The sequence below is a fragment of the Melozone crissalis genome, unplaced genomic scaffold, assembly GCF_028551555.1.
Source record: "Melozone crissalis strain CALT ecotype California unplaced genomic scaffold, PUWL_Pcris_2 ptg000036l_1, whole genome shotgun sequence".
NCBI lineage: Eukaryota > Metazoa > Chordata > Aves > Passeriformes > Passerellidae > Melozone > Melozone crissalis.
This window is the reverse complement of record NW_026535814.1, coordinates 5,659,071-5,731,159: the sequence shown is the minus strand read 5'-3', so window position 1 is coordinate 5,731,159 and position 72,089 is coordinate 5,659,071. Positions and strand designations below refer to the sequence as shown.

Here is a 72,089-nt window from a genome sequence, read left to right as displayed (position 1 = left end):
TGGGTTAGTTTGCTGTTCTAGGTGAACTGACTTTGAACTGAGGTCTAAGGTGTACCATACATAAAGACTTCTCATGCAAAATTGGATTTCAGGTAAGGAAAAAAATCTTCCAGATACAGAAGATCCAGACCCTTTCTGCACTACATCTCCTCTCCTCTCCTCTCCTCTCCTCTCCTCTCCTCTCCTCTCCTCTCCTCTCCTCTCCTCTCCTCTCCTCTCCTCTCCTCTCCTTCTCCCCTTTTTTCCCAAAGATTGATGAAAGTCAAAGCCTTAATTTTTTCTCTATTTGCGAGAACTTACATTTTTTTTACAGTAAAAAGTAAAAATTTCTAAATCATATGAATACTGAAGAAAATAGAAAGCAGAGAAAGATATTATCTTGTTGACATACAAGGTTCTTTATCCTTCTCATTTCACTCATGCTATTTTCTTCCAATAAAGGTTTTGACAGCTAAGATAACATGTGGATAAAACAGCAGGTGTGAGTCAGACCTTACTCCAAATTTCATCCTGGAGAGAATAACAAGTACAATCTAGTTTATTTTAAAACAAAAGATAGGAGGATTGGTAAGAAAAATTACATAATGAAGTTTGTTTTGTTAATATGTAAAGCTACAGTACAAACTTAAAATTTACAATACAAAAATACACTTTACCTCTCCCACCTCAAATAAAGTCAATCAATGCTAAGAATTTGTCCAGACAAAATGTGTGCTCTTTACAACTCACAGTTTCTAATTTGTGGCAATGAAAGAAAATAATGATATGATTTATGGTGTTCTCTTTCAGTTCTGCAGCAACGTCTGAGTTACAAACATGTTACTATTTGAGAAATAGTTTTCCATTTTATGTATACTTACATATTTATAGTGCAGTGGGGAAAAATTAAAGCATTTTAGTGTGTTTAAAAGCTTGTTTTCAAACTTCCATTTTTTGGTGGACTGACTTCTAAGTTGTTTGGATTGTAAGGTACAAGATAATAATGAGAATGGCTTAACTGTAGTGTGGCCACTGAAATTTTAATGTGAAAGAAAATGACATGGTAAACTCCAGAAACAAAGCACAGCCTGCCACTGACAGAATCCACCATTCTCTGGATTTAAATTACAATAACCTAATGCTATGAATAATTACTTTTTTGTAGAAGTTAAAATTATATTTGCTTTTAAATGACGGTAGATCTTTTCCCTGCAAGCAGCAGAGTAATCCCACCACAACTTCACAAACCTTGCTGAAATCTGACTGCTATTGTGAGTGACATGCAGTGGCAGCATAACACAGCAGAGTAACACATGACAAGGAGGCAACACATAATATAACTCACTCCATTACTTTTTTAGACGCACAAAAATCAATTCTGTTTTCAAGCAGACATAGGTGTGCACTGTATTTATCTCTGGACTTTGTTACGGTTCCAGATTTGCTGAGATCACCACTGGCAGCTTGGGCATATAGGAATAAGCTACAATTTTCTTTATAAACCTCTGCTTTACTTTAGTTGTTCAATGTTGTTTTTTGGGCTTGGTAAGTAAATGTGCACATACATGTTTAAGTCTGATACATTTTTTTGAGTCCTTCAGCTACTGAAAAAGCCTTTGATCCACCAGTGTAATTAGTACAAAACCTTGAAACAATCTTATTAGATACTCATCTACAGTTAAAAGTATCTGCTTTACATTAATGACATTAAGAAAGCTTTTTCCTGTCAAAGTCATATATTAGATTTGAAACTGAAAACATCTCTTAATCCTCATGTGCTCAAAGAAACATTCATTGCAATCATGTAACTAAATATCATAAGACAGACTAAGTAGTTGACTTAGAATGAAAAACACCCTCAACAATTCATAGAGTACAGTCTTCCTTGTTGTAGCTTGTAGAACTACTGCCAGTGAAAAGTAGCTTTGAAAAGGGTTGCTAGAATATGATTACTGAACACTAAAAATTGAACTGGAATGTTTCACCTGAAGTAAGACTTTGAAAGTAAAAGATACTAATTCTTATTTGATTGCTTATTTATATATTTGTCTTACTATTTGTTACCAGGTAAGCAGAAACTTTATGAATTCTCTAATTTCAAACTTATTTTTTCTTCTCAGGAGCAAAACTGGCAATGAGGTCAAATGTATTAATATATTGAGCTGAATAGCTTTTACACAGTATTGAGTGCTTTTGCTGAGAGACACCTGAGACCAGTTGCTATAGTAATATTTTTCAAGAGAGCCCCGTGTTGATGCTGTTCATATGGGGTAGAAATGCAGAGAGGAAATGAACTGTTTTGTTTTTCCGTGCACAGGAAGGCCAGCTTGCACAACTGTTAACAAATGAGCAAAAAATGTCACAGATTGGTAGCCATTTGGAGGTGGGTGGAGTGGGAGATGAGTGGAGAAGAAACAGGTCAGTTCCATACCACAAAGCTGGGGGAAGGTGTAAATAATGACTATATATACATGTATTCTAATTAACTCATTAGCTGTCAGGGTAGATACCAAGAAGAGCATTAGAGAAACGTGTTTCAGCTCTCCAGCATGAACAACACCTCTTGCTAGAACAACTCATCTCCTTGAACCAGCTCTGGCAGCACCTGACAACCTTGTTCAGAGCTTTTACAGCCAAGCTTCATGTCAGACATTTTTTTGCTTGAGACAAGGAGCTGGCAAGCAGCACAATTATTCTTGATTTTCTCCCTTCTCCTCATTTTCCTGCACAAACACTTCCCGTATTTGTTGTCCTTACTGGCCAACAAGTGGTGCCATGGCCAACTTTCTGATTGTGAAAAAAAGAGAATAAAGTGTGCAGTAGCATTGAGGGTATCTTACTGGACTGCTATAAAATTCTATTTGATGCAGTTGGTCCTTAAGTTTAATTCTGTCAGAACACAAACTTTTCATCTTTAACTTCTCCCACACAATGGCATTCATGCAAGCTGTGATGGTGCAGGCTCACACTTTTCTTGAAAATCTCCCACTGAGGTGAAACAGGACAGGTGGAGTTTCAAGAAAACATGGTGTCCAAAATAATGTTTGAGGCTTTTTAAGTTAGGCAAAGCTTGAGATATGACTACTAGTCTTACAAGCCAGGAGGTGATCATGCAGCGAGAAATAAAGGTGCTTTCCTGGTACAGAGCTCTTGTTTAATGATGGGACTGGCTGTCAAAGGAAAAATATTGGAAAGTGAGGGGGCAAGAAGAGAAACTGAGACTGCACATTGGCGAGGAAGCTCCTTGTAGGCTTGGGGGTCCTAGACTCCTGAGGAACCCATGGCCAAGAATTGTGGAGAACCTAAGATAAGCAAAATATTTGTGGAGACATACATGGCTTTGTCAAACATTTTAATTTGCCGCTAAGCTTGTTTATTGTCTGTTTTTCAGCCAAGTCACAGCTGATGCACCTTCATGTGTCTGAGGATCTAATTATAAACCAAGAGCATTTTCAAGCTTTGGGCTTTCAAAAGGAGCACTAGATACAGGGAGTTCCTATAGAATCAGAACTGGTACCATGGACTTCATATTTTGGAAATTCATTCCTTTTTGGCTGCAGTTCATGCTATGATGGATTAAGGCAGAGGTAGTGAAATGAGTGCTGATCTACCTTTTAATACTTTGTGTACTTGTTAACTTCAGAGGTTTGAGAACAATTTCGCAAACAGATTTTTGTCAGGTATATGCTGGAGGATTACTAACCTTGTCAGCCTTTCCAATGAGCCTTTCCTGCTCATGTCTGAGCCAAGACACACTGAAATCCATCCTGTCTCAGCTACAGGGACAACTTAGAGTATGTTGAAAAGGGAAGAAAGTTGACTGTGGTCGTGACAGGCACAGGGAGAGGGTGCAGTGCCAGAAGACTGAATGCTGACAGCTAGGGCAGTAGCAGCAGGGGCTCCTAGCACTGGACAGACAAGGATCTGATTTTAAATTTAGCCATATTGGTCTTGGATGTGTACTGGGAGTAAGCCCTTAGACTCTGAAGAAGGCAACAGTTGATTGTGCTGTTGTGGTTTCCAGCGGTGGGCAGGAGAAGATTGCTCTGGTACAGTTGGTCAGCTGCTTTGAGTACCCAGCTGCTGGTACTCCTGCACCACCCTTACTAGCAATGTGTGGCTGCCCAAGTGATGTCAGTCTGGACTCCTCTGTCACGGGCCCACTTCCAAGGCCCTCCCTCAGAAAAGACAAGACCAAGTACCTGTGACCTTGCTACATCAGTTCAGAGGCACCAGTGAGTACTGTCATGAGAGGCAACTCTGAAGTAAACTGCTGTATTCAGAAAATAAAAGCAGAGGAAAAAAAATAAGACAGTTATGTGGATTATGTTTTATAAATGTTATAAATCAATTGCTTATTTTTGCCCCTAGTTTGATTCACTTCTTCTGATTCCATCACAATTTAATTAATGCACATTAAATGATGCCACAAGCTGCGCAACTAGTCAAGTCCCTGAGAAGATGGAAATTGATTGTGCAAATCAGTGCTCAAGGCTAAAACTGAGATATATAAGTGACATTAGTTGCTTGCTCTGCTCTCATCAATGAGTGCAATGTCATTTTAGCAATACAGATAATTCTAAATGAGAATTATTTTAAGCCAGTTTTACTATCTGTTACTTCATTCAGCACTACAAAGCTCAGTCTGTTTTCACCAGATAGTGCCAGTGATAACTTAAGGAACACAAAAAACATGAAGAATTATGTGCCAGCACTTTCCAAACTTAGTTTCATAAGAGTTACCAAGTGATACTGAAATGCAGGTAAGCACAGTTTTTACGCACAGTTATGGACTGTGGCTTCTTTGGCAAAGAAACATTGAAGAAAGGATCAGAAACACAGTGCACATATTCAGGCTAGAAGAGCAGATCCAGAGCTATATTCTTGCTATCCTTAGTGGATATGCTTGTTAAATAATTCTAGCTTTGTCTTGCATCTCGCAGACACCAAGCTGAGTATAAAATATATTGTTATTTCTGCACAGTCAAGTAACTGCAATGACATGAAGAAAAGGTAACATTCTAGAGGCAGTTGTGGGGTTGATACATACAAAATAAACAAAACATGAGTGGATTTATCTAACCAAAATTTTCTGGCTGTTTAATATTTCTCTTGTTCCGTGAGATCGTGGAATCACAGAACAGTCTGGATTGGTAAGGACCTCAAAGAAACACTTGGTCCAATATTTGTGGGAAAAGGAAGCTAGATGAGTGTCCTGCCCAAAAGCAGCATGGAAGCCTCCAGCAACAGGGACTCCACCACATACCTGGAGAAGTTGTTCCAGTGATGGGTTGTCCTCACTGTGAACATTATGTCAATATGAAATTTCTCTCAGTGCAAATACCATTGCCTCATGCAGTCTCCTTGTGTCTACTTATGAAGAAAACTTCCATTCTCTTTATATTCATCCTTTAAGTATCACCACCTGGGATGTGGTCTCCATGAGCAATCTCTTCTCCAGGAGGAAGAGATAAAAGTCCTTCAGCTTTTCCTCAGGGAAGCTTCCTCAGCCCTTTGACCGCCTTCATTGCTTTCTTTGACTTTCTCCAGTCTTTCTGCATCTTTCTTGATCTGCGAGGCCCAGAACTGCATGCAATAATCCAGGTGCAGCCTGACAAGCTCTTGAGAAGGTTGGGATGATCCTGTCTCTGTCTCCAGCAATGTCCCAGTGGATGCAGCCCAGGACTTGATTTACCTTGGCTGCTGCAGTGGTGCACTGTGAGCCAACACCTAGGTAGAGGAAATAGGGCAAGGTTTGATGTCAGTACTGGCTGCAGAATGGCTCTTGTGGGACACAAAAGTACACAAGCACACTTCCACTTATATACTGTATGCATCTTAGCCATCCGTTACAGTACAGGAGAAGTTAAAGCATTCCAAACCCCACCAAACAGTTAATCCAATTCCAAACTGGAATTGGGAAAGAAAAGAGCTATCAGAAAAGAAGGACCAATTAAATATTTTTGTCCTTGTATAAAAGGTCTTTCTAGCAGAAGAATTTTTTATAATTACATTTACCCTCCGGTGAATTAAAATATATGGTATGTAGGTAGAAAATTATCTTCCTGTCTATTGTGAACTTTCAAACTTTTCAGTAGAGTCTATCCCAATTTCAGATGACAGTTTGGTTTCTGGTCATTAATGGAATTACTAAACAATTGCCCTGATTGTTTGGTCTAGGTTTCAGCACATTTTATGTAATTAGACCGATATTTTCAGGATGAAAAAATTGTCTGAGATCTTGACAGTGGATTCTGCTGGTTTCAGAACTCCTTTTTTAAGGATTCTTTCAATGACAAATTATTCAGAATATTTTATCTTTGACCATTGATAATTTCCCCACTGTTGATAAACTATTCATATATATCTTCAAATCACAGCCTGAAGAACACAAACTGTGAATTTTATTTGTGAGCATTCCAAGGATATAAGGGTATGAAATAAGCATTAAAAATCAGACCAAGAAAACATATGAATATTTCACAGCATTATTGATTCCCTAGGACAGTGTAGGCAGTCTGGACTGCTGGCACGTTTTTAAGAGGTATTAGTATTTCTATCTAACCTTATTTTTCAATCTGTAGATAAGGAAATAGGGCAAAGAGATCTGTAATAACAAATAATTAAATTATTTTGTTGACAGCTTTTCTGTGACACTTTGGCTCTTTTTCTTTCCTGGTTGTTAGGTTTAGCTAAAAAAAAAAAAAAACCAAAAAACAAACCCTTCAGTTTTCTATGCCTTCCTGAAGCAACATGATATTTTAACCAGTTCTCTGATCCTCCTCCTTCTTTATTTACACAAAACAAAACCAGAAACAGAGTTATAAAATTTGAAAGTCACATAGGCCTTGTGATTCTCATCTTCAGTTGTTTGTCAGGTTTCTTTTTAGTTTGACTGAAGTCTTTCAATATGAACTGGAGATCTTCTGATGGTACAAAACTTAATTTTGCATTGTACCTCTTGTTTCTACTTTGCAGTCTGTCTGTCTCATTTCATGCACCCACACACAAACACGGAGCATCAGCCATCTCCAGTGGGAGGGTGACAGCCACACAAGCACACTGGTAGCCAACCAATGCACTGCATGGCAGTGGCAAATGGGAATATTGGCCAGGGATGCCACATCAAACCCTCCTCTGCAGAGCACTCCACAAGGTTTTCAACACCCATGAGGAGCGTGTGTCTCAATTTCTGATCGTTCATGCCAAGAACATGACTTAGTGGAAGGAGAGGAAAGACCAACTTGTCAGCAGTCTGGGCCAGCGGCCCCCCGGAAGTGACACAAGGCAAATGATTGGAGCGTAAAAGCTTCGCTTTGTCCTTGATGAACGGTCTGAGAGGACCAAATCTCTGAGGAAGCCACGGCCGTAAGGTACAGCAGGAGACACACAGATTTGCAGCCTACACTAAGGTGCTGCAAAAGCCCCAGAATTCAAAAGCTGCCGCAAAAATCTGACTTTGGCAGAGCCACAGAAAGGACAGCTATATGCGACCAGTGCTAATGTTCCTCAGGATTGGATTTCATGCTCCTGCACGACTGATTAGGCAGCTGGCCTCCAGTGTACACTAACATGCTGTGAGTGTTCCCAGCAGAGGGTCCAATCCTCCATGGTAACGCTCTTCAGGGAGCTCTGGAAATGCTTTAATTATTAAAATGAATAATTCCTACCAACACATTTAATTGGAAAATATTACATGTTTAAATGGGCTCTAATGGAAGAGGTCTGGAAAATCTGACTATACAATAGAGTATGCTGTTTGAAGTGAATTTTAGCAATATTTTTTCAGTGAATAACACCATGCATTATTTATCCTCTCTCTTTTTAATCCTGTCTGATAGTTTATATGAAGAAGGAATCACTGGAACCTCAGAAATAAAATGCAAATCTGTGAATTGCCCCCTACAAGCTTAACCTGCCAACACCAGCCCATCCTCCTTCCTTGCTTCCTGTCCCCTAGCTTCCAAGGAAATAGTTCAATGAATTTATTGCTGCAGGACAAACTAAACCCCTTGTTTCTGCCTCAGTGCTGGTAGGACTGTGCAGGACTGACCAATTACAGGAGCAGTTGTTACCACAGTCTGGCAGAGATGGGACATAACGAAAGGCAAGAGAAGGCCAGTGTAGGTGCAGACTTGTGGGAATCACAAGGGAAGAGGGCAGAAAACAAGGGTTCAGGACATGGGTATCAGCCACACAGAGGAAGCAAGGATAGGTGTGGACAGGGATAACCAAAGGAGTCAGCAAGTATCTCCAAAGAGGCCACACTACCTGAAGCTCTCAAGGCAGCAGTTTGGCTCTTTAAGGTGCCTTCTAGCCCTGGTCATTCTATGATTCTATGATTATTAAACATACAGCTTCACAGCTGGAGTTACCCAAACTTGCATTCTGTCATGAGAGAGTGGGACTCAAAGAAGGATTTATGCCTCTGGATTAAGTTCTGCCAAGCCCAGGTCCTACAGTGAGCCTTTCCAAAGGGAAGGACCCACTGGGTATACAATGTTGTAAAGCAATTGTACTGTCACACTTTGCCTGATCTGATTTTTAAAAACTCAGTCTTCATATTTCCTGGCTTTTTTTTCTTCTTCCTTGGAATGTAAATGTTACATTCTGGATATAAGCATGGTGGAAAAGTCAGGAAGGCACTTTTATCTGAAAGTTGCCTTCTTTCCCCCAAAGTCTAGTAGGAGCATAAAGAGATGAGGAAATGGACATTCAAGAGAGGTATTGTTATTTATAGAAAAAGAGAATTGCTAGCAGAAGAGGGGAAGTCAGAGAACATTTTCTACTAAATAGAACTCCAATTTGAAAATGGCATCTGTTATTTTAACTACTCTGAGCAGGACCTATGGACACAAGTGCAAACTTGTTTCATTCTGCCTATTTTCTGAAACAAGCAAGCTCAATACTTTTTCAGCTCTTTCTTCTCATCTCAAACCAGAGCATTAGTTCGCACATTTTTTCTGTTTATTGTGACATTAAATCAAAATTGTGGGTTTTTTTTTTTTTTTATTTGTTGCGAATACAGCACTTGTCAGCTCTGTCTTTTCTGTCTTTTTTTTTTTTTTGTTCTCTCTGTGCGTATTCATTAGCTGCAGGAACATGCTGAAAGTAAGAGATTTTCTGTGTAGCTGCTGAAGAGTTCACACTCCTGGATTCCAAAAAGAGAGATTCTGTAGGTATCTACTCTGCCCAAACGATTCAACACAGCACAGCACAGCAAGTGTGGGAGGGGAGCTACACTCTACTGCACTGCGCAGCACTAACACATTGGGCCTATTTGGGACTACAGTATTCAAATTCAAATACAAATTCATCACACTGTTAGTAGTAGTTACCAAACAGCCGTGCTGCAGCTCACAGAAGAAATTCAAACATTCACAGAGCTCTGAGATTACCACAACCCCTCCAGTTCCCTCAGATTTTATTCTGCTGCAGCACTGTATCTTGTCTGCAGTTTGGCTATTTTTATCAATAGCTGCCCCTGAATCTGTATCTTTTGCCTAACTTCTTTGTTTAATATTTAACATGCTGTGGTTCCTTGAGTAAACATCCTGCACACCGGAATCTCTTCTGACTGCTTCTGCTGAGTCAGACATCAAAATCCAGCTTCTGGTAAGGAGTCTGTGACACATGGGCAAAGCTGTGTTTAATCCAACCCTCAGGCGTGATTTGAAGCTCTGGTTAACTCAATTATAACCAATTTCATAAACTCTCAATGCATTTGAAAAGGAAAAGGAAACAAGGGAAAAAACTAAGACCAGGATCTTTTCCAGATGAGAAAAATAAATGAGGATGCAATAATGGCTTCAACAGAAAAAGACCAAAGTTTCTGTAGACACCTGAGTTGTGTGAGCTCCTGGACTGTGGTAAAGCAGAAACTGAACCCACTGCTATATATGCCACAAGGAGAATTTCTGCAGAAACTTTGAGCTTGCTGGAAGATAAATGTGAGTAAAGGGAAGTAAATAAAAGCTGTTGTACCCTGGTTGTTCATACTGCATTTCCCTGCCCACATGGTTACTTGTCTGACCAATTCTGAAAAGCCAGTTTTACCTTCAGGCCTCAAGAGATACAAAAGACACAAGCTTTTGGATCTGCCTGTTGCTCTTGGGAAGTTTTAACACCCACATTTCATTTTCTCCTCCATACACCCAGGTTCTGAAATGTATCAGGTGTAGCATGTCACAAAATACTATATATTGAAGTCCTGTTATGAATGAATTTTGTCAAAACAATTTTGTTTAGCAAGCCTAAAACTCGTCAGGAATTTTCACATGACAGATACTGTTCTTGAAACACTTATAAATATTTAAAAAGGCACAAAAAATGTAAAATCACGTAATGTGGACAAAATTATTTTGATGCTGCATAAATGTATTATTGCACGTAGAGAAAGGTTTTAACGTTTATTGGGAGAAAAGAACTCCCAAACCTGGAGGACTTGGGGAGGAGGAGGGAAAAGTTTAGCTCAAAGTGACCTCGCAGCTGGGAATGCCAAAAATGTCAGTATGAAAAAATGCCATTTATTATGCCTAATGTTTTTCATCCTCTACCTGCAGGGAGCCTGTGACCCCAGGGAGCAGGGAGTGCGTCCCCAGGGAACAAGAGCCTGTGTGCCCAGGGAACAGGAGCCTGTGTCCCGGAGAGCAGGGAGCCTGTGTTCCCAGGGAACAAGAGTTTGTGTCCCCAGGGAACAAGAGCCCGTGTCCCTGTCCAGCATTGTTAGTGAGGTAATGACATAAATCTGCTCAGCGTTTTGGATGTGATTTGATGTTGCCCTTGGTTACCTGTATGTGTTGATTTACACAATGTTATAGGTTAAGCAGAGTAAATACCTTTCATTTGAGACGGTTTCGAATATGGTGTTCTTACTGAGCCAGAAAGCTAAAACAATACTTTCTGTCCAGAAACATCTATTTTCATATCAAATCTCTGTTTCCAACAGGCACACAGAGCTAAAACTGTGCAACTAGCATATAGCTCATATCTATAATGAAAATCAAAAAGCAAAATTCCTGTAACAGGAGAGCACATTTACATTACATGCCAGTGAAGCACAAATTAATTTAGATGTGATGAATATCCTTTTCTCTTCTTTTATCTTTGATGTTCTAGAAACAGGTAGTCTTGAAGGCAAGGCTTGGCCAGGCTCTGGGCCAAAAGATTCTATCTTTTGACATTTAAAACTTGAAAAGAAAAGTAAATATAAAGTAATTAAGCTGAAATCTATTTTATTTCCTAAGTTAAACATATTACAGTATTTCCAGATGCCTGCTCAATCTAGCTATGCAGAGAAAAGCAGGGCTGAGTGTTCAGATAAGGTACTGTAGTTGCACTTTGAAGATGAGGCAAGTCTTGAATCCTTGCTATTTTAAAAAGAAAGGAAAGTGCTAGCTAGGCAGGATTTTACAGAGAAGATGCTGACTAGAGAGCTGAGGGCTAAAATTGCCATTAGATTTGGAGGGAGTCAAAATTAAACAGGGACATCCTCATGTTTAATCGTGAGTGAATAAAAAGAAATTTTGAGGGGTGCATTTGTTGCTTTTGTTGTGCAGAAATACAGTTTTGTAAAATATATAAGACCAGTCTTCCTGGGTATTGCAAAGGTGGTGGTGTTGTTGACAGAAAAATGAGAAGGATTTTTGAAGGTTTTTTACACTTAGATTGTCTCAGCTTGACAGTTTGATTTCTCAAGTTCAAAGAAAATCATATCAATATTGACATATGCCTTTCCCCATCCCTTTATCTTTGGCTTGAGGCTGTCAAGCCATTTCATCATGCCAACGCAGAACCCCTGCCTTGTGCTCACTCTGCACCAGGAGGGAAAGAGCTCTCCAACTTTGAGCACTTCAAGATGACATGAAGAAGATGCAAACAAGTGTACTAAAAGGTCAGGGCTTTATTACATTTTTTAAAACCAGCATTGCTTTCTTGCTGTTTGTCTGTTTTACCTGCCCTGAAATCTGGGGAATGCTTTTTGTGTCATCAGTAAGCTACAGCAATTTTCTTAGCTATTTAAACAAAAGCCCTTGACATTTGTTCTGGCTTGCAAGCTCTCCTTACTCAAAAAATACGTAAGTATGGCAAAGAGAAATGCAATTTTCAGTCATTTTGTGACCTCAGTGGGAGAAACTGATAGATCCATTAAATGGTAAGTGCTTCTTCCTTACATGGCCTTAAACTGCCTTTCCGTCCACGTGAGCTTGCACTTTTATTAGTTTCAGTGAAAACTCCAGGCTGCTACCCTGTCCCTTCCTTTCTTTAAGGTTAGTGAAAATATTCCAGCTGGGATTTATTTTAAAGGTGTGTCCTTTTTCACAAAAAAATGCAGCAATCTTAGGCAAACAGAAGAACAGCAGGCAATAGGAATTCTTTAGCTAGCCAATGTTCCAAATTTTATTTTCCAACAGAGAATCTTAACAATCACCCATTGTGTTAGAAAGCCACATGATGATAATATAAATTCACTGATGCAAACCAAAGAGCTACAGACCTTTCTAAATCAACATAAACATGTCCCCAAATCCGCGTGCAGACCAGCCGACAGGCGTTCCCTCTATTTTCCTAGGAGCCTTGCCCACGGCTGGTTGTGCTCAGAGCCACGGGTGAGTGTGAAAGATCAGAGCAGAGCTGGGGCTCGCTGCAGCAAGGCACGAGCCACCTCCTCAGCCAGAGGCTTTGCCTTCTCCTTTAGCTAACGGCAGCTGAACCATTTCTCCAATAATGCATTCATGCTGCCATATAGGAGCAGAATGTCATCCATTAACATTTTGTGCCCCACAGAGGCTATGGTGACATTTCAGAAAACTCTAGGGCTCTCCTCAGAGCATTATTCTAGTCCATGAGCCTCTGCTGCTGCAGCACAACTAGTCTGGAGGCTCAGGGCAGGTTGTGCTGCTGCAGAGCCCAGGGTCAGGGACCTGTGAGTCCCATCTCCAGGCTGTGACCAACACACTCTTGTGCTTTATGGGGGGGAATCATCGCACATTTCTCTGCTTCCAGTTCTCCATCAATAAAGTGAAGGGCAAAAAAAATTATAAATGTACAAAGGGTGCAGTAAGAGTTAGTTATTTGTATACAAGATTGTGTGTAAAATATGCACTAAAGATTGCTATGTTTTGTCATGCAGGACAGAGCACACACGCTGAAGAAACTCAGCCGCTCAGTATACTTCAAATGCACTTCAACTACTGAAACAGTAAAGGGCACTTATTAAACAAACTCTTCCCCACAGAAATAAGACATGTGAACCAATTATTTATACTACGTACTTTGTGTCTTTTATCTCAACACCACATATGAATTCCACTTCCTTGTCACCAGGAATTCTCTGGACAGAGGTTGATTCTAATATGATCAGAGTAAGCAATCAAAATAATCAAAGTAATAAATTTGTTAACATCAACCTAATAGTCTTGTGAATGGCCCATAAAACAAAAAACTTTCAAAATGAGATTGAAGGTGTTGGGTGTCTTGAGCTGTTTGAATAATGAGTAAAGTTGTGTGCCTCCCTTTTTTACTGGGATTTTTATCTTATTTATAAAGGAAATAAAAAACCTTTTCAATAATCAAAAAAAAAAAAAAAAACCAACAGCGCAATGCAGTTTTGAATTTCACTTATATTTTTCCTAATGAAAGGACCTCTGTAGATTTTCAGTGCTTTCAGGTGGAGAAGATGAGATACACAAGGAGTAGCTACACTACAGACTCTACTTCTGATGTAGTTTTTGACTGCAGGAAATAATTTTTTTCCCAGCACTGGCATGGAAGTAGTGTTGCTTTATAAAGTAATTTAAATTCTTCTCATAAAATGTGTATTTTAAAAGAACAAAACCAAAGTAGCTAAAAACGAAAAAAACCTATCTGGGTTACTCCCTCCTTTGACCCTGGAAAATTAAAATCTGTTTTCACTTCAGAAGAGAGTCAGAGCTTTGTATTGGTTAAATACTACATTTTTCCAACTACACGATGAGTAGGAAATACAGTTCCCAGGCAATATGAGTCACTCATGATCTTTCACTTTTTTCCATTATTTTAAAATCAGAAATTTGTTTGGAAATCTTATCTCATTTTGTTTTGGCATGTATACAATTTATCCTTTAAACAGAGTCTGGACCAAGATTTAAGGAGCTAGCTAGATGGCATGTTGGTTTTTAATGGCGCTCACACACACTCTCACCTCCAGAAGGATTCCACAGCATTTTCACACCCCATGGTGTGCTGTTGGGTGGCAAAAGGAGAATCCTGCCCATGGTGAGGCAAGAAAAGCAGCTGTCCTAACTCACCACCAGTGTGCAGGAAATCTTCAAGGGCTGCTGGCATTATTAGGGATGCATCCCTCAAGGAATCCCAGACTGCTCATGTCTTACTGCCCACCTGCTCTCAGAACAATGTTTCTCAACATCAGAAGTGAGAGGATGCTGACAAAATGTTAATAGAGTTTTTCATTTCAGCTTCAAATTAATAGTTGGATATTGATGGAAACACTTACTTGAAAATGGATTGATTAAAAAATAAGGCTACTACTAAGTTTGTCATTCAGCAAGACCAGAATGACTTTAAAAAAAATATTTAATAACATTTCAGCATCATTCTGTGCACTAATGACAGGTACTTGCCTAGTTCTGTCGAAAGTCAGTCAGTTTTGTACATTTTTAATAACCTTCCCTGCCACTATTTTATGACTATGGAGGACTTGGAAAAGTCAGTCATCAAGCAGAAGGTATAGGAATCACCCTGCATATATGCAAAAAAGGTCACGAAAATCACTCTTTTATTTTACAGCATGCCAGGATGTGTGGCTTCTGTGAAATCCATGTTGAATCTCTTTCATTTTTTTCCTCTACTTGTACTTTACAAGTGTGATAAGAGATCCACTATGTCCTGACCATGCTATACATACAAATATTTACATAGTTTCTTTTGCATTTGTGGGTTCTGCTGATTAAATGACCAAAGAGAAGTGAAGAGTAATTACAGATTGGAAATGGTTTTGCCTTCTTCAGCATGTAGTCACAGGATAGAGGGTGCTTCTGGCACTGCAGATAATGTAGAATAAAAGCCCAAAAGAGCAAAATAGATCATGCCATTGAAAATACAGTTAATTTGCATCAACAATCAGCTGATAGAAGAGGACAGAGAGGATCCACAATCCTTATTGGATCCACAATAAGGGCCCCCTAACAGAGTGTTGCCATCAATCTGGAAATGTTTGAATGCATACAGAAATATATCAGACATTTTTCTTCAGATGTTTCTATTTTATACTTAATTTATTTTCAAAAGGCCACCTTTTTTTTTTTTTTTCCATAACTGTATATCCCTTCTTCTGCCATCCATAAAATTCCTTAGGATGGCTAATGAAGCATCCAAACAGAGATAAAAAACTGAAATTAGCATGCCACATGGAAAAGCCAGACTAGGAAGTCAGGAAGTCAGACCAAACGTCTGGAGCTCTGCCGAACACAAACCATCGTGAGAGGGTGTGAGCAGAGCGATGGCAGAGGTGCAGTGAGAAGATGTGCCAGCTGCAGCACAAGGCCTCTCATCCCCTCCCAAGGAGACATGCAGCACATGCTTTTCTATTCAAAGAGTACCTCTGGAGGAAGAGAAATTTCCATCTCCAGGTGACCAAAGATTTCTTGAAAGACAGCAAACATCACCTTGACTCCCAAGGAGGCCGTGTTCCTCACAGCCTGTGTTCTCCCTGCCCCAAAACTACTCACCATTCTCCACAAACTTTGTCTCATTCCTGTACCTAGACCACTATGGCTGCTTCATTTCCACTATCTTCTTTCTAGTGGTTGATGTCTTCAGGAAACCAAAACTTTCTTGTGTGTAAGATGCAGCTGTGATTATCAGCATACTGTGGTAAGATTGGAACAGGGCAGAGGATGTTGGTTGTGAAAGAGTACATGCAGGTTTCCAAGTGTTGTTTAAATTACTTAAAAAGACAAAAAAAATCCAAAACAAAGAAATTTTATCCCTGGAGGAACTGGACTGCCAATATGACTCTGATTTAATGCTTATGTATGAAACATTGATGAATGGATCTTTCACTGCATACTCAAGGCTTGGGTTCACATAAAAATTAGTGATACCTGAAAACCTCATGATTTTAATTAGAGTGAAAAGTTCTAAAATCCATGTGCAAGTTAGCAATTCCTGACATTTAAAACTACTGTAAAAAAATTAGGAAATTTTGATTTATGCTTCCATCTTTGAAACCATCCACGTTTCTGCTGCCTGATGTTCTTCCTGAGGTAAAGTTTTAAATCTACCTTCCAGTCAGAACAAATGGAGACTATCATGTGTCTGTTACACTTCTGTCTTCACCCAAAGCCTGAAATTATATTATTAGTTTCTAAACATGTCTCACACTGAGCCAGAAGACTCTGATGAGCTGTACAGTTTAAGCATTCTGCAATATAAACATGTTCAGGTTATCTAGAATGATAGTTCACTAATTTCTGCCAAGCTGCCAAATTTTCAGAGGGGTTTTCTAGCTGCACTGCAAAACTTTTAAGACATGTACTTGAGGAAAAAATATCTGAAGGGTCAGACACATGTGCGGGCTTCTGTGTGTAACTTTTCATTTATATAAAAACAGGTTGCTACATGGCAAGCAATTAAGTTTGGTTAACATACTAAAGAATGTTAACCTGCAAAATTTAAACAAAATTACTCTTTTTTATTATTAAATAGCAAAAGGTTTCACTAGATTAACCTACTAATTATTAAAGTACTCCAACAGATATGAAGGAACACATAGGAATGGATAAGATAGCTGGACTTGATAGGACAAAGAGCAGAGGCATTGCTACCAAGCAAAAACCTGTTAAATCTAGCTAGTGGGCACAGAAGCCCAGCATGTAATTTAACTAGCTAACAAGTTTGAATATGACAGATTTCCAGGGGATGCCCCCTATTTTGCTTCAAATATCTGTATTTCTTTTGCAGGCACAGCAGAAGCGTACCATACAAACATAGTATATTTACAATTCTTATAAAATTCAAGTAAAACCTCTCACAAAGTGGTCAAGAAAAACCTCTTCAGAACAATTCACATAAGTGGGAGAAAGTTGCTACACAAAATGTCCTCAGACAGATTTGCATGCTCAAAAACATGTTGGCAGGGTCTGTAACTGGTTTTTTTTTTTTTTTTTTTTTTTTGCATTTAATGATTCTAAGTTACTTTCAGAGGAAAATCAGACAAGAAAAAGGAGCAGGCAGGGTGCAGGGAGCAAAAGTGCTATGATGTCCTCAGAGGAACATCCTCCAAGTGTGGTTGGCCTGCCTCCCTCATGCATCAGGTGATTTACCTCAAAGCTCTTTCCCGTACTAACACAACATATTTTCATCAGGGTCTGTTTAAAGTCTCTGCTGGCTGGTGGTACTTTTGATGTCCAAGTGTTCGAAAGATAAATTACTATTTTGGTAGAATTGCTTTGTTAAAGCTTAGGGCTTGACATACTTCAATGATCTCAGACCTAGGTGGGAGTTAACAAAGCTTAGGAAGGAGGATGTGTCAACCATATCAGACACAAAGAATGCAGAATTTATGGGCTACAAGGACATTTGGCAGAGCTCAGATGAGCTTTGTACTTGTGCATTACTGGAACTCCTGGCTCTCCAAATCAAAGCCAGAGCAGCAGCTGCGGGGCAGGAAAATCGAGGAATGAATGTCATCCCACCAGCAGCTGGGAGAATCTGCTGTAACAACAGCACAGGGCTGGCCGTGGGAGAGGCAGCGAGGGCTGCAGCACAGCAGCGCGGCCACCAGGCAGGCAGAACACTGCCCTGGAGGCCCTGGGATGCCCTGTCCCCACAGCCTGGGCAAAGGGAACAGAGCTGCGAGCAGAAAGCAGCCATGGGACTGCAGGTGGAGCACTGGGACACCCATGTCAGAGGGAAAAGAAGGTGGTTATGGAGGGGCTGCCAGTAAAACCCACAGGGCTGTCCGACTGTCAGCTATGGAAATCGGGAGGAGCAAAGAGCAGTCAGCCTTGAAACCCCACTGCCTGAAGCCTCAAAATTTCCCTTTTCCTATTCAAGTATAGAGCAGTGGCTTCAATTCCTTCTGCAGCTGATTAGACTAGATTACCCGATTAGAAGAAACTTGCACATGAGGGCTGCTGATACTGCTCTTTGCAAGACCTGTCTATTGCGAATACCTGCACAATTTGCCATCCAATAATTTTGCTGGTCGGTTGGATTTTAGGTACAGAACACGCTTTTCTGTGTAAGTCTATTTTGTGCCACTTTTGCAAACAAGGAAAAGGGAAGAACAATAGAAAAATAATGGAAAGTTGAGAGAACAATAAAAAACAAAGGAGGCAAAAAGGAAAAAAATATTTGGCCCACAAGTTCCCCAGAAATAAATCATAATAAAAATGTTACTTATGAAGTCCAACATATGAGGCAATGCAGTAGTGACATGCATGGTTAACTTGGCTTGCTTTAACATAGCTGATGAAAAAATAAATCTTGCTTCAAAATATTTTTTCCCCAAATTCTCCATTAAAGATTTATTTACTAGATGCTGAGTGATTTGACAGGAAAATTTATTTTCAGGAAAGGAAGTCTTCTCATCAACATTATATATGATACATGAGGATTGAGCTGAACAGAGAAGAGTCTTCTGCACCAACAAAAGACTGAAATTGGAGTTTGGATATGAAAACTTTCATGTAATTATCTCCCACGTATGAGAGATAATTTCATGAAGCCAATGATACTTAAACTAGAGCAAATGAGGGCCCATAAGAGCCACTGTGGTACATGCTGAATGAGAGGACTGAGAGGCAAAGTTACCACCAGGATCCTGAAAAGTGTTTTTGTATTTATCATCTATCCCTCTGCACCATTTCTACTCTGTCTTACAGAGCGTATCTCACTACCTGAACTGCACAAAATAGCATGTTCTAAAATAATTGTATTGTAATAACTACTTGTCTAACACTTTTCTCCTGGTAAGAGTAGCCATCAAAACTCTTGCTGCAATGCAAAACCACCAATTACAAGGCAAGAACAGCTACCTGAGAAATGAAGCTGTTACAAAGCAGCACATGTCAAAATGAATGCCTTTTCCACCAAAAGGTTTTTTCAAAATGCAATAACTTCATCAGATCCTGATAGTACTAAAGAGGGTCACTGGAATAGGCTCCCCAGAGAAGGGGTGCCAGCAGTTGTCCCAGGCTGACGGAGCTCAAGGAGCACCTGGATGCTCTGGGTCACACGGGTTTAATTCTCTGAGGTCGGGCTCAGTGAGCCTTGTGGCTCCCTTCGAACCTGAGATGTTCTGTGGTTCTCTGATTCCCTGTGGACCTGCCCGCAGATCTTCGTGCCATCAGCATTGCAGGGTAGCAAAGCTGGGTCTTGAGGTAAACACAGTCTGCTGCTCTTGGCTCTCAGCTGTGTTTGAGAGCGTTTATAGTACAGTGCTGCCTGCTGGGCTAAACATGTGCTTAGATTGTCAACTGGTGGGTTTGAATTACATACTCTAATAGGCAGCTGCTCTTGGGCTGACTCAAGATTTTACTCTCCTTACCACACCACTCTTTTCAGGTCAAAGTTTCCAAGCCTAAGCGCAAAGAAAATTCATCTCTTCAGCCAATATCTCAATAAATTTTCATAAAGTCCTGATTGCCTTGTAACCAGCTTTGTCTGAGAGAAGAAGAAGTCCTCTTGGAGAATCAAGTCATATTAAATCACAACATCTGGGGCCTGAAAACACTTACCACATAGACAACATTTACTAGCACCTCAGCATAAAGAAAACAGGTACACAATTTTCAGCTACCTCCCTTTTTATGACACAGTGAAATGCATGTGTGGTCATCCTGAGAGCTTCTAACTACTAGATTAGGTGTGTGCACACAGCAGCAGATGTTACAAAAATTTGCAAAAAAACTGTGATGGGCAGGCTAGCAAAAAATCTGCATTAAATATTGGAAGATGGAGAAAACCAGAATAAAATCAGCAAAAATTGCTGGATTTGTGCACAAATTAAAACGAGATGCCACAGACAATGTTAAATGTGAGGCAATAAATCATCTTTAGGCATCTAAATTCAGTAAACTTGATTATGAAATTAATACTTACAATCTAGTGACATGCTTGTATCACTTTTAAATCAAAACTTAATCAAAAACATGCTCAGAGAGTCTGCAATATTTCTGAAGGGAAGACCATTAAGCTCAGAATGGAGTCATTTAAACCATTTGCACTGCAAGAATCAAATTGGCTTGATGGTTTAAATTAAATAGTTTATCCAGATTCATCAGTCTAACTAGCATGATTGATAGGGACACTGGGAGAGAGGCTGCCCAAGGTGGAGCATGGAGGAGGAGCATGTAAGGAAATTAAGGAAATGGGCAGAGGAAAGGACCTGATGTGGAACAAATTATGAACCAGATCACATTTCTCTTTCCTGACATCCCCACCCTCTCTTCTGCCCTGCAGGATGTCCTTTGCCTACCAATGGCTGCAGCAGAAGTGTGTCATAAGTGTGTGGATGAGAGTGGCTCCCAGAAATCTGCTCTGCCACAGGGTACTCCTACCCTAGGGAGACCTGGACATCCCACCTGGGCTCTGGGACAGCGAGTTCCACGGCCAGCCATGGCTCTCCACAGCCACCGTGAGCAATTGGCCATTCCCCCATTCCTGCTTATGGCCCCCCAGCCGCTCCTGTGGCTGATGGGGCTGCTCAAACCTGCACATGTGTTTCCCATGTCTCCAGTTCCTGCTATCTTCAATATTGCCCCCTCTCAGGTAGGCCTTCGCCAGGACACAACTCCATGAAATGCAGCTCTGGCAAACTCATTCTTGTCTGCAGCCTGACAGGGCACAGCTCAACTTTCGTGGGGGCAATTTGCAGTTTTACCCACAAGAAATACAAGGGGATGATCTTAGATTACTGAGCTGCTATTTACACTGACAGACTGCAGTTCTAATTAATTTCTGTTGCAATGGATGTGCTACAAATTACTAGAACACAATTAAAAATTTTTTGCTCAGTTTTGTGGGTTTTTTTAATCCATAGATACAAATGGCAACATGGCTACATAAAGTCCATCTTCACATGAAGGAAAGGGTTTATGCCAATCATGCAATAGTTTATTCTCATCACTCTGGTCATCACCTGTTTCTTTTCAAACCAGTACAAGTGCACAGTGTTGTCTCCTTTCCTCCTTCTTCTCACATAATGTTAAATCATTAAAAAAAATCTGAAAAAGTTAAACATTTAACCTTATTTTCCATGCTTCCCATTTTATACAAGCATGGGGGTGACAATCAAAAGGCAGTGTACGCTCTCTTTGTGTATTTTATAAGACAAAAAAGAGGAATAGTAAGTAGCAGCTACATTGTAAATGTCAGCATACAAAGGCAACACTGCTTTCTTAGAGACCTGCACAACCTAAGGCTCACAAAAAGACACCAGAGAAAGGCTTTTAAACACAACGGAAATGGCATCACTTAGAATCACAAATAGGGGTGAGTATATTTTTTGAATTGCTTGGTTTGGCCATGCAGGGAAGAATGGCCACAGAGGTTATTCCTGTGGGGCAGAGGGGGGACAAAGGGAGTCACACAGTGAAACCCATCAATCCTCTGAAAGAACAAGGGTGGTAACACGTCAAATGAAGAGCACAAGTAAAGAAAACAGCATTGTTCTCACACTGTCACTGAGGATTCTGTTAGGCGCAGCTGTCATGTTTACCCCCAAATAAAAACATAAACAATTTCAGAAAAATTGTACTGCTGCAGCTCTTCCTGTGAGTGGAATAGGAACAATAATTAGATAGAGGTCACTGTTGTTTGACCTCTACAAACAGGTAGATTTTTTATTTAGTACATTTTGAAGGAAAAAAGTTGTCTCATTAGAAGGATCCTGCTGACAGCTTCTTGTTAAGGCAACCTGACAATAAGGTGGTGGGCAAGTACACCATAAGCTTTTGCCTAAATACAGCACATAACTATTGTGTTTGTCAGGTGTGTTGCATATGCATGGGGCTAGAAAGTATTCTCAGGACATATGGCTCCATTAGGGCAGGACTCTACCACACAGCCCACAGGGAAGCTCCCTTTTGGAATTACCTGTTTCCAGTACCGGCATTAGATACCTGCACACCTCAAAGAGCCTCCCAAGGTCTCTCCCAACCTTCCCAAGGTCTTTTTGTACAAGCACTGTAAAATGGACCAGAGAAAACACCAGCAGGACAGCCAAAGAGAGTGGATGTCATGCCACGAAAAATAATAGGTGTCTAGCACCACAGCACCCTGTAGAAACCAGGATTAAAGACCTGATGTTTAAAACACAAGGTGCTTGTGTTTCCGTTTTGCAAAAATATCATGTTTAATCCAGAGAGGAAGGGAAAGAGGACCATTCTTTAAAAACATGTTGTTTTTCCTAAGACATTTGCTGTCATCCAAACCAACTGGGGATATCTTGAATAAGATCTTCTATCTGAAGAGCTGAAAGCAATCCTGCTAAGTCATGTATGGTCTGTGAGAAATACAAATACCACCTTTGGATAAAATAGCATTAAATAAAAATAAGTTTTGGACTCAATGAAGAAAATTTAAAGGATGGTTTTACTAGCCTATATTAGTTTCTTTTTGTTATCCTGACCTCACTTTTTCACACAAATATGCACGCACACTCCTGAAAGATTTGACTGACTTATCTCAGGGAATCAGCTCCCTAAACTGCCTCATATGAAAGATCTCTATTGCTACCCTTTTACTGGCACTTTCTGTGTAGCAGCTGAATGAATAGGATCAGTCAGAGTGCAACTAATAGCATCACCTCTGCTTCCTATTCACACAGGAGCTGCTCAGCTCACAGACCTCAACAGAGCAGGGGCAGCCTGGCAGCTGAGGGTGCTGGAGGTGCAGTGGCCAGTGTACTACAGCAGGGACAAACTGCTGCTTTTGGGGTTTTGCTCTTCGTGCTCATATCCTCTGATACAGGAGCTGCTGTAAATTCTTCATTAAAATGCCTACATTTTACTGTTAAAAAGCCTACTCAAGACATCATTGTACTGTGGGAAACTAAGGTACCCTAAAAAAAAAAGTGGCCAAGCCTTTACTTAGCTAATTTTTCCCTACAGAAAAGTCAGGAGATTATTTTATTTTTAGGTATATTAATTCAATAAGTTGTTTTTCTTGCCTGCTTCTCATCTTTTAGCTATGATGAAGAGGCAGTGATTAAACTGGAGAATAAGTAAATTCTACATGTATAGCCCAGTGGTTTAAGGACTGAGGAAAAACAGAACAATATTTTTGCATTTTCATGTGACCCTATCAATCGATTGAATTCTATGTATGGTCACAGTGCCCTCTGCTGAAATATAAAGCCCTTCATGAAAAAATAAACAATGTTTAAAAACCCAAACAGGCATAAGAATAACATAATTCCTATTCAAATATGAATGATAAAAATAATTTTGAAAAGCTATTTGGGACCGTAGGCTTTCCCTCCACAGCAATGTTGTTGGGAAACATTTTTTTTCCAGTTTTGTTGCTCTGCTATGAAAACTGTGCAGCACAACTCACAATAAAAACCACAGAGAGCCTTGTGAAGGGGCCTTCCCAGCCTGGCCATTCTCGAGGCTCTGGCAGTCACACTGCCACCACTAGGGACTGTCACTGGAGCCCCTTCATGGTGGCCACTCCCGTGACCTGACGGGTCCCACCTGACTCCTACACATTCTCACAGGCTCAGCCCAGGTATGCTGGCACTTTCTTGGGCCTTATTTCTTAGTGCTTGAGGGAAAAAATGACAGCTAAAACCTGGAGAGAGAAAAATATCCAACAGATGTTAAATCTGAACTAATGTCAACTAATAAGCTTTATGCTTTTGACATCTCCTGAAAAAAAATTGATCTGGAAGGAAGAACTTTGTAATGGGCAAGGAAAAAAGTACTCAGATGCCCTTCCTGATATGGTGTGCTGGGCAATGCATGGAGCCTGACTCCCTGCACAATATTTAAAGAAGATATGTAGGCAATGGGTTAGGAACAAACTCCACAGGCTCAGGAAGCATGTTTGGAGCAGGCTGCAGTTGCAATTATTAGCTGGCATCAACTATCCCAGTGCAGTTGTTGTCCTATACCTCCATCTGTAACTTTCAATCTGCTACTGAAAGGCAGAAGCTATCTTTATTGCCATGCATATCTACTCTTCAGAGCCCACACACTAATGTTTGGTGAAAGCATAGCTTTTAAAGAAAAAAACCTCAAGACAGGAAAAACAACTTACCTCCAACCGAGTTCAATTTCTCCTGTCTCCAGTGGATGGTTGCCATGCTTTATACAAGAGGCAACTTCTTCTGAGGTTTTGTTGTTGTGTTTTTTTAATTGCAATCTAAAATGGCATGAGAGCTATGGCAGAGACATCTGAGAACATCTCTGCTGGTTGATTACACCACAATCCTCAGTCATGCTGAGAGTCAACCTCAAATGTTACTCGAAACCCTGCTCTCAGGTTTGTGTTTGAAGATGGACACGTGTGGAAATTTTCTGTGAGTAACACCTGCAGTTGAATGCTCAGGTTGGAGTGGGAGCTAAGAGGCAAGAAAAATCTCTTCTCCAATAAATTGTGTTGTCTCTTTAAATTCTTTCTCCATTCCCCCAGCACTAGCATCCAAGATACTCCTTAATCTGTGCTCATGGCAATGCACACTTTATGCTTCCTCTTGTGGTGCTCAAATGATAGCTCCAGCTAAGTTCACTCAAAGGTTATTCTAATTCCCTCCATCAAGATTTCAATTTAGAGGCTTACACTGAACCATTAATTAAAGTGACCTTTTTTTTATTACAGCAAATTCATCTTAACCAGTTAATGTGGTGGCAAGTCTTTCTTTGTTGTTTAGCCTGGCAGGGAGATCTGAAATTGCAGTATTTGCTGGACAGGTGCCAAGTGGTAAAGCAATCCACACTCCCTGTCATTTGGCACTGCCTCTTCTGGCTCCAAACAGCTGGAGCTGCCAGTACCCCAGCAAGGGACCCCTCACCATTACAGGCTGTAGCTGAGACACACCAAAACCACCTTTTGCAAACAATCGCAAGCGTCCCAGGGTCTGAGATATACCACGCACTGGCTGACACTCCTGAAAGGCTCAAGAAAAGTTGTGCTTCAAAAAAGCCTCACTCCAAAATATTTCACTCCAGAAATACTTGGCTACAGATTCTTTTGAACTGAATTTCTCAGCTGCTCAGCCATATCCTTTCTCTCTCTGTCTGCTGGCTCCAGCCAGGCAGGTGTGACACTTCCCTTTTGTGAGTTTGTCTGTGGTTTTTCTGAGTATGAGACCACAGCCTATGAAGGGTTTTCTCTGCTTCTGATGGCAGTGCTTGTAAAATCAATAGGAGTAAATTTTAGTTTTGCAGATCATACCACTCCTTGCTTCACAAGCATTACCTTGCTGGAGGCACAAAAATGTAAATTCTACTGGTCAAAGCAACCCATAGCCTGATGCCAATCTTTTCTTGAAAAACTTTCTTCAGAAGAGAACTTTCTTTTTTCTGTTAATACTCCTGGGATAATTATTTTGCTTGCAAATATATTCATCTGCCTGCATTTGCTTTTCCATATCTGTTACCTTTGATCTAAAAATCTGCTAGGATGAGAGCATACATTACTCTGAATCAGACGAGTGTTGAAAGCTGGAGCATTTGCTTCTCTGCAGTTTTGCAATGAATTATGCATGACAGAGGAAGGAAATCAGTAGCCACTGTACTTGTTTTGCATGCTCTGCCACTGTCTTGGCCTAACACACTCTGTTCCCTGGCCCCTTTTACGGAAGAGCTGTTTCCTGCACAGGAACCTATTCCTGTTTGTGACATGCTTTATCTCAAAAAGAAAAATCATGCCAAGCTCTACAAGTATTTCTTTCCTAAACTAATTCTCTCCCACAATAAATCAACTCTTTCTCTATCCTGTGATGCCCCCACACTTTCTCTGGGACAGTCTCTACACGACCAGTAAAAGGAGCTTTGAGGATGAGCTTTGGTGACTGTGCTGGAAACGAAAATATGTCTACATATAACTACTCCATGGGCTTTCAAAACCAGACCTGAAGATCTGGATATCCCATTCCAAGTGGATTATTATATGGACTGCATATTCTTGGTATCAGTATCATTGGCTTCCTGTCTTCCAAAAAATTATGCACAATTGTGTTCCTGTAACTTACCTGTTACATAAACAATAAACTGTATTACAGCAAATGTATCAATGCCAAGGAAGGGCAGAGAAATCTGTGAAAAGTCAGTGAAAATGCATACACACAAACCCTCCCACACACATTGCTACCACTGTTACATGGAGAAAGGTGGCTTTTGTTTGCTTTTTTTCTCTAAATCTCACCGAGGCCTCCTCTGGATGCAGTTGGGTTCATTAATTTTTTATGAAGGTTCACAGTATGAGAACTTGGTTTATAAGGAGTAGAATTTAAAGCAAGAATTAACAGACTACAAAAAGAAAAGCAGAATTAAATACTCACTTTAGATACAAATGGCCAAATTACTTCTGCAACAATTATGAACAAAACCCCACACTTCTATTCAAACACTTGTTCCTATGACCTTAACCTCACATGGCAGATTTTGCACAAATTAAGCATTTGTTGGATGACAGCTTAAAAAAATTACAAAGATGGCCACGGTAATTACTATCTATAGATGAACAATTTGCCTGTACCTATATTGTTGCATCTCTGCCTAGTGAGAAACTTCATCTCACTTTGTACTTTTGTTATGCAGGTATATTCTGGCAAATAACATATCTCTGTACAGCTTCATTAATTTTGCATAACATTTCTGAAAATTCTCAATGTTTACAGTTAAGATACAGAATATTTGAGTCTTTTAAACCCATGACAAGAATTTGGTTAACCGCATGTGTGGGTTCACCTATTGGTTATAGTGCATGTATAGTCAGTCACCTGTGAGAGAAAAAACAGGATTTTTACTCAAATTTACCACATGCTGTGCTCCTAACAGAATATTTGCTTCTCTATTAAGCTCTGTATTGAGACTTCATGCTCTGAGTGTTCCAGCAATGACCTTTTTATCAACTTGAGTTCAAGGCAATTTGTAATATCATTTACTCTTTCACAGATCAGGCTTTCATAGGCAAACAGGGGAACTGTTTGCAAACAAAAATATTTTTGTAATTTTCAGGATCTTCTTTGAAAAATAGAGTAATACAGTTCTTTACGCACGTACATATTAAACACACACAAAAATCTAGAAATTGCAATTCACTCAGGACCCCTGTTTTCTACTTGTATAGTCAATAACTGTTAAACATATGCATACTAATGTGAACTTTATTTATTATCTTCATTTTGGAAAGTGATGTTGTGTGTCACTACAAAGTGTGATGTTATTTGTGTCCAACTGCCGAGGGTGGGAGCATGCGGGGGGTAAAGAGTGCACAGTGACTGAAGTGTGAAAGCAAGGGAGATGAAGAATAAGAAAAAACACAACCAATTGTTCCTACAAAGAGGGGATATCAACATTTCTAAGCTTCATATCTACACTCATTCTAATTCCATAATCTGCACTGCAAAGTATTTAATCTGGCTCATTCAACATGATGCCTGTGGAAGAACTGAAACCCACCCTGACTCACAGATTACAAAGGACCTCTTTGATGGTCAGCAAGCAATACTGTACACAAAAATAGGGAGGGGAAATGAAAATTTTTACACAAGTTCTGTGCTATTAATTCCTTCAGCTTGATGCTGAGATGTTGTGGAGTCTCCCTGATTTGAGATATTCTAGAACTGTCTGGATACAAGGCCATGTGCTCCAGAACAGCCCTGCTTGAACAGAGGTTGGACCATATGACCCACTGTGGTCCCTTCCAAGGTGACTGATTCTGTGATATGGGCCGTGTCCCCCCACCTGATTCTGAATATCTATTCACCAAAGATATTTCTATGCATCTCTTTGATTTTGAACATGTTGCTACAATGTGAGTGACAAGGAGAAGAGAATTTTATGAAAGAAGTATATTTTGGGTGATCACTCTGTTTAGAGAGTCTGGAATGAATGTATTAAGTTGCTCAAGGAATCACTGGCAAAGGCATTGGTAAAGCAAGTTTAATATAGAAGTGAAAGCGTAAAAAATTTTGTTGGCAAAGTTCACTGTTTTATTTACTGAATAGTTAGAGCACACAGAAAAATCAGACTAAAATTTGAATCAATCAGTCTAAAAATAAAATTGATTTACATTATAGAAGCTGGGGATGGAAAAAGGTTAAGGATGGGAAAGAATAAGGATTAAAAAAAATAAGGGAGACTCCCCTATTGCATCACAAGATTCAGAGTGAATGCCTTTGCCAAACTGAGCCTTGGACTTGATCAAATGTTTAGGCCTAAAGGTTTTAACATCACTTAAACCTAACAGTACTCAACAGCACTCAATCACTAGCCTGACTTAAATAATTTGTCAGAAGGTTCTACAGAATTTGCTGCAAGCACAACAGTAGCTCACTTATAGATCTAACTTACCAATCGGAAGTACCTAAGCATCTAAGAGCATTCACAGCTCATTTGCTATGACATATTCACACCTGTACACACCTGTATGACCCAGAGGAATATGTACAAGGTATATACCTGGGAAAAACTGCCCTCAAGTTCAGTGAAGGACTCACATGGGATGCCTTTGTGCCTCCTCATTGGGTGAAGGGCTGAGTACGGGGTCAGTGTTTGCTGCGATCCCTGAGTATCCTTCACTGGCTCCAAAGGGTGCCCACTCCCAGGAGATTTCTGGTCACACCCCACAGTGGCCCAGGGGAGTTCAAAGGGTCTCACTTGGCACCACTATTTTTAGGGTTGCAAGAAAATTGGCTTTGGCCACAGTAATTTTCCACATGAACGCCAAGGCCTAATGGGCATTTCTGAAGTCAGCGGAGCTCGAGGAAGCAGCAGGAGATGCGCCACCACAAAGAGGTTACATCCTGAAACTCAAAAAGGGTAGGAAAACAGGAGAGGTCCAACCCACTCTCTAAGAAGCTTTGTAAATAGATTTAATGGAAAAGAAGGATTGGCAGTTACTCAGACAAATCTGCAGGCAAAACATTGGAAATATCAGAAATGGAAAATTCTATGGGAATAAGATACTTAACCAGAGTAACATCCCAGCCCTCAAAACTGAGACACAAGTGGTGAAGGTCAGTACAAAGCAAAAAGAGAAAGGTGTGAATAGCTTATAGGGAATAGAGACTGCAAACAACTTGGTCTTATATCTTCATTTTTTTTTAGCATGCTTGGCTATTAAAGCCTCACAATGAGTTCTTACTGTATGTTTTCTGCTGGCTAGCAGAATCAACCCAGTGGCAATTGTGAATCTGCTGTGATTCATGGGATTATAGATACTCATATCTTCTAACACTTTGTATTTCACTGCAGTGAAGGACAGAAAAACCTGTTATCAATGGAAGAACATTAAAAAGAAGAATGCAACCAAAACATGCTGCATATGGAAATTTATATTATACTATTAAAAAATTAAAAAGCAGAAATGTGCAATATATACTACTGAGTGATGCTTATCACAGAATAATTTTTCAGAAGTATAAATGAGACCACAGATAACTACAGTGTTGTTTGCTGTTACTACAAACATACACCAGTCATTTGCACTGGAGCTGAAGGAAAACTATTAGATCATGGTTCACACCCTACAGATGGAACAAACCATCTTTTGCTCATGAACTTCACAGATATTAAAAAGATGATATCATCTGAGATCCATCCCCAAAAGCTACCAATTACACAAAACACACCCTGAACTCACTTTGGAGTATCTGTCAAAAAAAATGGGAAAAAATAGGCATTTCACTGGAAATGCTGCATGGAAAGACACTGCTGTGTTTCCATCTGTTTATAGTAGGTCTAGCAAAGAACTTTTCTGCATAGAATAATTGCACACATCAAAATAATCCTGAAATACCACTTTGTTTTGATTCTCCATTTAGAATAAACTATATATAAAGTCAGGCCTTTGTATGCTCTGTTAACAATTTCTCAAAATTATTATAAATTAGAATATTCACCCATCAACCTATTCAGCTTGGAAAAAGATGAAATAAAGAATTCCCTCTCTAGGGAAAGCAGCTAACTCTGCTTGGCACTTGTAAATACAAAAGAAATTTTAAAAGTTTCAAAGTTCACATTTAAGGAGAATGTTTTTGCAGACTGATTACTTTGAAATTTCTCTATGATCTGACCACGCCAATTTCTCACTGATATATCAAACATGACAGCTACAAACCCTTCAAGAAAAGTTAAAGTTTCTCTGAATTTTTTCATTTTGGGTTAAAAGCACAAGATGATGTATCAAAAAGGCTAGGCTGATCTCAGAAGATCCCAAGATTGCTGTCTCCCAAAATTCACAGATTCATAGAATGGCTTGGGTTGGAAGGGACCTAAAGCTCATCCAGTTCCAACCCCGCCGCCATGGGCAAGGACACCTTCCCCCAGACCAGGCTGCTCACAGCTCCTCCAGCCTGGACTTGAACACTGCCAGGATTAGGGCATCCACAGCTTCTCTGGGTGACCATCCCTGTGCCTCACCATCTTCACAGCAAAGAGTTTCTTTCTCCTATCTGACCTAAAGCCACACTCTTTCAGTCTGAATCCATTCCCCCTTGTTCTATCACCATATGCCCTTGTAAGAAGACTCTCTCCAGCAATCCTGTACCTTCAGGTACTAGGACGTAGTGGTAGTATCATCTCTGTCTAAAATAGTTTCTATTATATCCAAAAACTACTTCCCCCTCCCCACACCAGGATTCCATAATGGAAAAAAAAAAAGAAGGGAAACTCTATTACTTGCCTCTCCCATCACTCCCTGTCATGCAAGTAAGTGGCCAGACAAGCCCTTTTCTTTATTTAGCAAGTTACAATTGGTAGTACAAATTTAATCTGCAAAATTGCAGTAGTCCCCAGCCATACAATTAAAAATCTCATAAATTTTCTCAAGCCAGAGGTGGCCTTTTGTACTTCAATACTGATTACTATTTTAGAACTTCAACTAGCTGAAGACACAGGGAAAAGAAAAGGCATTAGGAAAGAAAAATATATTTGTGAACTCTAGGAAGGGTCAAAACCTTCCCATAAGTGGTAGAACAAGTATGACCAGAACATAGAAAAATAATGACTGGCTAAAGCTTACATTTTGAAGTAGGAAAGGTTACTGCTTTTCACAGATATTCTGGCACTAAGGTGACATCAGAATGAAACAAATACAACAATGACAAACACTAAGACCTTCACTGATCAGTGCAGCTACAGATCCAGATAGCATCAAACCCAGCTGACAGCTTTTCAGTCAGAGCTGGATGACTATCTCTAGCTCTACATCCTTCCTACATAAGATGAAAAGGAATTGAGGGGAAGCAGAGGAAATTATGTGATTTGCCCTGATCAGGAAACTCATGGCCTGGGTCAGAAGTTATCTGGGGCCTCAGCTGTCACTGCTGTCCCACAATACACAAAATTAAGTCTCTGTTCTCCTAAGCATGTCCTTGCCATCATCCTGGCTCTTTGAGGATGGGTCTCTTGTTCCTCATACACTGGATTTCCAGTGGTGCCTTTGGCCAGAGACAGGGCCTTATTGATAGCACACTTAATCTGCTACTGGCTCCAAGAAATTTGTTCCTTAGTTTTTGGGGTTTTTTTAAATTTCTTTACTGCAGGATGACATAATTTGAGCCAGGAATGGAAATCCATCTATTTGTATACAAAGCCTGAGCATGAAGAAGCAATTACAAAGCCTTTTGGAATGGGTTTGGGGACTCACTATGTTTCAGACATGAGAAGTGTCTTGTTCAGTCCTTGCAGGCTGCAACAGCTGGTGCACTTGAAGAGAGAGGCTTAGGTACATCAGTGGCCTTAACTTCCCACAATTACAGCATCACCTGGCTGGCAATCACCACTGGAGAGGGCCCAGGACACTTGCTGTCCCAAAGCAGGGTCAGTTAAAGCTGCTCCTGCATAGAAAAACACTCCAAAGGTGCACTGCCAATCAATTCCAGTGCCTGACCACTTAATAAAAACATTCCTTCTGTTTTTGTGGAACTGCCTGCATTTCAATGTGTCCCCACAGACTCTTTTTCTCTGCCACTGGGCCCCACTGAGAACAGTGCTCACCTTTTTCACCTTCTTCACTCCCCATGAGGTAAAGATATGGATAGGATGCCCCTGAGTCAGTAACACCGCTGCTCCTTGCTCCCCAGAGCTGAAATGATTGTAGACTCAGCAGCTGAGGCCAGCTTCGAGATATCTGGCTTCCAAGACAGACCCATAACTTCAGTCACCATCAGTGTCTCCTTTCCAGTGTTGCTAGCTTGTCTCAGAATGAAGAGTAGGATATGCTCTGCAAACTTCACAAGTAAACCAGTGTTGAAATAAGACAGTTTGTATTATTGACACAGCACACACTATAGAATTACTTGATACAAGAACGGAAGACACCCATAATTTCATTGCCTTGTCAGACGTAAAAATTTATTTATGCTATTTGTCAAGTGTTTAAATTTACACAAAAGACAAACATTTTAACTTCAGGTCCAATTGTTCATCAGTAAGCCCTACATCAGAATACCCCTGACGCTTCCAAGGACAACTTTTACAAGACGCTTAGAACAGCAGAATATCATAAATAATGGCCAACTTCACAAGCCTGAGGATCACCACCTCATCACTATTTCTCTGCCAAGCATGAGAATAGAGGAAGCCTTAAAGCCATTTTAATCCCCAAACACTATCACTACTGCACTCAGAGCATTTACATCACTGCCCTGCATTAATAACACCAAACATTACAGTTAGTCGTAAAGATTTATCACAGCTTCCCCTAACAAAATTACTTTTCTTTTAAACATAGCAAGAGAACTGTGCATCAAAACAACTGCAAAATACACAATCATCCATTTGGCTTGGTTTTACAAAAACTTCAACTCTTGTGTCATACTCCTTACCCCCTCCTTTCTCACTTAGACCAGGCAGTTTAATTGTAGCACTGAGGTAGCATATTTTAATTGAACAGAGTAATATGTTTGATATTGTGCCTCTTCTCCTTTAAAGCACAAAAAAAACATCCCCACAGTTTTTCAACATCTTTGGAGAAGACAAGCATATAGTTTATTTACAACAGCCACTCTATTTTGAATTCAAAGCACAAAGTATCTATGAATGGTAAATACATTATACCAGCTTGAATGAATGCGAACATATACAAGAAGAAGGAAATATGTCAGTTTTATTAGAACTAGGGTTACATTTTAGCCCTATGGCACCTATTGTTCCCTATTATGAAATGCATCTTTACTGTCCCTGAAATTTAATTTCAAAGACAAAGATCCTGAAAAAGGACAGCTGTGCCGCTGTTCTAAATGATTTTCACACTATTGGCAGAGACAATTAATTGCAACAAAACCAGATTAAATCAATGGACCTAATATAAAGTCAACAGGAATTAACAACATGAGTATACTAAGAGAATCAAAGTTAAGGCAGAAGGTACGATTTAATGAACTGAGAGCACTTTCCATTCACTCACAAGTTAAAGCTGAGATAGCCTTAAAATAATTAAAGAAAAATCAACACTAAAAAACAAACAAAGAGAACAACCCAAAAACCAACCAACCAACCAACAAAACAACAAAAAAAAATTTAAAAAATCAAAACAAAACAAAAAACCCACCACTGCAAGAGTAGAAGCTTCCTTTCCCAACAAATTGAGAGTAACAGCATCTTAGCTTTGCCATTCTGGCTAAAAGCTTTAAAAGACTAAGCTGAAGTCAAGTTGCACTCAAGACTGCAGCCTTAACTTCTAGACTGTTTATCAAAGTAGCTCTTACAGACACACCTGTGTACTTAGAGAGAATAAACAGTGATTCTAAAGAACAGGAGTAATTTCCTGCTCTGCGTGCCACACTTGTACACAAAGCCTTGTAAAGCTCTGCTGAATAGTACACAATCCTCACCCAGCCCCAGGCTGGATCTTTGAATTCCTTCCTCCATCTTTCACACAGGAAAGCAAAAATTTTTACTGCAGTTAAAAATCCCTTGAGTCAGCCTCATGCATAGGGGAGATTGGGCTTTAACAAGTTAGAAAGCAGACTGAGAATGTAACTGACCTGACAGAAAAACTCCCATGGAAACACCCAAACAGCTGAGGGAAAAATGCTTAAGGTATAATGGCCAATTCAAGCTGTTTATGAAGGCATTGATGCTAATCTTTCAAGTAACCCAAAATGCACTCCAACACCTGTTACTAAAAACTTAAGGCTTTTATGAATACCCTCTTACATACAAAAGGAATATTAAACAGAAGGAACTTGTTTACAGTAAATACAAACATCTGAAAAATCTCTGAAACCTGTTTATACAAATACTAATAAATTCTTTAATATTTTGTACAACTAGAAGGTGCACAGATTGGCATTCAAGCAGTCAATGCTGGCAAACATCTCTCAGACAATAACATGATTTACTTGGGTAACAATATAGTTTAAAATGCCATAAATTAAAAAATAAGTTAGTTCACATTTTTCCCCCAGATTTTATGTACATCTTAGTCTTTAATGAGATCGTGCAGCCTTCTTCAGAAGCTCGAGGTCTTTCTGACGGCTTTTAGTTGCTCTGGCACAGCCATACTCTTCCAGTTGCAGAGGGATATACTTTTCTATCTGAACGAGCCCATGCCCAGCAGGACTGGTAAACAGCTTAATCCAGGATGGCTTAATGTTTCCTCTGAAGCCCAGAAAGGCCAAGCTTCCTGTGACAGAAAAAGCTCAGCATTACCAAACCAGCCAAGCTCACTGCAGCACCATACAGGACTGGTTAGGTAGGCCAAGGCAAAATTCTTTTCCCCACATTATTCAGGACATTTATCCACTCTCAGTTTTACATGCACCTTACAAAGAAATAATTATTTGCCTTTTCCTGTCTCAATATTTAGTATTAAATACCCTGAAATCTTAATTTGAAAACACAGCTAATTGGACAGTTATAAAACCTGCTTTCTCAACCACAACTTGTGGCATCACTCTGAACAGATGAAAGCTACTGCCATGTGGCCTATAAACTCATCATGCCTCAAAATACCAATAGCTTCTCATTTCTAGCTTCAAGTTATTTTAGAACAGGAAATACTAGGCAGGCACAGGAGATTGCTTAAAGATACAATTGCTGGGTGAGGCACAAAATACAGGCTTTAGGAAAAAAGCCTGGGACTCTTGTGCGATCCACAGGCACAAAGAACTGCTAGTTACTTCTCTGTTTGCAACAAGCTTCACAAAATGGGATAAAGGGGTTTTCTGCCCCATCTGCTAAAGGGCTGCTCAACAAGAGCTGACACACAGCAGCCACACACACACCTTCTCACACACCCCATAAGAAACCCACCACACCAACATGAACACAAAGACCAAGGTGGTGTCAAACAAATGCACAACATTTCCACCAACCATTGCTCTGAAGATAAGGTGGTTTCGCTGTCCCCAGGGACATTAAGGCTTCACCTAAATTATTAGGAATTGCTACATCACCTCTTGTGCTCAGCAGAACGATAGACCTGCAACAGGAACAGCATGACACAGCAGCTATTATAAACACATTTCTTTAATATTCTGGCTACACACCTTTCCAGCTAACTGCCCTCAGTGTCCAATTCCTTATGAATGCTTATGACATGGAAACAGTCAGCCCTTTCTGAAAGTAGTACTTAGAATTTCTTGGTTTTAAACTGACTTTAACTTCAAAATCATTGGAAAGTGTTATTTAGATACAGTTTAGTATTTTGTATCAAAAAAGTCAAGTTTGGATATTGATCCAAATTTAGAAAATTAAAATACTGTTTATTTTTTGACACTAACTCTCTATCTTTATTTAGTAATAAATAATTTTCTCCCTACAGGGAGAAAACAGTATGACATTTTTCACATAGTCCTTGCCACTGTCCTTATTAAACAAAAAGTTATTCTTGCTTTAAGCAAAGCAGTGTTATTACATGATATTTTGTAAAAGAAAACTATTTTTGAGAAAAACAGCAACATCAGAAAAATTTTAAGTGCTCAAAATCTGCTTAGTTTTCTTAAATAAGGATACACTGTCCAATAAATTGCTCCTCTGTTTCTCCTTTTGCCTGAATTTAGACATATGTTTTGCTCACTTTCAGCACTCAGGTATCATTATGTATTTGTCATTATTTAAATCCTTGTCAGAGAGCAGAGCTACAGCTTGCAGGACATACTGGAAATGACTGGTCATTGGACATACCTTTGTGGAATTCCAGATTTTAAATATCCATCTACATGCCTAATGTCTACTCCAGAAAATAATTTGTTTCCCAACACTGTGCCAGTGCAGGCATCTACTACAACAATAAGTATTCCATTACCCTTGAAGGAAAACATGGTGTCATTGACCTCAATGGGAAGAAAAAGAGAGAAAAAGAAGTTAATATGAATCAAACAGCAATTCTACTGCACTCAGTGGTAATCAATCTTACTCTAGTTTAGACACAGTAATTTCCTTACAAATACTTGCTTCTCCCTAGCAACTCTTCAGCTTTTCCTTTGAAAGAACACCGCTTAATGGGATTTCTGAAATTGCACGGGAGTCTTAAGCCTGTAGCTTCTACAGGAATATTGCACATTCCAGGTGACTTAGTACTTGCCTCAGTCATCGCTCCAGCTTTGGGAAGCTAAAATTCAGGCACTGAATCCCCTGGACTTCTTTACAGTAATACAGTTAATTAATCCCTGCAGCAGGTTAGTTCCAGCCCAGTTTCTTCCTGCTGCTTTGGATATGGCACACACATTCCTGGAGAAGTTTGCAGCTGCAAAGGTTAAGCTGCTCAAGTTCCATTTGTCTACCTGAATAACTGAAAGTTCAGCCAGGCCAACAATGACACTGCAGAATGTAAGGAAGTACCATTAAGTGGTACGTCACCTTCATGTGCAACTCTACTTCAGCATCTGAATGGAAAAGTCAAACTAAACTGCTTGTTATACAGTATCACATCACTGGGCTCATTTGGGTCACACCAGAACAAATACAGAAATCTACTGATCCTTTAGCAATTGCCTTTAGCAATTGCTTAGAGGACTTCAGCAAAGCTTAATGGCTTATGTGACCACTCCCACTAATTTACTAATCTGCTTGCACAAGGACAATTTCAACAAAATGGATTTAACTAACAATTTTTTTGTTTAAGTCTTCTGTTTATTTCTAAAACTAGCCATAAATGTATGTCCACACAGGTTTAAACCTAAACTGAACATTTTAAACTCTAATGGGAACATTTCTCTCTTCAGCAAATAGGACTCAAATATGAAAAGGGGCTGTGAAGCCTCACTTTCCAATGTTTAAACATAAGCTTTTTGACTTTATTTTTTAAACAAAAACCAATCTTTTCATTCAAGTGAAGAAAACTGAGATGTGCATTATGAAGAGCTGTACCACTGCTACAATACATACTGCTATAGTGATGTTTAAGAAGAAAGCCGTAAAGAATACTTACATATATAAATGCTTGCTGGCCTCTGCTTGACTCTTTTTCATCAGATGAATTAATCTGCACAAGGAGGTAGTTTCTGTGAGGATCACTGGTGAACACCATCTGGATATCAAACAAAACAGTTAAGTACACATATTAATGTTTCTTCAACACTTTCTCATGCCAGTTTACAACAGACAGCCGATGCTCCAAAGCAAATATATCCATTTGTCAATGGCATTATTTATGGTACTACTAATACTAATAAATATAATGATACATAGTGGAACCTATTTTATCTCTTAATTTCAATATTTTACTCAGCTTGTATAGGTGAGACAATTTCAAGTTCATGTTAATTAGCAAAGATCCAAACAGAGAGAAGGTCTGCCATGTAGATCTCTGCAGCAAAGCTCTCCATGTATCACAGGCAATACTGCAGTGCAAGACATCAATCCACCTATGTCCCTTTTCTGTAGTACTTGGAGCAAGAGTTGCACAAAAGAAGAAAAAAAAAGCCTTGTAACCATGCTACAGAAAGGACTCCAAACCTTCAAGGAGTCCAAGAAGATTAACAAGCTGACCACTGCAATTTGATAAGTACAGTATTCTGTGCTGAAAGACTGAAATTTGAACTTAAATTGAGTAGACAGCATCACCAATCCTACAGTTCATGAAAGTTTTAGCTTATTTTATTTTACCTGAGTTGTGCCACATTTTGAACATGGTACAGTAGTTTTTTCTGGCATCTGCTTTATGACGGTTGGTACTTGGTAGTACTTTGGGTAAGCTTTTGCCATGCAATTACTTATCCCTTTTGATGAATCTTTGGTCACAATCTTGATCCTTTCACATCCCTGAGATGAGCAATAACTGTGACCATCCCTATTATATTTGGCTTGAAGAAATAAAAACAGTAATCTATACAAAAAGGGGAAAAATAATCTAAATTAACTGATGAAATATAGGTACTTATATTCAATCTTAGCAGCTATATTTCATGATTTTCAGAAGCAGACGAACTACAGTATTCACTTCTGCACCACTATTCAAAGGTTTGAAAGTACTTACAGTTCACCATAGTGTAGGAAATACCTAGCAACTTATCTAAAATTCCCCACAAAAGAGACATCAATATAAATGTAGATGCTTTGCAAAGAAATAACAATCCTTCCTCATATCAGTGGCTTACAGGAAACAAAAACCATATTGCAGAGCATGAGTTTTTTCCTTCCTCATAGATCTTTGCAGATATGCAGCAGAAATATTCAGTTTCACCCATCAACACTGAACAATATGGTTGTGCTACTCCAAATGCCTGGAAAGGCATTTTAGGGTGAAAAGCTCTTACACAAAGCAACATAAAATGTCTGCTCAAAATTCATTTGTGAATTTTCACAATTCATGTGTGTATTTATTGTAGACAAGCACAGTAGCAGGTAACAGAACAAAATAAATAAGAGAACAAATTATAAATTCAGACTCAATGTTTGCAAAACTCGCAACTAATGTACACAGGACTTAATTTACTGGAAGCTGATAATGTCTAAAACGTCTCAGAAGAATCATAGTGGCATCTGTGAGAAGTACTTTTGAAAGAGAGACTATGACTTTTAAGTTCTTTTGAGACAGCTGAAAACATATTAGAATTTTCAAAAATATATTTTTTAAATGTTGGAAGAGGAAGTTTCTTGGAAATTTATAGAATATTCCACTTAACAAGAAAACAGATAATTTCTCTGAAGACTAAGAAATTAAATCCTAAAAGGCACTGCTGTGCAGCATACCAGAAATACTGAAAATATAATAATATTTTCCCCAGACATGGAGTAGGAAATATCTTTGGCCACTGTGGTGCTCGTGGAAAGTATTTCAATGACAACCATGGTAGTTTGGAGATTTAAAGACATATGAACATTCTTCCAAAGAGTTTTGGAGTCCTTCTCAACAGCTTTCCTCTTAGGCAGGTGCCTCAACCAGTTGCTTTTGACACTTTCAAACTGGACATTTCAAAGTTAAACAACATCTTCTAGCAGAGTCAAATGACAAGAGTTACCCAGTACTGTTGTCAAAGTAAAACCTCTTGTCTGATCGATTCTTTTCAAGCTCCATCATTGAAGATACAGGCGTGTAGCGCTCCACCTTGTTTGACAGAGCAGATGATCGCCTTTGAAAGGTTTCCAACACTATAAGAAAATCTGTCTTTGGTTGGTAACAAAGACCAACACGTATCCAGTCATTCCTAAAACCAATATAAAATGTATGAGTCCTCACAGGAACAGTTTAGGTGTCAATACAGAGCAAAGAGATCATTCCAAAAAAAAAGAAACAGGAACACAAAAAACTCTTAAACCCTCAACCAGATGACCAAATTTGCACAGCCTTTCATTAAACATTTTAGTAACTGATTGTCTCAGGATATATTTGATTATATACTTCAGAGATGTTTAATAAGTTCATCTGCCAACAAAATCAAGTATGATAAGCTATTCAAGTGCAATTCTGCTCGACTTCACTATTGGTACATCATCCTCTCCAAAGGCTTTTCCTTAAAGACACTGTACTGGACAAGTGTTTAACTTCAGATGCAGATCTGTAGTTTAATCCCATACTTTTGTATTTGTAACTATGAAAAAAAATAAAAAAGAAACCAAACCCAACCTCTGGTCTTCCAGATGACTGCAAACTCATGCAAAATAATTTTGCAGGACATAACTTCAGTATTGCCTTATGGATCAAAGCCACAAAAGAAAATAAACATACTTGTTGAAATTAATGAGATACAGATAGGTGACATTTGGAGCTTTTCCATTCCAATGTATTGTATAGCCCTTTTGGAGCATCACCACCGGCTGGTACTGCTGAAAGGCAGCTGCTCTCTGATTAATACCTCGAAGAACCATGGGATTGGCTGGATACTCATCTCGGACAATAGTCATGGATAGATTCTGTCCATTCCAGGTTTGGACAAAAACCTATATGACATTTAAGAGGGTGAAAATAGGAATATTTGATCTCTTTTGCAAAACAAAACGAAATTGTGAAGCACGAACAGGACATTATTAACTAAAATTCTGCAATTTGATGTTCTGACATATAATGCACAAATCCGTCCTTAATAAAAGTCTTATTTAAAAAAACTATTATAGATTTTTCCCACCTTACAGACAAAAAAGGGCATGAATGAGAAAAAAAAATCAGCTATAACATCTGGCCACACAGAGCAGGAACCAGAATGGGAACCTGTAAGACTCATATTCAGAAGGTGTTATTTAACATCTCTAGAAAACAAAACAACAAAACAACCCCTTAAAATCTACTCTGGGAAAAAAAGCAGACAGCATTTGTGTGGAAGAAGACATCTTCAACAAAGATGTTTTAGCAGATACAGCTGCAACACAGAATTCTTGGCAAACATATTTAGTTTTATCTTGCAGCTTCTGATACTGTACCCTCAGTCTGCTGAGAGGAAGCATGATGTATACACAACTGGCTCAAAAGTGTGATATGTATAGAAGTATCTTTAAAAGTCAAAAAATCCAAAGATTTTTGAAATCCAAAGACAGGTAATTTTTTTATTTGTTACACTACCTGACTCCACAAGTAGTTCATACTATACATTTGCCCCAAACAGAAAGCCAAAAGTACTAGCCTGTGCATAGCTCCCACTGCAAACCACTCCACTCCATTCTGTCATGTTAACGCATTTGGGGTGTTGAATCAAGTAATTATCCATTCGGCCCACATAGGTATCCCTGTAGTCAGTCACTGAGCCATCTAGATCATGAAATATTGAGTTCTTGTCACCATCCAGATCTCCTTCTTCAAACCAGGGACCAGGCTTCCCAAAGAAGGCTTTCAAAGAAACCTGACAACAACCAGAAGTTTTTGTTTTTCCAGATGCTGAAACACAGACTTATATTTGCACATGTGCAGAAACATGGGAATTTGACAAAGCTGATTAAAAACTTTACAGCAAGGATAGCAGAATCTCGCAAAGCAGACGTGCTTGGTTTTACTAATAGGCTCAAGCCAGCTCTTGCTTCTGAACAGTGTTAATATTTGCTGCAGAAAATAAACTACTAAGGATGTATACCAAACCTTAAAAATCTTATAAAAAATTCTTTTCAACTTTACCACAAGCCATGAATCATTTAGTGCAACGTATCCTACATCTCTTTTGGTATTGGATTTTTTGGTCAGGAGACAAAGGAGATGTGACCTCCAGCCAGGAAATAAACTCTGAAGTAGGTAATGCGTAGAAAGGATGACATACAACTCTTGTTTGTGTATGTTAAATACAAGAAAAGAAAACCATTTGCAAGACTTCAGGTAAACTTGTAGTAAACTTACATTTGGACCAAACTTCACAAGAGAAATGTTATTTTTTGGAGTCATCTGCCATGGATTTTTCATCAGGAATCCAACTGCACTGGTAAATCTGTCTGGAGTTGGCACGAAGTTTTTAAATGTGCACTTAGTAAGGTGAATAGGTCCATCATAAATCTGAAAGCCTCTGATTGGAAATGTCCTGTTGATGCAAGCAAATATTTATACCATCCTGTAACAAAATTCATGGTACACTTGAATCTGTGTCAAATACATCTCTTCTCAGAAATCAATAAAGTAACAATTACAGAACAACTCGCAAGATAGAATTTAGCAAAGGAAGTATGGTTTCTGCATTTCTCTAATGAGTCAAAAAATCCCCTACTCCTAAATTTTCCCGTTAGCGGAGCTATCACTCTCCATGTGCAAATGTACCCCTTTTTCAACATGAGAAATATAGCAGAAAAATAATACCTCCTGCTCTTTGATTGATCATGATAACTGGAAGTGACTGCAGACTGGAAGAAAGCAAATGTCATTTCTAACTTGAGAAAGGAGCACACAGAGAATGGTAGGCTGGTAAGGCTTAACTTGACCCCAGGAAGATGGTGGAGCAGCTAATCCTAGAAACCACTTCCACATGCCTGGAGGACTGGAAAGTCATCAGGAATAATCAGCATGAATTCACCAAGGAGAAGCTGATAAACTTTTGTGATGAAATGACTGGCCTGGTAGAGCAGTGGGAGAGCAGAGGAGAGGGTCTACCAAAAGTGCAGTAATACTTTTGACACTGTGTCCCATACGATCCTCATGAGTATGGGCAGAATGAGAGGACAAATGTCTGGGCCCAGGAAGTGATGGCATAAAGTCTGCCTGGTGACCAATAATGGGTGATGTACCCCAGGGGTCAATATTGAGTCCAGTCTTGCTCATTATTTTCATTAGTCATCTGGATGATTAGGCCAAGTACAGTCTATGGGCCAAGCTTGCAGAGGGCACAACACAGAGGGAAGCAGCTGATGCAGCAGAGCGTTGTGCTACCACCCAGACAGACCGTGATAGGCTGGACAAATGGGTGGATGGGAACCTCATGAAGTTTAACATGGGAAAATGCAAGGTCTTGCACATTGAGAGCAACAACTCCTTGTGCCAGTGAAAAGGACCTATGGGTCCTAGAGGAAGCAAAACTAACCATAAGCCAAACAATATGCCCTTGCCACCAAGAGGCAAAAAGTATCCAGGGCTGCACTGTGAGAAGTGTTATCAGCACACTGAGGGAAGTGATGCTTCCCATTTTTTCAGGACTGGTGAAACAACAATGTGGAGTGCTTGTCCCCAGTACAAGGCAGATATGGAGATACTGAAAAGTGCAGCAAAGGGCACAAAGATGATTAAGTCCATGGAGCATCTCTCATGGGAAGAAACACTAGGAGACATGCTCAGCCTGGAGCAGAAAAGCCTCAGGCAGTAATCTCAATCTTCTGAAGGGAGGGTGCAAAGAAGATGGAGCCAGGGTATTCCCAGTGACAAGACCAGAAGCAATGTGCACAAGATGAAAAATAAGATGTCCCTACTAAACAACAAGAGAAACCTTTCACTGAGTGACTGATCACTGGCACAGATTGCCCAGGAAATTTATGAAGAATCCACCCTTGGAAATATAGTAAAGACACCTGAACATTGTCCTGGAACCTGAGCCCTAGGTGACAGTTCTTGAGCATGGGAGTTGGACAAGAGGACCTCCAGAGGCCCCATCCAGCCTCAGTTGTTAGGTGATTCCACTGAACAAGACTGAATACCTCATATCACCACCACATTAACTTCCCCTCTTTAAATGGCTGAACAGCAAAAAACTATGGTGGCTGAGGGCCATGTCACCCTTTGTCCTACTTGGCCAAGGATATGTGGGGACAGAAACTGGAGCCATGTGGGCACAGCCAATACATTGCTACTTGATACCTTCTGACATCACAGCTGTGAAGTGGGGGAAAGGGACTGTCTCTCATTTTCTGAAGGGAGAGCATTCCTTTTTCTGGGGAAGCAGTGGGGTAACACCAGTCCTGGCCAGAGGATTTGTCCACCAGGAGAACATTTGGGGTGCTGATGGTCTCTTGGCCATCTTGTTCTTCATCTTGAGGGCTACCCAGTGCCAGGTTGAGTGGTGAGCATTTTTGCTTTTTTTTTCACATAAATCACCTTTGTTTTGTATACTTTTGTTATTAATATTGTTGCTATTATTGTTAATATTAATTAATCTCATTGTTTCCAGTACACTGTTCTTGCATCAGCTTGAGATCTCTGTCTTTTGTCTTTCTCACCTGAGAAGCTGGGCAAAGGGAAGTGGCTACATGGGGCTCAATTTCCAGCTGGGCTTAAACCAAAACAATCTTCTTTCTAATTCTGTGGCAAGGGTAGGACTTGGTATTATGTTAAACAAGCACCAGTGCAAGTCAAAGAGAAAAGAGAAGGATCATGGTCACAGACAGTGATTTGTCACAGACAAACTGCAGTCTCTAGTCCCAAGCTGACCTTTGAAATCCTCTTACCTGAAAGCTCTCTTCTAGACTCAAATACTATTTAAGTCTAAGGTTCAATTTAAGTAGGATAACTTAAATTTCTACAGAATAGTAACCTGTGAAAGCATCAGATGAACCTGCTTCAGTAAAAGGGTGAAAGTGACTATCCTGCACACATAGCATTAAAAAGAAAGAGAGCATCACTTTCAATGGAGTCTTAATCTCTGACAGCTCAACCAAGAAGGGTCTTTACATCTGATACAGCAATTTTTTCTTGTATTTCTACTTCCTTCATTCTTGACATACTTACCGATTTCTAGGCAGCGTGCGTGTCTTGTTGTCTATTCCTCCAGTTCCCACATATTTATTTTGTCCACCTTGAAACCCATAATTCTTGCTCTCACCTATGAACAGCGACTCTGATACCTCCTGGCTGGCACCTTCATCATTTGGGAAGCTCCCATCACTATCAAAGCACATCAAAGACAAATTTTTAGCCAAGACTCTCCAGCTTGGTATAATATATACCAAGCCATAACACCACTGTTTACTTCTGTAACAGCCCTCCTCAAGCAAAGCAGTATAGACTTCATGGACAATACACAAAACAAGAGATTTAATCATTAACATTAATAGAGGCTAACTCACTGAAATGTTCAGCAGATCCAAACATTAAAATTTCTAACTCCCTTTGTAGCAGAGCATCTTTTTATTTACAGCTCACTTTTCCAGTCCTAGAACTAGTTTTTCATAATCTCAACAACAGTAATTTCAGTTCACTACCTAAGTTTCTTGATATTCTTCATTAGAAAGATACTCAACCCCTGTAAATGCTCACTCTCCTTTCTTTTCCATTACACACTTTCAGCTGTTCAGGAGGAAAAAAATGCCACCTAAGGAATCATACACTACCAAGAATATCTCGATAAATATAGCTTTCTGGTAAAGGGGCAACAAGCGGTGGTGTAAACCAAGCACAGGCTGAACTAAAGCAGAAACTTTGGCAGCTGTGCCAGTTTACAGCCTCTATAACATCATCTGTATGACTGGAAATATAACCAGGCCCCAAACAAAAACTGCAGCCTTATGAAAGCATACCTAATAATTTTAATACATATATGTAGATTTTCTAAGCTTCTATGCAAGGGAATACAGAAATTATCAAAAAAGTACTCACCTCGCAAATGTCAAACCTATTCCATTGTCTGCAAACCTACAAGAAAGTCCAAAACATCAGTTGTTTCTTCTGAATTATCCTACAATTGGTTAATATAAGAGCACATCCTGCTATGCAATGAAAAAAGCTTCAATTTTTCTATTAATGAAACGTATAACCACTGCACAGTTAACTTTTCTAAAAGCATTCTTGTTAAAAAGTAGTAAAATAATTTTCTACACATTTTAAACAGGATTTGAGAGCTTCAGGAAGACAACAGAAATCCCAGTCTGAATTTTCTGTCTCTACCAACTCTCAGGCTTCTTTTTACTACAGCTGTTTATTATGCTGTTTAAGGCAGGTTCTCATCTAATCACATATAAACTTGCATATTTGAAGTAGTGGGATGGTATGAGATCTGGTCATGCTGAGAAGTACCTAAAGTTAATCATCAATCCTCTCCTATAACCTTGTTGTAATGTACTTTCATAGACAAAGTCTCAGAGAAAACAGCATGCAGCTATTTGCTTCCAAATACCTACCCAGAGTTCTGAATGAGGATATCCCCTCCCCTGACCCAGGCTCCATGATCATTGTTTTTGAAAGATATTAATCTGTCAATCAGGGCAGCAACTCGGGGCTTTTCAGGGTCTGCGTCTTGATGAGGTCGGAACCTGGAAGAGATAAACACTTAGTACAAATAAACTTTTTATCTCACATGTGCCATATATGCTGTGCTGAGTGAACCTGAAAAACAAACAATCATCTGATGGGCAAATTTCACTCTGCTTAATGTTTGGAATGAAAGAAGCTAAAAGCAGGTACATCTCTGGTCTTCACTAGTACTAGAAAAGCATCTGGGGTACCACAAAGCAGGAAAGTGAAACATCTCTTTTCCAGTAATTCTAACAGGCTTAGTCTCTCTAAGTTTCTTTAGCTGTCTTTAGCCTTCCTTTATCCCCCTTTTCTTTCTGCCCTCCCTACTTGTAGTGAAGCATTAATGTGAAAGTTTGATGAAGGGAATAATAAACTCCTTGGAAGGACACACAGGGCTGACACTGGTTATGCAAAAACAGCCTGGACATTTGATCCTTCAAATATTTCAAGCTTTTCTGACATGCAGCAGTGCTGCTTCTTTGGGCATGCCCGAGTTTTTTTTTCATTGTGTTGCTACCAAGATGGTCTTGTACAGTAAATTATGACTGGAATCTACTTTAAATAGTAGGAAGAAACAGTCTGATTAAGAACTGGTGGCATTTTCACTTGATTACCCCCAGGACGCCAGACAAAAAGTAATATATTTTAAAAAACTGCAAATAGGCATTTTGAGTGGGTAAAGATACCTATGTCTGTTATCCCAAACAACTGATACTCTTTTCTTGAGATTTGGATCTGCCCCTTCCCCATCCAAGGGAGAAATGAGAAGATAAGTAAATGCTAGGTATTGATAGACTCAGTCTTCTCAAACAACATTTAAATCTCTTCAGTCTGGTTCCATGTACAATGATAAGGGACCTCACATAGTTATGCAGCGTCTCATTCCTTTTCTTTCTGCTGTGAAACACAACCCCATTTCATGCACTGAGTTTCTTGCATCCTCAACGCACTACAAGCTCTCAGAGGGCATCTTGCCCCTCTCAAGTTCCTCTCAATTATCTGTTACGACTGAGGTAAACCGCAAGGGCTATATGGATTTTCTGCCAAAACAGGGAACTAGCAGGTTCATTTCCAAATTTTGAAGTATCATCAAAATTTGGAACCTTCCTCTTTGCATTTGTAGCAGTCATTTAACTGTCTTTGTCTCAAACACAGGTCAATTGACAATAAAGACTCTATGAACCATATTTTCCATGCTAATACTCAGTTAACACAATAAAATGTTGACAAATACAGCTATTCAATATTCATATAACCAGTATCCCAGGCTATTTTATTTGAAGTCCAGGACAAGACAAAGCAGGTACAGTATAACCTGGAACTTTCCTAGACTCTCCATTACCTTCTCTCACTTTGTAATCTGAAGAAAATGTGGTTGATTGTACCACCTCTGCAAAGAGCCTTCAGTAGAACTGTACTACCGAGCTATGACTTCCAAGTCTAAAAGGAACAGCAGAAACATTCAGCAGTAGGAAAGGTGCACTACTGAGTCCTTTTTCTAACAATTAGTTAAAACTCAGTTATAATTCAGAAGATTAGATTTTAAAGGAATATTTTCCTATCAGCAGCAATGCCAGAAAACATTTTAAGCACGGCAGTAGAGCATGTTTAAAATGGTGTCCTCTACGAGGACAGAAACTGTCCTGAGCAAAAGCTCAGAAGAAACCCAAATCCTTTAACAGATACCATCTCTGTTGTTCCCAAAACAGATTAATAAATGAAGGAAAAGAATACATATGAACTTACTGCCTGGTTATAATTTATAAATTATTTTATTGTTTTAAAAGAATTTTTCCCCATTGGATATAAGAGTAGTCTCAAAACTTTGACATTTTTCACTCACTTGAAAGAAAATATCCTTTACCTTGCATTGTTGTCCAAAGAGAGATATTCCCTGGGATCATCAGCACTAGCATTAGTTGTTTTAACACCCTTATCAATGAACAAACCAGCCTGAAATAAGCAAGAAAAGAAAATTCATAATACCCAAAATTTAGGATAGAACAGAACTGAAACTTTAAAAATTTAGGCATTGCATTCTATACACATATTAGAAACTCTTAGATCTTTCCATTTGGCTTAAATTGGCATATTGTCTAATGAAAAACAAGCTAATTAATATAATAAACCAGTCAATGCTAAAATGATATGTGAAGAAATCCTTTGTGTTTCACTTTAAAACTAAACTACCTTTACCATAAAAGATATGCTGTAACAAGCTTGAATAATCCAGTATGAAGAAAATTACTTGAGAAAATAAAAGTGTGAGGAAGCATTTGTGCTCTTTCACTTGAATTATTTACAAATACCTGTGACTGACTACTTTCACCTCTGATCCAAATCAGGATTACAACTGAGTGTTATACACAAACACATTCTCAGACCTGCTAGTGGAGCTCTCCTTCAACATGGAACTTGAGCACACAAATTGCTACCCTTTTTTAAAGATGATAATAGCTGTACAGGTGAAAATCTTTTCTTCACAATGCACTTTTATATTCAGCATGTTCTAATTCCAATCTGAATAAAATGCCCTACATTCCCAAAAACATTATTAACACAACTTATATCAAACACCGCATTTCTTAGTATCCCAGACAACTGTAAGGCAAAATCAGTTTCACTTGGCAAAAAAAAAAAAAAATTCAATAATGATTTTATGAGGTTTCAATTGTTAAACTACAAGAATCTCATGCAGCAAACAAACACAATTAATTATTTAGAGTTAGGTGGCTTTGTAAATGTCATTATATTTATACACACACAGAAACTAGATTCCAAATCAAATACTTTAAGGATTTCAGCTGAAGTGAAACTTTAGCTAGATGTGTAAATGGTTTAAAAGTCATACTAACTGAACACTCCTCAATGACTGGAGGCTGAGAACTTCATAAGAAAACTGTTGCAAATAAGTGAGCTCCTGAAGGCAATATTAAACCCTAATCTCTAGCCAAGATTGCGTCACCATGTGCAAGCACCTTAGACTCAGAAAAATAAACTGTAGCAACTCCAGCAAGCTATTAGATGAATCACTGCTATAATAAACTTGATTCTTTGAGGGTCAGCTTTCTTCCGAGTAGGAAACAAAGCTGTAAACAGTAGCATCTGAAATGCTACTTCTGAAAAAAGTACTTTATTAGAAAGATTAATTTATTTTAGTTGTTTGTATCTTATTAGGCTCTGAAGTACTGAATATCCAAAATGCAACTAAAAATTATACCCATGGTGATTATACATTGATTTTGTGCTGTGTTTGAACTCCACTGTAGAACAATCTCCTACCCAGCTTAAAATGCAAACAGACAGGTTGTAATATAGAATACTGAGAGATAAAAACTTCACCTGTTTTTAAATAACATACTACATTACCTTAAAATTAGAATGAACCCTGTTGTTATAGAAGATTCCTAGGGGTGTAAGCTCTGATTTGGTTTCGATGGCTAGACTATGAGAATCTCCTGTAGCAACCCTGTGGAACAAATACCATATTCCTGCATCCTGCAAGTAATGAGAGAATAATTTTACTTATAAGTGATTCTGATACTATTACTGGTGCTGATATGTATTTTAAAATAAAGACTCCAAACAAAAATTTAACCAGTGAAAATGTGAGATTTTGCAAATAAGGCTACATTCTTGTGGACAGTATCAACTAAAAAGTGTTTTGCTTCTTAGTGAACCATTCAACACCACATTTTTAAGATGTTTTAATATTTCAAAGTAGAAAAGTGTTCAAATTAATGTAACTTCTGCATTTCAGTTATGCCATCCCACACACTAGATTTTCCTTTACTAGTAGATATTACTACTCACAGTAAGATACTCAAAATCATTTCTCCTATCTTTACTCTTTCAGTCTGTTAAGGTTGGTTCATCTCTGCTCCCATCAAAATTTAAATGGCACAGCCAAAAAACACCTCAAGAGCTTTCAGTAGACAGAAAAAAAAAGCACATCAAGAAATCTGGCCAGTTCGGGGCACTGTGCCAATGACATGCAGTAATAATTTTAGTATCTGTTCCTTTTCTCTACTTGTTTAATATCTCTGCTCTTACATAAACTGTATTTATTTGCTAAATGAAACCCACAAAACTTCCCTCTCAACTACATCTGCGATTGCAAGAGGTGGCATCAGGACAACATCTGCACTGGAGACATCTACTGACATCAAAACTTTGGCCTGACCATAGGCCGTGTGCCCCCCAAAAAAAAGAAGAATCACCCCACAAGGCACATTAAAGAATTAAATGGTAGCTAAAGAGACTTTGGGTGCTCCATCTCATGAAAAACAGTCATCAACCTTTTCAAGAATCATGGATAAAGACAATCCACCCCGGCTTAAAAGATTTCATGCATTTCACTCCAAGAATATAATAATTTTCCAATGAGTGCTGGAAATTCTACTTTACAGAAATGTTCCCATCCCAGTGTGTAATGATGACACACTGACATTTGTGGTGATTAACCATTACAAAGCAAATATGGATGTTCCATTAATAAAAATACCAAAATCTTACCTCATATATAATTAAGTACAGCTCCGTGTTTGGCAGGCTCAAATTTTACCCAAAACACCCCCTGATGCTTGAAAATAGATAAACTTAAAAGCTTGTTAAGCCTCTGCAGGCATTCAGAAATACAAAAAAGGTTGGGTTTTTTTCCTCTTCTCTCTCATACACACCAAAACATCTACTGCCTGTAGAGCCTTTCAATAGGTTTCACTGCATAATTAAAGATCTTGGGGAGGAATGGAACTATTTGGCTATGAATTGCTCTAGTTTATACCAGAAAAAGTTCCATATTGCAGAGTCTGTATGAACACAGTTGAATTATTCTATTTCTGAAACAATAAGCTGTGGTCCCTTTATACTAATGTGTTTACATCCATGTAAGGGATGTACATCAGAGTGGTTGAACTTTGTAAGACACAAATGCGTGCTCCAGTCAGGCACATCTTTGCTAACTAAAGCAAGGAATATCTACTGGGATGAGCTACACAGGCAGAGAACGACTTTACAGGACTTAAGCACCAGATAGAGAAGCAAATAAAAGCTGTTTAACTCAGACTGCAAAGCCTAAACTAGGTATATTACACAAAGCAGGCAAAATAGAAAGACATTGTGTTGGACAAAAAAGAACTGGTTTAATCTGAGAGGTGAGTCCAGATCCCTTCTAGTGATAGACAGTCAAAAAACCAAACAGAAGCAAACCCACCACAATAAAAGCAACAAGAATTAGACCACACAAAAAACTGAACAAAATTTTCTGACTTTTTATTACTCCAGATATTTAAATTCAGCTAAGTATTTTGAATCCTATTCTATTTACTAATAACAGTTACCTGCTAATAAATAAATCATTTACTTATATAAATGTTATCATTTATAGATAAATGTTATCTGTGGCCAAAAACACACAGGCTCATATTCTTCCAACACCAGAGCCTTTGCAACAACAACCAACAGCCTTTCCCGTTTTCCATTCCCATTGATCGCTTCAGAAAAATCCAGTTAAAAACCTTACATTTCTCAGCCTCTCATACAATATAGAACAGGCTCCAGCACCCTCCTCCACAGCATGTACAGTTCTTTATATCACGGGCAGCTATGAGAAGATTATTTGCACTAATATAAGGTTCAGAACAAGCAAAAGCCTATCAGCAGTCACTGGCTGAAAACAATTGCCTAACCACAGACAGAAAAGAAGCATTTTAGCTGCTTCTTACACAATGAACACCTTTTTGTAGCAATTTTTCCTTTCAGTCAATACAGATCTTGCAGAGCTGTCACTAAACTCATGACAACCTACAGAAAATACAGAAGACTTAATATGAAATGTACCAGTTCTGTGAAAATAAAAGGATTTTTACACAGACACTACTACATTTCTACATTGACACTACTGTCAGGTCTATTAAATACAGAAGACAAGATCTCCTCTGTTGCAGCCACAACAGATTTTTGGTGTCATATAAATGCACACCTAGAAATACCCTGCATTTTCAATGGCAATATGATGCCAAACATAAAAAGATAAAAAGATGCATATATATATATAAATATATGTATATCTGGCAGTGTAAATTTTACAGATTTTACAAATGCCAGTGACATCAGTAGTTTGTCATGAATTACACCCATATGCCTTACCTGTGACCCTGCTGCTGCATTATTTATAAGATGATTGTTGGGGTGAGAAATCCAGAATGTTGAAACGGCCCTGAAATATTATTTAGAAACTAGTTAATAAAGAAGACCTCTATCTCCAACAGAATTATCTTCCCTTTTTAACATTTTCATAAACAAGTAAATCAATGAAGTAACTACTTCACAGTCAAAATACAAATCACAAAACTTCCACATCTAGAAGTCAAAAATACCTTTTTTTTAGTTCAGTGCACAGTATTGTATTTTAATGTTGTACAGTTATCCCATGCAATTATAAACTGTTTTAAGAAGCTTTCACAAGGAACAAGTAGCATTCAGAAAAAATAGTGGTGACAACTTCAGAATATGCATTTATTTACGCAGTACTGAAGATGCTCAACAGACTTCTAAGGTCCTAAGTATCACAAGAAACAACAATGTTCTCATAAAATATTTTTTCTTTAATAGAAGTCTAAGTGTTATTTTTATTGCTGTTTTTAAACAGCAGTACTATATGAACTACATTCATTAAATTATAGATTAAAATGTTTCCACCTGTACTTTGTCAAAAGATCATCATTACTTTAACTGCTGCAGCTGGCTGGGTTTTACTTTTTCATCATGACATACTCACATGCAGTCTGTGGCTGGCACTGGGACATAACTTCCATATACCTTATCCCTAATCCCAATACACATGCTGCTGTTTCTGTCTGTAGGTAGAAGAGTGCCTGGTTTTGTGACTAGCCCAAGGTTGTGGAACAAAGTATTCCTCTGCTCAATGCCATCTTCCATGAAGAAACAGTGACCTAGTGTGTCATAGCCGATGGTGTCCTTTATCTGTAGAAATACAAGTTCATTATGTCAGTAGTAACAGCATTTACTGAGATTTATTTGACAAATACCATCTAGTTTTACTATCTTGGCACAGATGCAGAGTAAAGTGTCAGTATCAGCAGCTCAGATGATTCAAGTACATAGTTTTATTCATCCCTTACACAGTGCTGTCTGGAGAGTTTAGCTGCCTTGCAGCTGTTTTACAGTTAGCTGCTGTAAGAATCTCAAAAAGCCAGAATGATGAGAACAGTTAAATTACTATTTGTAGTAATTTATTTATCCACTGAAATAAGAAAATCATTGCTGAGCATTGAATTTGCATAAGGGATGGGATTATTTTGACATCTAAATGCTCTTTATAATATTTATTCCAACCTAATAGATTTTACTCTCTGTGCACCTACCAGCAAGCCATTAGTTGCATGAACATTCACACATCTAGAAAAACAGTGATGAATGGAAAGACCTTCCAGATAAGTTTTAAAAATATATCCTCCTTTTTCATCCACATCCCCACAAAGGTGAAAGTGAACAGGATAACTTCCAATCTGCTGCTGGCCCATTTGCTTCAATTCCACATAGGAAAGGTGAACAGATGTAAAATTCTTCAAAATCTAAAAAGAAATAAGTCCAGAGGGAAAAACCAATTTGCTTTTTAATCAATGGAAATTTTAAGTTAATACATCATCTACCCCAGATGTACAAAAGATAGATTTATTGTGTTGGCCTGTAGCAACTTCATACAAGTTATAACAAACATTACTGTCTTGCTCTACAAGAAGCCTTATAAAACTGTATCCTTCATATATGATTTCAAATTTTAAATCTCCATGAGGCTACAACAGAGGAATTTTCACCAGATATATTGCCAAATTACTGTTCAGTCTTTACCAGGTGTCAGATTAAATATTCTTCCATGTACTGTCCAACCAAAGAGAAGTCACCCACATCTGGATGTGTCAGTAAAGAAGGTGGCCCAGCATGGTCCATCTGGGACAGCCTTAGCTGAATAAAACCCACAGAATTATGCAGATTCAAGGGAACCTGTTGAGATACCTAGCCCAGTTAAAAGCTTGGTCAGCTTCATAAGACAGTGCTCAGAGAACACCTCCAGTCACAGAGATGCTCATGAAACTCTTTCATTTTCCAGTATGTGAGCATTATTTGCCTTCTTTAAGCCTGGTCCCATTGCCTCTTGTCCTCTTGCTGTGCACCTCCAAGAACTGCTGTAGCCACACTAAACCCTCACCAGTACCTGAAGACAGCAAGAAGATCTTTCCTCTCAACTCCCCATCACTCATCATCACACACTGCCACACCACATTTCCAGGACTCAGACCAGTGCATCTACATTTTCATTGCAATGAGAACCCAAAACTGGACACTGCACTCCAGAGAAATGTCTTTACTAAGGAATATATGAAATAATCCTCACAATCATAAAACTTCACAGTATTGTTCCTATATACAAAGTAAAGTCATAATGGGGTTGTAGCAGTAATGCAGGAAAGTATTTTCTTCCACCTAACCTGCTATGAAAGCATAAACCAAATGCAACAGCTAGCTAAACTGCAAGGAGCTAACCTGAGTTAAAACCAACCAAAAAAAAAACCAGAAACCAAACAAAAACAAACCCTACTTTGTTTTTTGCAACTTCATTTCATTAATTTAGCTGTACTGAGTATTTATCAAAAATATCCATTTTCATAGGGAAATCAGTATGGTTTTTTCCTCCTCCTCTAATTGAACCCTTAGGGTTTGCATACCTAACATATAGAGGGATGGTCAAAACCTGACCTTTTAGGCATCCTTAATCTCTAGTTCTTAACTACAGAGAAGCACCAAAACTACAAACCATTGCCTCTCCTCACTGCTACTAAGCCCCCTTTAGGCCACCAAACTAGTGACCAGTAGGAAATTCAGGGTGTTTAAAAGCTATTACATTTCTTAACATCTAGGATCTCACTGCTTGAGCATATAAGATTAGCATAAGCCAAAAATAATTTCAGTGCTGCAGTCTAGGTTTGGCAGCATACACTCGCTACTCAGTCTCCTGGGAACAATTTAACTTTGATGAGTCAAAATGTTTGTTTTCTTTTCTGCCTTCCAGACAACTGAATGTCTGCTTATTAACACTTCGGTCACACTTAGCAAGATTCGCAGCTTGTCATTATCTTCTTTCATTACATTATCTTGAACCCTTGATATCTGGGGTCCACCTAACTTCTTCCACAAAACAAAAGCTGCCACATAGTAAGAACGGGGCTTATTTTCTTTCCTACTATTATGACCACCACTATGAAATTAAAATCTGTATCCAAATACATTAGAAAGAGATTTAAACTGTGTTGACCACATAATGAACACAAATATATTTGCAATTAAAATTTGAGGCCTCAAGCTTCTCTAGCATCACTGAAGCACTGCTGCTCAAATCTTTAATCTAAAAATGTGATTGAATGCCAGTTTAAATACTAGTTTCTAGAACTCTCCTTTCTCTAAGGTTTTTTTATTCATAATACAAGAAATTTGAAGCAGTTTCCTTTATAGAGTCTTAGTACTTTCAGACTTTTAAGAAACTAAATATAAAACCCCATAGTACAAGTCAGTTTCTTCCCCCTCCATGCCTCTCTAGTGCTCAGGTTCAAATGGGAAAAGTGAATTAGGATTCAATGCTCATCACCTGGGGAGGTACAAAGGCAGTGAAAGGAAGGAAGGGAAATACCAGGGAGGTCAAGTTTTATTCTGTAATGTTATAGGATGCACATGCATGGATGTCACTTGTGCAATCCCTGACATACAATGTTACAGTACCTGCTGGATGTTTCTATAACAGTTTGAGCGTTATATCCCTTCATTTAATTTTGCAGATTTAATCTTGAGGAGTTAAATCTAATCTGGGTAAAGCTGAGAATGAAGTAATTTCCACAAAAAGCAACTGAATGAATTGATGCTCTTTAAGTTTTTAAATCCCTTGAAGTTAAACATTAATCTTTTTGTCCTTAATATGCCTCTTTATGACAGAAAGTTAATTTAAAATGTTTTTCAAACCTTGATATGTCCACCAAATGTATCGTAACTGAAGAACTGACACTCCTTTTCAAGATAGCAGGTATTTTCTGTCTCCCCCTTTATTAGGATGTTTCTTGTAAGAACTCCAACTTCTGCTCTCATGTCCACTCCATCAATTACTTCTCCAACATGAGGAAACTGAGGGTTTTCTGTCCAACAACAAATTCCGAAGGAGGAAAAAAAAAAAAAGAAAAAAAAAAGGCACCACTGATTAAAACCAGAATCATCTTACACAAATAAGAAAGATAACTGCAGCAACAAAACCTATGCATTCCTCTTCCTTAACATGCTGGTCTCTCTTAGCTTTTCTTATGGTAGATGTATTTTTCATTTTAATAAGAAATCAATCCTCAAAAAATATCAACATTTTATTTGCAAGTGCATCTTATAGTTTTGATCCAATAGTTTGTGAACAGAATGGGAAAAAAACAAAAAAGAGTTTATTAATCCAATGTATCAAACTTTTAGTGAAACACAGATGCAGACTTGCTTTAAAAGAAAAGAATATGCTGGCTGCTTAATCTTTCAAAGACAAATTAGGAACTGAAAGTGAAGCCAAAACACTGTTTGAAAATGTTGTATTGATCTCTTCCTACAAGAAAAAAGGACTTGCTTTCCTACCTGAATTTCCTCTTTATGTATCTTCAGAACAGCTACTTAAGAAAAAGGAAAATAGGGAAAAGAAGACAGTCTGGTTTTACACCTGTCTTCAAAAATCAATTTCTCACTGAAAGTAAGAAAATTATCTGGTTCTCTGTAAACCTTAAAAAATGCATTTATGCATTTATTGATACCCTGAACACATATTATCACTATCCCTCCTAAAAAAAACCTACCACAACATGAAGCAGAACTAAGAGTGACACCAACACTATATCTGCTTCTGAGGATTTAAAAAGACAAGAGACACCTCTTAAATGGGACTGCGCTCCTCTCCCTAAAGGCTTGCCTATTTTTTTTCCCTATATTTGACTAGAAACTCAAGAAATCAAGTGCAGAAAGAACAACCAGGGCTCCTACAATTTTTGTTTCCCTAATACAGAAAGGTAGAACCAGCAAAAAAACCTAGTAAAACAACACAAGAAATAATTTCAAAGGATTATGCGTTCATCAGCATGTCAAGTTTACCATTACAGAGAAAATTCATTCTTTGCGGAACAAATATGTAGAGTGGAATGTGGATTTTTTAGAACTGTACACATTACTATGACAAAGAAAACTACATTGAGGGTGGCAAAGAACCCCAAGTGGGAAAGTTGACTTTAAGTTCAACTCCTTTAATATCCTTTTAGTTAGGATTTACTTTCAAAAAAAAAAAAAAAGCCAAGGTTTTGTGTTTTACACTGCAACTTGTGAAAATGTGATTTTTTTAACCTTTAAAAGCAGCTGTTTTTTCACAGCACACGATTTCCAAGATGAGATAGAGTCCACACACACACTATTCAGTAGTGACAAGAAGCTTCTTAAACTTCATACTGCAACCTTACAGCTAAGTTTGCTCTTTAAAACACTGTGCCAATAAAACACACCACATGACACTTAAGAACAAAGCCCAGGAAATATCATATTCAATAGCACTAAGTTAGTTCTGCAGCTTCACTCAAACTGGTATTCTCTGATGGTGCAATCACATAAACGCGGATATGCTTTCCTCACACTTGAGATTTCTCAGTGTAGTACAACATACACGACCTGTGCTAACAAATGTGAGAGAAGGAAATTTCTCTGCCAGCTGGACAGCCAGATTGGCAGTCCCTTAAGGCAGAGGTGTACAGGGAAATCTGAGGGTGTTGACAGAGAACTTCCCAGTATGATGAAGAGCACTTTGAAGAAGAGGAAGTTGCACTGTGAAGAAATTAATGGGACAAAACCAGACTGAAAAGAGCACTCATGAGCTGCTGCAAACTAACACTGCAGAACAACACTTGTTAGTTTGTGCTAAGGACTGATGCTGCAGCCCACCAGGAGCGAGAAGGGAAGCTCCAGACCAGAAGCTGGAGACACCAGTGGGGAGGGTAGTACCATGGAGCAGGTGTGGAGCAGCAGAAGGAAAACACAGACGCCAGCATAGCTGCCAAGCCAGTCCCATGGGAGGCTCTTGTGATGTCAAGCAGAATGACTCAGATAATAAAAAGGAAATGGTCAACAACATGCATGACCATTTACTTGTGCATCACACCCAAAGGAAAAACAGATTGCAGCTACTCAGGGATATCCTGTGAGAGCAGAATCTTGGAAGGGCCACTTATTTTATAACCATTTTGTTGGGGAGATAGTAAAAACGAGACTGAGGGAAAGGAGAAAAAAAAAAGGTACAGGTTCAAAGATTGCAATTTTCTTTTTTCCTTCCTGTTTTCATTTCTACTTTTTTAGTAACAACAGAAAAAAATTATAATGATACCAGTTCAAAAGATGAGAATGACACTAAAGGCAAGAGAAACAAGAAATGACCACAACAGCTATTCAAGCATGTGAAAAGACAGAAAGGAGCCAAGGAAGGAAAACAAGTCTAACCCTACTGGAAAAAAAAAAAGATATTCAATAAGCCTGGGAAGAAATGTGAAAGAAAAGTTAGCATGGTGAGCTGTGAGGCAGACCTGACATACAGAGTCATTTTATAACAAGGAGAATTACACATCCGTGTATGTGGTAACAAAGCCATACAGTGATTCGAGAAAAGGCTGCTCTTTACGGCTGACACTGCAAGAGCCTGTCCAGCAGCAAACACATACTTCACACAGACCTTCAGGTGGTGACTGCTCTCATACCTTTGACTTTAACCTGATGCTTGGTGCACTCCGTGCAGGGAAGGAGGGTGAATTCCTCTGTCTGATACATAGAATAGTCTGTGCTCGCAACCACAATCCTGTCTCCAGGCTCCCAACTACTAACATCATCCACAAGGTTCAGTATTACTCCACCCACCGCTTCCACCTGGAAGCCTGATATTGGGACACCTAGTAAAAAATAAAAGAAAAGGAAACAAAGATTATACTCACCTTTATATTAAACAATTCCCAAGAAGATACTAACAAAATATATAAGAGATTTTGCAGGCCCCAAAGCCCTCTAAAGTACTGCTCCCCCCTCAAACATGCCAGTGTGAGATGTCTTTACAGCCTGCTTACTTATTAGATCTCAAACAAAACAAAGGGAAAACACAGAAACTAATGGTGACTGGAATAAACTATGATTTTTTTTTTCTTCAAAAAACCCTAGTATCTTATGGCAATAATTTGTAGGTCCAGCTACCTCTGCTTGTTTCAAGTGACATTTTTTTGCCGTTTTAAACTGTACAGATTTAATCAAGGACATGGAAAACAAAGTACAGGACTTTCTTTTTTAAGTACAACTAATAGAACAGTTTGGCAGACTAAGTAGCACACACATAGAATTTCACTGGCTCATGATGAATTTGCATAAGTTCAGCCACTTTTGCTAACTCTTGAATCTAACTCTACAGCACCAGTAAGTAAAAGACGTATTTTGGTAGATTTTTTTTTTAAATGTAAGTCTTTACATTTTCATGGGGCTATCAAGAACACTAAAGGAGTAGTACCAAATAGCTCAACTGCCGAGCAAATAAATTTATAACTACCATAAAAATTTTTTGAGGAAAACAGACAGGGATTATTACCCATAAAAACTCAGATCTAAGATATTTTATATTTAAAAAAAAAAAACGGATAAAAGCAAGCAAGTGGTAAGTCTTCTAGCTTTTTATACCACAGATTCAACTTTGTACCTGAACAACTGCCTAAAGTTCAGCACTCTAAGAGCAACCAAAAATCGTAACAAGAATAAAGACTTTCTTTTGGCTTCTAAAGTTTGGGTTGTGTTTTCCTTTTTTTTTTTTTGTACCATAATCAACATCTCAGAAGCTTAAAATCTACATGATCTGCCAGATTATGAAAATAAATTTTAAAAGTGTCAAAACTTATTAGACTCCTATCTTCATCTAAATATACTTGAATTTAAGACTCGATATTATGCTGCTCACATATTGTATACAAACAGAGTGAGAAACAGGTAGTACTGAAGAACTGTATCCTCCTATTTCATCCATAGCAAGAAAAAACTACTTATAGGAGCATTCAAAAATTTAAATTACAACCAGAAGTTTCAGTGAAAAAACACCATATGAAGTATTTTTTCTTTTTCCCTCAAATGTAGAATTTCACAAAACACTTTCCTACCATCATTCCATTCGCTGTAAGCTCTCACAACGAACTTCTGACCATCCGCTGTGAAAAACTCTCTCTGAGCAAGAGCTTTCCCACCAGTGCTGTGGTTTTCATAGTTTCTCACTGATTCATTACAGGAAGAATTTCCACCACCTATGACACCAACTAAAGCCCAGGCTTGCCTGTGAAAATCAAAAGTAAATGTTTAAATATAATGGCCCTTTAAAAATTCTTTACAAAACCAGGAAAGGCAAGGAGTATAGAAGTCATAAAAAAAACCCTTTTGCTCGCTCTTCCAAATTAATTTTAAAATGTAACTTCAAAATGTAGAAGGAAATGGCCAGACATAACAGCAGTGAAAAAAAAAAAAACTTAAAATAACTGGGAGTCCTACACACAAATTGGCAGACAAGAGCTCTTACTGGAGAGGGCTTTCATATACATTTCTTGTAAAACATTCAACAAGATATACATTTTTCCAAAAGCAAATTGCTAGAGATGTGTGACAAAAGTCTCACAGGATCCTACTCCCAAACAACTTTAGCAGAGCCCAGGAGGAGCAGGAGTCTGTGCCAATGTTCCTGCCATCTGCCAGCAACACCCCAAAGGAGCAGTCAGGACTCCAGGGGATCACAGGTTCCTCAGGCCAGAAGGGATGGACACAGCCTGCACCACCACGGCCACTGGTGCTCACCCCCATGCCGGACAGGCAACAGCTTTTGAATCTTTCAGGGTGCTCAGACCCAGAAAAGGAAGTGACTGCTGTTACACAACTTTCATACAATATACCACTCATGTGTGAGTGTTTGGAAATTGAAAGCAAAGCATGCACCACAGATAGCTGCCACCAAGTTCAAAAAAACAAGTTTATTTTGCTGTCCTTTACTGCTCTGTAATGCCATAACCATGTGTGGAAAGGAAGCAGTAGAGATCATCTATAAAAAAGCCAGACAATTTTGCATCATTAAAGTTGAATCATTCACCCCAAGTGAAAACAGTGTCAGCTAGCTGGACTGCAGTCTGTTGCTAATGATTAATTAAAAGGCAATATTAAACCCACCTTCAATCCAGTTGCCTTTATTTTAACCCTTCTTGATGTTTTTGTTGATTGGAATCAAAAAGCCAAACAATACTTTAGCATTAACATGCTCACAGAAATACATATACATACATGTTTACAGAAGTACATACTGGGCCAGCTTTTTAGTAGCCACAGCAAACAAGCCGAACATTTCACACACCGACATTTAAAATAAAGTTTTTTTGATGCATGCTTTGCATTCTACGTGTTGCAGGAAGAAGTAGACAGGGAGAGGGCTGTAAAGGAGTATTCACCTCCATGCTGGTATCTTTTTCACTACCATTAGAGGTTTAAGAAAATGACCTGCTTTTCCTGAACAACCCATCGGGGACAGCTTCTTGCCTATCGTCCACTGCAGAACAAAACAGTTTTATGTGCTTACAGAGCTTTTACCAACTAAGGAAAGCAGACAAGGATCAGTTCAGCAGGAAGGCAAAAAAGGCTGCTTTTTCCCAATTACATGATGCAGTTCCTCATTTCAGACAAACTGTGTGGAGGTCATGGGCAGAGACAAATCCCAGAAACATACACCTCTCAGGACACGCTGGGCTGGCTGCACCACAGCCTGAGCAATGTGAAGCCACACAGGCTTTGCTGCTTTCAGGAACTGGTATTCTACTATAGAACATCCAGGTCCTGGCACTTTTGGCCAAACTGCTTCAGAGGCAAGAGCATTCCATTCCACACCCCTGCGCTTACACAGCCAGTGACACAAATGTAATCCTGACGGGAACTGAGGTCAGAACATGCCATCCTGACTGACACGCCTCTGCCAAAGCACAGGGAGGAAACTAACTGGAATCCAGATGTCAGGGGATAGCAAGGGATAAGAATAGAACGGAAAAACCAAATGACCAATTTCCTGGAAAACACTGGACAATGAGAGGTTATACAACACCATCCCAATAGAAAAACAACACACTGGGTATACTTTGCACTTGTATTGTTAACTCAGAATCACAGATTCATTAGACTGGAAAATACCTCTAAGATCATCAGGTCTAGCCTTTGACTGATGGCCACCTTATCAACTAGACCATGGTACCAAGTACCACATCCAGTCATTTCCTGAACATTTCCAGGGATGATGACTCCACCATCTCCCTGGACAGTCTGTTCCAATGCTTAATAACCCCTTCACTTAAGAAATTCCTCCTATGTTAAACTGTAAAACTCTCCTGATGTAGGTTGAGGTTACATCCTCTTGTTCTGTCACTGGTTGCCTAGAAGATGCTGACTCCCACCAGGCTTGTAGAGAGCAATAAGGTCCCTCTGAACCTCCTTCAGTTCAGGCTAAACATTCTCAGCTCCCTCAGCAGCCCTTCATATGACTTACTAAACTCTAGACTCTTCCCCAGCTCCATTGCCCTTCTCTGGACACACTCCAGCACATCAGTCTTTATTGTAGTAAGGGGCCTAGAACTGGACACAGGACTCAAGGAGTGGCTTCACCAGTGCCCAGAACAGCACTGCCATGGCCCTGCTGGCCACACTATTGCTGATACTAGCCAGGACCTTCCTGGCCATGAGGGCACATTGCTTTGTGCTGCCCAGAGCAGAGTGGACAACCCTCTGTGGCACAAAGCCAAATTCAGAACATGCACTGCAAAAAGCCATTTGTAACAACAAAATGAAGAGCAATGAGGAGCAGTGTAAGTTTCTTGCTTTAATAACTCCTGTTATACTTTTTCTACTGTCTCACCATCCAAATCCCGGCCAATTGAAAGGAATGGTCAAAAGACATAGAAACACCTTGTAACTGCAAATCATAAAATAATTTGACAGGTCAGCTCCTGTGAGAAAGGTAACATACTTTTATTTCAACAGTGCAGGAGTATGAATAAGATGTTGACACCTGGGATTAGTATTCCTTAGAAATAACAGTTTGGGTTGGAAGGAACCTTAGAGATCCTTTAGTTGCACTCATTGGTCTTCCAATGTCATACAATTAAAAGCTTCACCTAGCAACTGTTACCTATCTATGTCTTAGTTTAATTTCTATAAAGAACAGTGAAAGCAAGTAATTTTAAGTAAAAAAGTATGTCACACAGACACCAGTCTCTGCACTGTACTGCTAACTGAATGCTATTACTGCAGCTCTATGTACAACACCAAGAACTCTCTGAAAACTTTATGAACTAGCAAAGTTTAACAAATCCCCCACATCAGAATCTGCATGTCACCTTTAATCAACACAAAGGGGAAAATAAATTACTTACCTGTAACTTAATCCTCTGACAAACCTACTTCCCAGAAGATTCTGAATAGTCACTCTGGTTTCCTCCAGAAGATTTTTAGCAGCTGAATCTCCTACAGCAATAGCAATAATGCGACCAGGATGCCCATTTTTCAGCAAGTTCTGGAGCTTTAAGCTTTCCTCTGCAAATTCATGAGTATCAAACTTCAGCACTTCCAAAACCTCCGCTGTATCCTGATCGATCACTCTAACATTTAGTCCTCGGGAAAAATTCTTTTTAAATGTATAATGACCATAGGCCAGCCCTGAGAAATATATAGTCTTTGAAAGAAGAGTCCATGATACCTTCTGGTGCCCGTGCAACTCCAGCGTTCCTTCAGGGCCCACGCCAATAAATTTTTTGCCAAATTCCGGCACATCAGCACCTTCGTTTGACTTCCCATACAAAATAATAGTTGCTTTGGATTTATAGCGGCATTTCTCTGCTCCAACATGAAGCATTCCACCATCCTTTATCAGGATAAATCGAGTTCTCAAGGTAATATTTTTAGAACCTTCTTTATCATCACCAAAAACAAGTAAACCTAAAGGAAAAAAAATATTTCTGTACATCAAAGCAAAATTCAGAGAGACTCAAATAACCACATTTTGCAGAAAGAACAACAGAAAAATTACAGATTTATTTTCACACCCATGAATTAAGCTGTTATACTCTTACATTTATTTAAGAGTATGTGACAAAGTAACTGCTACCAATTATGATTCATCTTTCTAAGCATTTGCTGGTTTATTCCTAATCTTTTCTGTCTGTTTGGTAGGAATACTTATATACAGCAGTTACCATTGGAGGACAACCAGATTGAGTACCGCACAGGCTACTAAACAACCTTGGTTTCCTATATGGCACAGACAACTACATCAATGCTACCCTGAAAAGATACTAGAGTATCATCATAGAGAATTCATCTTTTGAATTATATACCCAACCTGGCAGCAGGCCAAAAAGTAAAAAAACCTTGGGAACTGGTCAATAAGCTGGAAGATAAAAGTTTCAACATATTTTTGTGCAATCACAGAAGTAAAAAACACGCAGGACACTGAAGCAAGGTGTTCATCTCGCTATTTCATACCTCCATCTTGTATAACTATAGAGTGTACTGTAGCATCTGAGTTTAGACGAAACAAATCCCCTTTTTTGATAATAACTTGTTTTTCAGGATCTTTTCCAGGGCTCCAGTTTTTAAGGCGAGGATTCTGATCAGGACAATTCTCTGCAATACAATGTGAAAGCATTTTAAAAAACAAACATCATCACATCAATCAAGGCAGCATTAGGATGAACAGAAGTAAGAACGGGTCAGTCACCCACAAAGGACTCCCACATCCTTCTATGGTTTTGACACTGCAGTCATTGCATTTGAATAGCCAAAAAGACACCTGAAAAACAGCCAAAGTATCAGGAGTAGGAAAGCATTCTCTACTGAATTAAACTAGCATTGACCACAGATACTTTGGAACCCCATCTGATTTTTCTCTTATTTGCTAGGTCACCTGTAGTAGATAAGAAGAGATAAGCAGAATGCAGTCAGACAGAGAGCAATCACTGAGCACTGAAAGCCTTAGGCCAGCTAACTAGGCTAATGTGGTTATAGAGCATCTAAATACCCCACCTCCTCAAGGTCTCAACCCTGTCAGAAAGGCTGATCCCTTCTTACTTTTAAGCATTCAAATCATTCTCTCAGTGGAAGTTTGCAGGAGGGACAAGACTCCCTGAAGATATTTAGTATAAAACCTAACTAGCTAGAGCAGTTTCCTGGGACATGAGACATTTGGATCTAACTTAAACATTTGTATCCCTAAGGAAGTCAGCTTAAATATCAGGCTGCAAACAAGAGCAAAGACACACGCAGTCCTTGCTGAAAGCCGTGGCACTACACAGGCTATAAACTGAGCTACAAGGCCAGGGAAGAAGAGACAACAGCAAGAAGTGACAGGCTTGTATGATTTCAGACAAAGCTACAGCAATGTAGTATTTATACCATGCACCTCTTTAACAAATTAAGCATCTGAGTAATGTGGAAGCATAAACACACTACAAAAACTGGAAAGTAGATTCCTTGGATTATCTTTTCAAAATTAAAAATGAAAATTAAAAAATTTAAATATATTTTTCCTGTGCAAAAGACAATAAAAAAGTTGCCAAAATAAAGATGTTAGCAGGCCAACTGAGGTTAACAGCCAAAATAGCCTTTTTACATCCTGTCTTCTGAGGAAATACACCCACACTTCTGAAGTGCTACTTCGGAGGCAAAAAGCTACCAGAAATAGTCCATCCTTGCAATAACTAAAGAAACCAAAACTTATCCACAAGTTTAATACAAGCCAGCCTTAGTTTTGCTAACAGAAATGCTTTTCCTTTGGTATTAACTGTCCGCATTACAAATCCCTCCCAACTCAGGAAAGCCACATAAACCAAGATTTGACTACCAGTGGGGAAAAATTAGCAAACTGCAGAAATGGCAGAAGGCAGACAAGTAGTATTATGAAAATAAAAACAAAATAAAATCTTTTGGGAGGATCTTATGAAGACAGCTTTTAGAAAATGTAATTAAACATGAAGGAAAACTGAAAAGCCAGGAGAGCTGCAATCAGCAAGACTGCTGAGCATTCACCAGATAAAGGCAAGTCTATTGCCTGACTCATGCAGAGTCCCTAATCCCCTTTCCCCAGACAACACACACACAAGCACTGTGAAGAAACACTTATTTCCTGGCTGGTAGCAAAGGGCAGTGTGAGGAAACCATGAGTCAGCAACCTGATGACTTCTGCTTAGTGTGATTCACAGAAGAAAAGATCTAGTGAGCATATATTTTCCTGCTGAATCAGAAAGAAGATGTATAAAACAGTGCCTAAAAAAAAGAAAATATTTTAAAATCTATTGTACATTACAATCCAGCAAGAAAGCTATCAGAATCAGAACCAGGCACTCTTGTAAAGTAAACATGCTTTTGGGGCACAGTGGGTCAACTTTTTGGCAAGTAGATCAGATGTTTAGCAAAAGTATTTTGAAATTCTCCCTTAGCAGTTCTGGTGGGCCACATGAAAATATCGAATATTTAGAACTTCACCATATGTTATCTCCGAAATTATGTAGATTTTACAGATAACAGTTACTGCCTTTAAAGTTAAATAAAAACAGAAGCACAGACCAGAAACTGTTAGGTAGTGATGACCTTGCCAAATTTAGGCCCTCATGCTGAAAATTTTTCAAGTCAAGCCTCTGCTTCAAAACATTTCTGTAAAAATGGGTCAGCATTCCTTCAGGTTTAGTAGCTTCTATTGGAGCTGAGGGGCAAAGTAGAATTTCTGCAAGTAGTGAAGGAAAAGTACACCATCCCACCCCACAAGAAAGCATCCTGACCCAAAAAAAGGTCCAATGCTAGAACCTTTCATGGAGAGAAATTTGACAGGAGAAAAAGACAAGCAGGGAACAGTTCTCAAGATACAACTAAATAGTTACATTCTACTTGTTTAGACATGATGTCTAGAACTCTTAAGGCCTCTGGGAAAAACTCTGAGTGTTATATTATGCTCAGCAAAAGTTTATAAGACTTTGGCAGCTACATTTTCTGAGGATCCTGTTTCCTCTAGGCAAGGTCCAGCTGAGAGCTGGAAGAGTGAAGAACTTTTCCCTGTCTCCCCAGCTAAACCTTGCATCAGAGGCCTGGGGAAATGGGGAAGGAAATTGCATTTCCATTGATCTCCAGTGTTCAGGGCTCCTTAGATAAGGCAGGAATACAGAGGCATGGCGGAAACAGAACCCAGCTGATAAGCAAGAACAGAAATGCTGACAAGCAGCATCCTCCCTTCGGGGAAAGTACGGTGGAGGTTTAGAATTCACATGCATTTACTACAAAGTGCCACATTCCTTCCACTGCCTTTTAAACAGCCATTAAAGGTTCTGACAATATGGATTTCCAACTAGTCCTGAAGGAAAGCACACCTAAGTGGAACTGGTGTTGATCACTGCAGTACCACACGTGCTTGGGTCGGAGTTATTATGTTTATGCACATTAACATTTCAACCTGCTAGGGAACTTTTGGGGAGTTTCTGTGACATCCATACTGCAAGATTAAAACATTAGCCAGGCTTTCCTTAGTCCCTGTAGGAGTTTCTCTCATGTCAGGGTTTCACAGTATCACAGAATAAAAAGGGCTGGAACGGACCACAGCGGGTCATCTGGCCCAGCCTCCCAGCTTAAGCAGGGTCATTCCACAGCACATTGCATGGAATCGTGTCCAGACAGTTGTGGAGTAGCTCCAGTGATACTCCAGAGCCTCTCTGGGCAATGTGCTCCAGCGCACGGTCACCCACACAGTAAAATTCTTCCTCATATTAAGGTGGAGCTTCTTATTAACTCTTGTCTTACTGCACAACAGCACCGAGAAGAGCCTGGCTGCACTCCAAAGTACATCACAGTGTTAACTGGTAAGTCACTCTCCAGTCTCCTCTGGAATCTGTCTGCAAGGAAAGTACTTACTGCATATGTACCCATTACCAGCAGTATGTATCATAACAGAGGAATGATCCTCCACTTAGTAGTCCCTAAGGTTTTGTTATTTTCCTTCATAATTTATTAGGAAAGTTCAGCAACTTCACCCAAGGAGGTAACTCAGCAAGCCACCACAAAGAGCATTTCAGTTGGATATGTGCATTTATTTTGTACTGTCATCTGAAACCTTCAGTTGGTTATCTGATTTGTTCAGCCTGTGTTGCACTGACTTTGGAAACAGCATCTTTTTGATTACTATGTCAAAAGCCACTGTGAAGTCTGTTATTACAGTAGCCAACAGTTTCAATTAAAAATCTCGTTTAGCTTCTAGAAAGCTTCTGACTTCCAAACAAAGTCACCAAAACAACCCACACTCTAAACTGTACTACCAATATTTAGCAACTACACCTCATACCATCTGCTAGGAGTAACTGACTAGAGGGATGTACACTTTGTGGTCACATGACCTGTTGATGCCTTAAAACCACTGACACATTTCAGAGATTCTCCAAATTCCAAAAGAGTTGCCCAGTTTTCTAAGATGAGCTGAAAACAAAAAATCAGGGCTAATATATGAAAAAAGCTCCCTGCCCAATTTGCATACAAACAAAACAAACACATACTATTAGCACAGGTTCTCAAAGATTTTTAAATTATTTGACTTTAACACTTTTTTACTATCTTCCTTAGTAACTACTGAAACAGACAGGATTCAGTTTTGTCTACAATTCATGAACAAATGAGACAGCTTCCGCAGATCAAAATAACTATGCTTATAAAACATTCATGCCTCTTTCTCCCCTCACACATAATCTTTATTTACTGCTATGCCTTTCTGTTTCATGTAAGTAAATTAAACCATATGTAATAAAAACAACACTGATAAAAAAAAAGGAGCTGATCTTTGCCCCCAATCTCCACCTCCTCTGATCTTAAAATCACAGTGAGTGTCCTATTATCTTTCAACAATAATCCTGACGCGAAATTATTGGGTTATGTTCACAAGTAGCATAACTTGTAGGACGATTTTCTTAATGAACTTACCATCTGGAGCATACTTTGAAGCTATTCCCAAAAAAATCCCCAGTGCAACAAAAAGTGAAAGGCTAGAAACGGCAGAACAAATAAGAGTATTTTTGTGTCTGTTGGCTTCTGCCTGTCGGTGGTGCTGCTCCACTGGCAAGGACGGGAGTCTTGTCTGGGCTTCCTGTCTCGCCGAGGTAAATTCTGCTGCAGCATGGCTCTGCGAAGGCGGCGGGGGACGGAGAGGGGCAATTCTCCCCGGGACGTACCCCGAAGACCTGTGACTGCTCCCGTTCTGAGGACGGAGGAATGCAGGGGAGCTCCCCCTGGTATCAGTGCCTTGCATGTTATAAAGTCACTGGAACACACACAGAGAGGGGAAAAAATAAAGAGACAGGCTTTCAGAATACAGACCAAAATGCAGGGAATAAAAAAAAAAACAACAGCAAAAGGCAAATTTAAGCCACCTGTGTCAAGAACAGCCACTGAAGCTGTGAATATTTACCAAGTATCTGTTACTCAGTCACTACTGGTCAGTTGCCATGGTATAAGCGCATGGAACAACATATGTGTCTTCAACACAAATTCAAAAGCATGTGGTGTGGGAACCCAGTACAACACAGACCATTTCTTCATAGTTCCAGTGGGTATTTTTCACTGAGTATTTTCACAGTTAACTTGTATTATGAGATTAAGAAATCAGATGAACAATGAGAAAGCTAGCAACACCTGCTTCCCCACAGTTATGCAAAGAATGTTAAAATGTATTTTTTCTGTACACAGAAGCTGAACAAACTCCTCACTTTCCCTTACGGAAAAGAAGCTTAAAAAGATAAGCCTGCTGTCTACACTGGAAGCTCTAAAAGCTGTTTATATTAAAATACCAAATACTTTTTTTATTTCTAGTCATGCTGATGCAACTTAGCCAACATTTTTAATAAGCTGAGGTGCATAGAGCCAGAAAACTCTTGATTTACTCACAGCAAGATTCAATTGACAGTAAAGGTACATCAGGAATTGTTCTATAAGTCACCTACATCTTATTCAGGAAACCTTGTGATTTTTTTCTGCTGACATACCCGGACACAAAGCCTGCTCCAGATCACTGTACCTATTGCCCAGAAGTGAGTGCTGCTTTTATTTCAGTTACTAGTATTGTCCATCTTTCTTCTGAAGCATACCAAGAAGAAAGCATACCAGTGCCATCCCTGCCTAGCCCACCCTCAGCAGTAGCTCTAAGTCACCACTCTAGTTTAAGAGACAAACCTGCATTTGATTGTTTTCTCTGGTTTTCCAGTCAACAGTGTTGCACAGAGTATTCACAAAGCTGGCATAATTTTTTTATATCTTCATTATGATTAACACTTCTTATAGATGAAATTTTTGAGAAGGATGTTCAAGTTTCAGTTAATTGAAACCTAACTTTTGAAACTAAATCCTGAAGGGGATTTAGGCATAGGTCATGTGCATTAAACAACAAAATGTAGGAAAAATAAAAACTACTAATTATGGAAGAGTATAAAGATCCTCTTTCTGTTCCATTAACAAAGGGAAGTCTGAGCCATACTCTGAAGTGTCAGGCACGCTGATGAAGGAGAAATGTGACAACTGTAATCTTATGCTGAGACGCAGCAAAGGAGCCTTTTGTTCCACAGGCTGCAAAATCTGATAGTTCACTGTTTCCAGGAAAAAGAGCTGTTACTATAGAACAGGCTAGATTACCCTTTCATGGGAGACAATGCATCTCCAGATGTATGCACAATGACAATGAAGGCACAGAAACATTAACTGGAGTAGCTATCCCAGAGTGCAAAAATTATTCCAAGTCCTCCAGAAGTGCTTCTTGCACCTGTTCATTATAACAAATTAATTTTCAGCATTCTCCTTTCTGTTCTTTGACAAACCAAATCTTCTGCTCTCACACTGAACTGCCCAACCAGTCATGTGCACTGTGGAACAGTTTGCTTTACCCTAATATGCTTTTACTCAATTTATCACCTCTCAGAAATGAAAGTAATCTCTATGTTTTAGATGTGGTATTAAAAGCTGGGTAGAGATGGAGCTTTTCTGCTAGTTCAAAGACAGTATTTATATCTAGATAAAGAAATGCTGGATTAGCTTCTTAATTAAGCATTTTAAGAAATCTGATCCAGCATTGAAATTTTCTTTTTTTTTTTACGGTTTGAAACCCCAACTCTTAAACTTGGCTAATTTTTCAGTTAGGACATTTTTCTGTAACACTGACAAGATTATTACAGTGTTCATTATAGTGTAATATCAACAGTTAAAAAGTTTTTAAACTACTCAGCTATAGCAACCGAATCCAGATTGGCTATGCAAGAATTGAAACAGTTTTACAAAATAATTTTCCCACAATTCTTCCCACCAAGCTCTCCTAAAGTACTGCCAGACCTCTAAAGAAATAATAAAAAAAAATCAAACAAAAAACATTCATTACAGCAGCCATTGGAAACACTCGTGTCGTATTTCAAACATATTTTGTGTTGTACAAAGCATTCTGCTTTGTTAGCAACCCTCATTTTGGCAATTGTAGAAGGTTTTCAACTGTCCCACTCAAGTGAAAACATGGGTCACCCCAAGGATGGGTGGGAAAGAGATGGTAGAATTGCTGTCTTAACCATTACAAATTAAAAATAATTACACTAAGCCAGTAAGGAGATACTCAGTACATTCTAAACTCACCATACAGTTTTCCATTACAACAGGAGTAACCATTGCAATGCTTCCTTCCCTCTTCATGGGGAAGAAGAGTTATTTGAAATTCTCTATCTGAAAAAGGATGTCCTCTATCCTGTAGAGCAGCTACT

The 72,089-nt window shown here is 39.0% G+C and overlaps 1 protein-coding gene across 1 annotated transcript; it reads right to left on the bottom strand.

The window, feature by feature from the left end:
• Positions 1–34,005: 34,005 nt before the first annotated feature.
• Positions 34,006–69,854, bottom strand: CEMIP2 (cell migration inducing hyaluronidase 2). The gene is made up of 23 exons (XM_054283444.1): positions 69,283–69,854; positions 64,816–64,956; positions 63,708–64,269; positions 60,420–60,589; positions 58,992–59,180; positions 56,203–56,372; positions 53,556–53,765; positions 52,949–53,154; positions 52,318–52,387; positions 49,540–49,668; positions 48,035–48,123; positions 46,056–46,187; positions 45,535–45,570; positions 44,668–44,823; positions 41,866–42,043; positions 41,165–41,380; positions 40,276–40,487; positions 39,569–39,754; positions 38,214–38,433; positions 37,537–37,635; positions 36,291–36,439; positions 35,480–35,586; positions 34,006–34,788 (listed from the first exon to the last, which is right to left on the bottom strand). The coding sequence occupies exons 1-23, from the start codon at positions 69,605–69,607 to the stop codon at positions 34,592–34,594; spliced, it is 4,149 nt and encodes a 1,382-aa protein (XP_054139419.1). The 5' UTR covers positions 69,608–69,854; the 3' UTR covers positions 34,006–34,591.
• Positions 69,855–72,089: the final 2,235 nt, after the last annotated feature.

Excerpts from the sequence above, each read along its gene's own strand:
- CEMIP2 (XM_054283444.1), bottom strand. The coding sequence starts at position 69,607 with ATGCAAGGCACTGATACCAGGGGGAGCTCCCCTGCATTCCTCCGTCCT. Across the intron at positions 59,181-60,419 it reads TTACAGCGAATGGAATGATG|GTGTCCCAATATCAGGCTTC; the intron begins GTAGGAAAGTGT and ends ATTTTTTACTAG. Across the intron at positions 49,669-52,317 it reads ATGCAGCAGCAGGGTCACAG|GATGCAGGAATATGGTATTT; the intron begins GTAAGGCATATG and ends CATTACTTGCAG.